This window comes from Triplophysa rosa, linkage group LG19 (assembly GCF_024868665.1).
Source record: "Triplophysa rosa linkage group LG19, Trosa_1v2, whole genome shotgun sequence".
In the NCBI taxonomy this organism is placed as follows: domain Eukaryota; kingdom Metazoa; phylum Chordata; class Actinopteri; order Cypriniformes; family Nemacheilidae; genus Triplophysa; species Triplophysa rosa.
This window is the reverse complement of record NC_079908.1, coordinates 15,987,462-16,054,024: the sequence shown is the minus strand read 5'-3', so window position 1 is coordinate 16,054,024 and position 66,563 is coordinate 15,987,462. Positions and strand designations below refer to the sequence as shown.

At 41.2% G+C, this 66,563-nt stretch overlaps 3 protein-coding genes and 1 long non-coding RNA gene across 7 annotated transcripts; all 4 read left to right on the top strand.

Moving 5' to 3' along the window:
- Positions 1-10,284: 10,284 nt before the first annotated feature.
- On the top strand, positions 10,285-12,945 carry LOC130570411 (beta-1,3-galactosyl-O-glycosyl-glycoprotein beta-1,6-N-acetylglucosaminyltransferase 4-like). Its single transcript, XM_057360708.1, has 2 exons — positions 10,285-10,390; positions 11,284-12,945. The coding sequence occupies exon 2, from the start codon at positions 11,285-11,287 to the stop codon at positions 12,539-12,541; it is 1,257 nt and encodes a 418-aa protein (XP_057216691.1). The 5' UTR covers positions 10,285-10,390; position 11,284; the 3' UTR covers positions 12,542-12,945.
- Positions 12,946-25,401: 12,456 nt separating this feature from the next.
- LOC130570418 (beta-1,3-galactosyl-O-glycosyl-glycoprotein beta-1,6-N-acetylglucosaminyltransferase 4-like) lies at positions 25,402-27,965 on the top strand. The gene is made up of 2 exons (XM_057360719.1): positions 25,402-25,561; positions 26,315-27,965. Exon 2 carries the CDS (start codon positions 26,316-26,318, stop codon positions 27,561-27,563), a length of 1,248 nt encoding a protein of 415 aa, XP_057216702.1. The 5' UTR covers positions 25,402-25,561; position 26,315; the 3' UTR covers positions 27,564-27,965.
- Positions 27,966-43,908: 15,943 nt separating this feature from the next.
- LOC130570655 (uncharacterized) lies at positions 43,909-45,828 on the top strand. Its single transcript, XR_008964985.1, has 4 exons — positions 43,909-44,135; positions 44,477-44,541; positions 44,916-45,015; positions 45,284-45,828. It is a non-coding gene; the product is annotated as an uncharacterized LOC130570655 (long non-coding RNA).
- A 4,522-nt stretch (positions 45,829-50,350) lies between these two features.
- LOC130570114 (beta-1,3-galactosyl-O-glycosyl-glycoprotein beta-1,6-N-acetylglucosaminyltransferase 4-like) lies at positions 50,351-66,086 on the top strand. 4 transcript variants are annotated; one of them, XM_057360256.1, is made up of 3 exons: positions 50,352-50,477; positions 51,860-52,007; positions 62,197-66,086. In XM_057360256.1, the coding sequence occupies exons 2-3, from the start codon at positions 51,871-51,873 to the stop codon at positions 63,461-63,463; spliced, it is 1,404 nt and encodes a 467-aa protein (XP_057216239.1). In that variant the 5' UTR covers positions 50,352-50,477; positions 51,860-51,870; the 3' UTR covers positions 63,464-66,086. The 4 variants fall into 4 exon arrangements, with proteins under 4 accessions (XP_057216240.1, XP_057216239.1, XP_057216238.1 ...); XM_057360257.1 differs by lacking the exon at positions 51,860-52,007 and having other exon boundaries at positions 50,351-50,477; XM_057360255.1 differs by lacking the exon at positions 50,352-50,477 and having other exon boundaries at positions 51,545-52,007.
- Positions 66,087-66,563: the final 477 nt, after the last annotated feature.

The window sequence follows — 66,563 nt, the reverse complement described above, 5'->3', positions numbered from 1 at the left end:
TAGAGTTTTGGCTTTAATGTGTCCACAACCACATAGAATTTCTCGATTCTGCCCTTGAACCTTCCTAATCCAAGTAGGTATAGCTGGCAGCCCTCCCTTTCACTGAGATGGGTTTCAATACTGGTGCAAGACTGAAAAATACACAAGAGGGAAAAATCTTAATTAAAAAATTATATAAAAAAGAAACTTCACTTATTCACACACAAAAAAACATAATATAAAAAGTTCAAACCTCCTTAATTTATTGTGAAAAGAAAACCAGTTTGATCACCCAACATTTCACCCAAAAAAGGTGCTGACACACCCTCAGGCCACCCAAGATACATGTGACTTACATCATCAGAAATCAACTGAAGAATTTTTTAAGGAAATCCAAGCTCTGTAGACCAACAGAATGTCCAAAACATACATTTAAATGGTGTACAGTATTTACAACCATAATAACTTACACATTGAGATCACACAAAGACGCTGCAACAGTATTTTAAGTTTTACCTTATGAAAATGCACAAGTCTATCAACTGCCTCTGTTGGACTGATCTTAGTCTTCTTCCTCCCTGGAGAAGGTGGCAAGAGAAGCACCAGTAGCAGGATAGATGACATATCACTGTCCCAGTCTGATTTAGTGGTTGTAGGGGAGGGGATAATATAGGATAATATGTATTAGTACTCAAAAAACCAAATCAAATCAGAAACAATAACAATCATGCCAACCATTTTCCGATCCTTGGCCCTCTGCTGCACTGAGAAGACACAGGATTTCTGCTGTAGAAGTAAGAGATTTGGCTTCATTGATGACCTTATGCTTGAATGCCATCTCCCACCTCTCAAGCAACTTGTTGGATGTTTCGGCATTGAACAGCAGAGCAAAGTCCTGATTTACCTAATGAAGAAGCATATTTCAAGATATTTGATTTACTTGAACTCTATGTGACCACGTCTGAGAGGTGTATGTCTAAGTAAGAGTAAGAGTGATAAATCTATGAGTAGTCATTACTTTTGTAAAAATTACATAAAACCAGCAAATCTAAATCGAACTTAAAACTTTAATATTTGTAAAGGAGTAATGCTATATTTACCAATCCTTTCGCATCCAAAAATCTTGGAAAGATATTAAGGATGTCAGCTGATCTTCCAGAGTTGTGTACAAGTTCTTGTCTATGCTTGAAAGTTTCCTTCATCTTTTGCATAACGTCAACTTCATCTGCTGTATGGACAAGGAAGGAAATTGCTGGGTCTCTTTCCTCATGGTCAGTGGAAGAGACTGAAAGAGTATCAGTGCAAGTGCTGGGGGTTGATGATGCTGTGATTGTGATGATCATGTTTTCTGGAAAGGCATTATTTAAACAAGACTACAGACAAACCTTTTACACTCTGATCCAAAACTTTACGAGTTTAGAAAATGTTCCATCAAGCACAACAATGACAACACAGGTAAAATTAAGAATGCCCAACATATGTATCATTGTGTCTCTATTGTTTTGTGTGGTGTTGCCTCAAGATTAATCGTTTGTTATGTTCCTCATTTAAGATAATTTCAATACAAGTATCTACTATATGAACGAGAGTAAATGTGTTTGTCTTTCCCAAATACATTTTTTATCTCAAAGTTGGCTATTGCTACACTGAAGTCCTTGAAATAAAGTCTGAATTGTCACTATATTTATAAAATTAAAGATTTATATTTACCCCAGGCAGGCCAGCAGAAATTTCTTCCAGACATCTTATAGTTAAGCATAAATTTGGACTGGCTTCAATCAATTCTTGGAAGATGTCGTACTCCACACTGGNTTATAGATTTATATTTACCCCAGGCAGGCCAGCAGAAATTTCTTCCAGACATCTTATAGTTAAGCATAAATTTGGACTGGCTTCAATCAATTCTTGGAAGATGTCGTACTCCACACTGGTGTCCGTGTCATCAAAGACTTGAAGAACTGCAGTTCTAGCAAGCCCGAATTTGCTTTTAACTGAAATATAATTTTATCAAATAAACAGACATTTTAATTTATTTTTCATATTTACTGAATAAGTAAAACATCAATGGCAAGAGCCAAATCTGGACTTCTGATGTCAGCTCATCACATCATAAAGCTGCTATATGACCGTTTATAATAAGCAGATTTCTAAACATAAGCACAAGCTACAAATAACTTACCTTCACTGAGAAAATGTTGGAATGTAAAATCGTTAAGCAATTTTATAAATTTCTTCACACCTTGATACTGAACTTTAACCATCATGACGAAAGCTGTTGAAGAGAAAGCAAATCTGTTGAGGTTTCTTCACAAACTTTTACCTCATAGTTGTATATATTGTAAATAAAGTATGGTAAATACTGGAAAATGGAAAATGCATCAACAATCGCTTTTAAAAACATTTAAGTTTATAGCATACCATAAACCAATTGTACAATTTAATATTATTTAGGTTATAAACCTCAATGTGGACCCATGTAGCCTACCAACATTTTATTAACATAAGCAGATTGCAAGACTACAATAAAATTCCACTTCTAAGAGAAAAAATAGACGAGTTTTTTTATGACTGTTAGCATTTTTAACCGGAATGGTTGCTTCAGTCCGAATCATAAGGGTAAACTCGTTTTACACGTATTTGGCGCCACCTATTGTTGCGGCTGTATTATTGATACTTAAAATAACTCAAACGTAAGATAAACCGATTTTTAGATGCATTTCCAAGAATAAACATCATCGTCTTGAACAATACGGAACAAAAAAAGCTTTCTCCTTTTCTCTCTTTAAAGTTTTGTCAGCGCCTCACTGTGTTGATGACGATAGAGCGCCACGTACCAAAGTGGCGTAATGGCGCAGCTGCAATTCCAGATGATAATTTATTAAAGTACAGCAATTGTTCGTTTTTCATGAAATCACCTCACAAAATTGTGTTTATAGATAATAATTCTCTATGCAGGCAAAAACCTGCATTAACGTTAAAAATACAGTTTACTGCTAATCGATTTTTTTACAACACGTTTTGTCTAAAGCACCGTAAAAAGGGTTAAAAGTAGCAGTTATATTGGTCACTGTCATCATCCTGGCAGGATCACATAATTGTTAAGCCATGCCATTTCTCAGATTCACCGTTTAAGTGAATTGAAGAATTTGGCGCCATGGCATGTTCAGTGCGCGCTCGTCAGGCACATATGCATATCAGAAAGATCAGAATCAGAAGAGCTTTATTGCCAAGTGTGCTTGCACACACAAGGAATTTTCTTTGGTGTTGGAAGCTTCTAGTACAGGACATTCACACACAATGACAATACAATATAATACGATTTACAGTCTAAAGATTCTAAATTGTGCATATATAAAATAAGACTATTTTACAGAAAATGGGGATAATAACAATATAAGAGACATTGTACAGGGTAGTATATAGTAGAATAAACATATTGTATGTACACTTGTGCAAATGGATAATTTAGTAAGTAGAGGTAGTGTTATATGCATGTATACATAAGATATCACTAGCAAACATGGAAACAGTTAATATCATACCTGGCCAGGAATATAAATTCCACAGTGCGCTTTTTCAGAGCTGTTTCTTGTCGTTTAGCTTTTATTATTAGCACTGTTTGTGAGGGCAACCCCGGTGAGTTCCGTTTAAATAACGTTAACTCAATATAGATACTCGTGAAAACACTGCAAGACACTAAAATTTGAATCGTATGCGTTTCTGTGCCATTATTTGGCAACGCACATAACTTTAACAACGAGAAGTGGCGAAAATGGGTTGCGTCTCTTTTAATGCAGTAAACAGTTTATAATCACAGAAATGAATGTGTTATTCAAGGACCATAAATTCTTAAATATTACAAACCCAGTTTAAATATGGAAACTGTTCATCATGATTAACTTAAGTCTTGAAAACAACGTTATTAATCTTAACTTTGAGGCTGCTCTTTGCTCCAGCTCCAGTCGGTTATTATTATCAGAAAGAAAATAACGTTAGCGAGCTGAAAATGTATAGAACAGTAAGTAATATATATAAAGAATTAAGTTATAAAAAATGTATTATACCTATTTGAGCACTGCCGTCTCCTCGTGGTTGTCCGCCATTAGTCAAAAAGGAAGTAATGCGCAATGACCGGAAATTGGATATACTCCGCTCAAGTATCATCTAACATCAACTCAATGTAATTACACTGACTCTGACCATTGATTTACACTGTAAGTGCGGATGACATTCAAATCAACACCAGAATCAACACTTTTTAACTCTGGTAATTTAACACTAAAAAAAGAACTCAAAACAACACTGGACATTTTGCTGTGAAGAAGAGAAGCACATTCAGCTATACTTAATTGCTAAATATAAATGCTGTGTCGAGGAACGAAACAGACAAAACATAAATACGAGACAAACATGACTTCTGGAGGATATTTATACAGGAAGGTATTTGAGCTCAAGACATTGTGAACTCAGTTTAAGGCATGAAGCGTCACAATATGGCAAGTGCCCTACTTATCTTTAAAAATGTTTAAGACAACAAAGAGCCCATTTTAACAAATATTCCGTAAATGTGTTATAAGTAAAAACGCTCCTGATGGGACATTCTGTACATGACTTAATTATAAAATTATGCTGTACTCTAAAAGTGTTTTTAATCTAGCCTGCTTTAATATTATACCAGTAGATGTGATATTATCTGACTTGCACTGGCCTGCCGCACGCAAGTCACACACGCACACACAGGTTGGTTTGTTACTCCTGCAGTATTATAACCATACTAAAATGAATGTTGTACATGTATTTAGGAAAAGTTCAACATTTAATTTATATGTAATAATCACACTTGTCATGCTGTCACATTGTTGTTGGATGACTTGTCACTCCTGCGGTTTTATTTAGTTGAAATTCAACAGACTCTGTACTGAAAAGACCACAATACATCTAGAAATGCTGATAAAATGGAAATTTTGAATGGTTTCTTATTTTTTTATACGGCTATATATATATATATGTATATAGAGTACTGTATAGATACTATAAAGAGAACAAAAAAAAGGTTATGTATACAGTCCAATCCAGTCTAACGGCAGTTCGTGGCATATCCACGAAATATGGAATCTTTTCATTCGTGTTCATGGACACGAATATCCTCATTTTTTTGTCAGTGAGCACGACCTTTTTTTAATGCAACAGGGAAAGCTAAAGTGTTCAGTTCCTACAGGACTTCTGCAGGAATCTAATGAACTATTATGCATACTCATCCTGTTGGACTGCCGAAGGGATATTCAGGGCCTTCTAGCAAAAAACTTTTAAAAAGCAATGTTATGTGTCTCAAATTTAAATACCAACAAAAAATTAAAAACGACTTCAGAAAATGTTAATTATTAATCATTTATTAATCAAAAGAACGTGGAAAGATGAGACAAGTGTGAAGAAAATGAACACTCTGAACAGAACGTGGCCCATCCTTCTGCAGAAACCAATAACTCTGGACTCTGGAAAAAGAGAGACAAAACTTAGCTAATAAAACATTTATAAATAATACATGCTATGTTGTAGTGAATTTGCCCTCACCTCTTATGTCCACTCAGTGTTGCAAGCGTAACAGTGTCTTTCTTACTTATGTTGCCTGAGAAAATATGAGTATACAGTACATACAGTATCTCACAGAAGTGAGTACACCCCTCACATTTTAGTAAATATTTTATTATATCTTTTCATGTGACAACACTGAAGAAATGCCACTTTGCTACAATGTAAAGTAGTGAGTGTACAGCTTGTATGACAGTGTAAATTTGCTGTCCCCTAAAAATAACTCAACACAGCCATTAATGTCTAAACCGCTGGCAACAAAAGTGAGTACACCCCTAAGTGAAAATGTCCAAATTGGGCCCAAAGTGTCAATATTTTGTGTGGCCACCATTATTTTTCAGCACTGCCTTAACCCTCTTGGAGTTCACCAGAGCTTCACAGGTTGTCACTGGAGTCCTCTTCCACTCCTCCATGACGACATCATGGAGCTGGTGGATGTTAGAGACCATGCGCTCCTCCACCTTCTGTTTGAGGATGCCCCACAGATGCTCAATAGGGTTTAGGTCTTCACCTTTACCCTCAGCTTCTTTAGCAAGGCAGTGGTCGTCTTGGAGGTGTGTTTGGGGTCGTTATCGTGTTGGAATACTGCCCTGCGGCCAAGTCTCCGAAGGGAGGGGTTCATGCTCTGCTTCAGTATGTCACAGTACATGTTGGCATTCATGGTTCCCTCAATGAACTGTAGCTCCCCAGTGCCGGCAGCACTCATGCAGCCCCAGACCATGACACTCCCACCAACATGCTTGACTGTAGGCAAGACACACTTGTCTTTGTAATCCCCACCTTGTTGCCGCCACACAAGCTTGACACCATCTGAACCAAATAAGTTTATCTTGGTCTCATCAGACCACAGGACACGGTTCTAGTAATCCATGTCCTTAGTCTGCGTGTCTTCAGCAAACTGTTTGCGGGCTTTCTTGTGCATCATCTTTAGAAGAGGCTTCCTTCTGAGATGACAGCCATGCAGACCAATTTGATGCAGTGTGCAGCGTGTGGTCTGAGCACTGACAGGCTAACAGTGGTTTACTCACTTTTGTTGCCAGCGGTTTAGACATTAACGGCTGTGTGTTGAGTTATTTTGAGGGTACAGCAAATTTACACTGTTATACAAGCTGTACACTCACTACTTTATATTGTGGCAAAGTTTCATTTATTCAGTGTGAAAGTGAAAGTGTTGTCACATGAATAGATATAATAAAATATTTACAAAAATGTGAGGGGTGTACTCACTTCTGTGAGATATGTATATAAATGCTCAAATATAAGGTACTGTAAATATAAAAACGGTAAATGACCATTTCACAGATTAGTTGATATGTGAAACAAAATGTGTATAACACTTAAAATATAAAACATAAATAGAATGTAAAACCTGCTAAGAAGTTTATGTTCATCAGCAGCCCGAAGAAACTTTTGGGGACTTGCTGGAAATTTCTTCTGAACAGTGTCTGAAAGAGAAATGTAAATACACTGTCAGATACTTGTTATGAGAGAATTTGGGGAATAATTCACCCAAAAATGAAACATTTTGTCATCATTTGCTCACCCTGCAGTTCTTTCAAACCTTAATACATTTCCTTGTTGTGCTAAACACAAATCACAAAGTTTGTAACTAAGCTGTTTTGGGTCACCATTGACTCCCATAGTAGTCTTTTGTCTGAATATGGGAGTCAATGGTGACCCAAAACGGCTTAGTTACAAATTTCTTCATTTGTAACAACTGAGGGTGAGAAAATGATGAAGAAAATTTTTCATTTTTAGATGAACTATTCCTTTAAAGACCTTCAACACTTTTATACCTATATAATAAGTTCCACTTTTGTGGGTCCAAAGGAGGCTTGGCTTGTGATTCTTTGTTGGCATTTCAAATTCTCCCAGAAAGGCTATTAGTAGCTAACATGCTCCTTCCAAAAACAGCCACGGCTAAATCCTTGATCATGGCTGACCATGATGTGCCCCCTCTACCACCACACACTTGGAATGTATCCTTTGCAATGTTTCGTTTTCTATGGATTTCAACCTTGTGCAATACACATTAAATAATAAATTGAATGGCAATATTTTTAATCTGTGTTTTACAAAAACTTATGTTTTCTTAAATCACACAAAAAATGTAATAGACTAAAATCTAAAAATAGTATTCTCACTGTAACAGACTCAGTGCCTACACCGACCACGCCCCCTGCACCAGTGCCCTTGCCCGGATTCACTCGTTCACAATCCCTGGACTTTTGATACTATGAACTACACTTCCCATATTAACACCTGCAGCCTATTAACCAGGACTCTATTTATACTCACCTTCAACTTGTTGTCAGGTCTACTAGTCTTATGTGTTTTGTTTAGTACTGACACAGTTGTTATCTGTGGATTACTTAACCCTCACGTGGTCCAGTTCAGTTGGCACAGCAAGCTTGTTTACACTGCTGCAGCAACTCCGCAATTCTGTTAATACTCTCTAAAGAAAGAAAACAGTGTTTAAATGAACTCATTCATTACAGCAAAAAATCTATAATTAGTGCTGTCAATCGATTAAAAAAAATAATCTGATTAATCACACATTTTTTCTGTGATTAATCTCGATTAATCGCACATAATATTAATGTTTTATAATATACTTTTACAATCTAATAATTTTACATTTAAGATTCAAATTAATGTAGAAACAACTGATTTCTTTAACAGCATCATTTTATGAATGAAAGCCAACATTCTGATATTAGTACCGTTACTGATGTCGCTATTAAATTGATTACTTTTTATTTATTCTAACATTAATTATAGCCATTCAAAAGTATAACTGGGAGCTATCATGTCTAATAGGTAGGAAATATACAGAAATTGAATAGAAGTTCTCAAACACAAATACAGTCTTTAATGCTATATTCAAAATTAAATACACAAGAATTTTCATTAAAGCTAACACATTGAATTCCTCATTTCTTCTGATCTTTGATTAACATTAGTGACAGGAGTCACAGCAGTAGGTTTAAGAACGCCACTCCCATTTTCACAACTCTTTGCATTCATTTAAGATTTTATTTAACACATTGAAGTCTGTGCTTATGAAAATGCTATACAAAACGGGCTTTCTGTCATAATCTTGTGTGGTTTTATTCATTCAAGCACAAAAGAGAACTAATACTGGTGCGCTGTCTGACAGATTCTGACAGATATTCACTGACGCAGCCTTAAGCCCGTGACTGTACACACCAGACTGAACCTCGCGTTGCGTTTTGCCGCGTCCCACAGCTAGAAGCGGTCTATCTTCACTGAACAAAACAACTGTTTCAAAATGCGCTTAAGTGGTTTAAAAGCCTGTACACGAATAAGAGCGTGATTATATAATGTAGCCTAGACAAAGGATGACACACAACAAACGGATGCAGCGTTAATTGCGTTGAATATTTTTAACGCGTTAAGGTCTTTGCACATACAGTCCGAAATTTTCGTATGCGTTTTTTCGTATTTGCCTCTGGTTTGTACGGTGTCTCTGAATTGTTATAAAACGCCTCTCAAAATGCTTGCAACGGATGCGAAAACGCAGAAAATCGAACCCGGTCCGAATTTTGTTATGACGGACGATATTATCGGAGGCAGTTTGTAAATGTGATTGACACAACGTGAGGTCGTATTTATTTTTTAACCTGCCGAAATTTCGGACGCAAATGTCGGACTCAATGTGCAATGGGCTTAAATCTGAAAAAAAAAAATCGCATGCGTTAACGCGTTAACGTTGACAGCCCTAAAACTATGTATTTATACTGTATATTTAGTTGCTGATTCTCTGCTCTCAAGGCTTTGATTTCTTTTCTCAGGTCATGTACAGGTATTGTGTCATTTTCTTTGTTTTTTTTCTTCTATTTTTTTAAGCAACAGTGTGTCATTTTATGTTTTTTTCAACCTAAATTGAGAGACAAATTTAAAGTCACCCAACAGCAAAAAACACATGTTGTCTCTTAAACGACGTTAACTTGATTTATCAGGAAGTTATATTTTACTTTTTGAAATCTCTTCTGGACTTGATGGTGGGCTGTTTTCTGGACTAAATATTATATTCCTTTTTATTGCTCTCTTTCAGGCAGCTTGCACTCCTCTTTTTGCCTTCTCTCTTCTAAAAAATGTTTAGACATTTCAGTAGCTTGTCCTTATTTTGTGTACAGGAAAGGCTCATTATTTCAAATGAATAGTTCAACCAGGAAAAATAAAATGCATGCATTCACTCCTTCACCAATCTCACCATTCAGCTTGAGAATAAGAGCAGGAGAGCTTTCATCTTCATACTTGACATCAACAACATCCCCCTTGTGAACTACAGATTGAAGAATGTCTTTTCTCTTTACAGTGTCCAGAGAGGCGTCCATTTCTGCCCATTCAATTAATTCCCACGATTTGTCTATAACAGCAAAAAAGGACTACATTTTAAAACAGACAGACATGAAGGCAGGCATACAGACAAGAAAGAAAGAAAGAACGAAAGAAAGAAAGAAAGAAAGATACGTAGTCTCTAACCTTTTTCTAACAATTCCCGGATTAAAAACTGCAATGGTGAAGCGAAACATGCATATCAGGTTTGTGCAGTTAATCAGTACTAAAAAAACAGTTTATCAGTTCTTTGAATCAGTGAAGCATTGAGACAGATTATGACTTACAAAGGCCACCGTGCTAGTTATTGTCTAACTTTCCCGCCCATCAAATAGTTCTTATCTTTATGTTTGTGCCATAAGTGGAAGTTTCAGTGCTTGTGAATATTTAAACCACACTTACCTGTATGCTTTAAATGCTCGGCTGCACCTTTGGGAAAGCGCCTTGGCACATTATAAAGGTATGGTACCATTTTACAATAAGGTTGCATTTGTTAACATTAGGGTTGAACTGACAATGAACAATACAGCATTTATTAATCTTAGTTGATGGTAATTTTAGCATTTACTAATACATTTTTACTCATATGTGTTAACATCAGTTATGACAGAGTGAACTAACATGAATAGATGTATTGACATTAACTAACATACTGAAAAACTATATTGTTAATTGTTAGTTCATGTTAGTAAATGCATTTACTAATGTTAACAAGTACAACTAAACTAAACCTGTTGGTTGTCTGTCTCCACTATTTACTGTACATAAATGTACAGAATAGATAAAGATGTCTATGCTCTCCTACTTGTAAGTCGCTTTGGATAAAAGCTGTTAAGTTTTCACTCTGCTGGGTTTTTACAGGCAGGGTTACATAAAATGCCCAAGTCAATGCCCGTGATCTCATGATAACATGCAGTCACACATAAAAAAGAATGTACTGGAAAAATATGATATTTGGGGTTCAATAACAGTTGATTTCTGGGTTATAATTTGGTCTGCTGATCCAGTATGTCTCCTCACTGTGAATTTAACTAAAGGACTGTTTTGGCACTATAGGTTAGATTCAGATTTAGAAGGGATAGTTCACCCAAAAATGAAAATTCTGCCATCATTAACTCACCCAGGTTGTTCCAAACCTGTATAAATGTATTTGTTCTGCTAAACACATAAGATATTTGGTAAACTGTCCGTTTAAGGTTACTGTAAATGTTTGTATGTGCTCTTGTGGGCGTGTGTTTATTCCCGTTTTTAAAAAAATGTGTCAGACCTTGTTCTTCCTCAAATTAGTTATTTTTTGTCTGTGTGCAAGGACACAGAGACATAGCGAAGTAACAGTCTCCGTTTTCCCTACAGAATGAGAAGATTGTGGCTTCAGCGCACAGCGACAAAGGCCATTGCTTTTTTTGTTTTCTTGTTGATAGTCTTTGTATATGTTTATAATTTTGTATTTGCAAGAATAAATGAAGATGACATTTCGGGATCAACAGAAATGTTTGTGAGACAGCGACTAACAGTCAAATATGGAATTAATTGTTCTGCAATATATGACATGGAACCTGTGGAACTGGGAAAGTCTTTAGCTGTCCATAAAAACAAAAGCTACGTGGGGCCTTCTGACATGAAGATTGCAAACGCCACCTCTGACTGTGATCGGTTTGTTGTATCAGAGGGTTTTGATGCGATACAAGGCTCTGAGTTTGAGCGTGAGTTTCCTCTTGCTTACTCTTTGGTTGTTCACAAGAATGCTGATCTAGTGGAGAGGTTACTGAGGGCCATTTATATGCCACATAATGTTTATTGCATACATTATGACCAGAAGTCTTCAGATGACTTTAAATCAGCGATGCAAGGACTCACCCGCTGCCTCCCTAACGTCTTCATCGCCTCAAAGCTGGAGAGGGTGCAGTATGCAGCCATCTCACGCCTCAAAGCAGACCTCAATTGCCTGTCTGATCTCATGGAGTCTGAGGTCAAGTGGAAGTATTTCATCAACCTGTGTGGTCAGGACTTTCCACTGCGGACGAACGCTGAGCTGGTGTCAGATCTAAAGATGCTTAAAGGCAAGAACATGGCGGAAACCAGACAACCTGGTGGAAAGAAGTGGCGTTGGAGTTTTCACCATGCTCTGAAAAATAACATATCTGAATACTATAAGTCTCCTCTAACCATTTCTGAGCAGAAACTGCCACCACCTTACGATTTACAAATGTTTGTGGGCAGTGCCTACGTTACACTCTCACGGGAATTTGCACTTTTTGTTCACTGGAGTCCTCTAGTCAGAGATTTCTTGGTTTGGTCTGAGGACACATACTCACCCGATGAACATTTTTGGGCAACTCTGGTTCGTGTGCCGGGAGTACCAGGAGAGGTGATGAGATCTGACCCCGACATCACAGAACTGACAAGTAAAACTCGTCTGGTGAAGTGGGTGGCTTTTGAAAATATTCTTTACCCACCCTGCACTGGGAAGCATGTACGGGCTGTGTGTGTTTATGGTGATGATGAGCTCAGATGGCTTCTTAACTATGGTCACTGGTTTGCTAATAAAGTGGACACAAACATAGATCCTATTATTATTGAATGTTTAGAGGAGAAGCTAAAAAACAGGTAAAGCCAAAAAAAACAATAAAAAACTGAAGGATTTTTTTAGAGGACCAAAGAATTAAATAAGATGCTTTGCTTATTTACTTATTAAAATATATATTTTTTTACATTAAAAACAATTGTGATCACCACCCTTCTTTCCTCATTCCTCTCAGTTTTCTCATATTAATAAATAGACTCCACCTCTTACATGACTAAACCTATTCAGCACTCTCTCGCCTTCACAGTGGCTGTTCACATACAGTACCCTTGAATTAAGCCAAAACAGGTTGTAAATAAATGAATTTATTAAAACACACATGTATTTAAGTACTGTATATTTGCATTAATAATGGCAATTGTTCACAGAAGAGCTTTATATTTGCATCCTGTGTACCCTGTTTTGCATACTGTTTTTGAATTCCTTAACCCCTAAATAAAAATGTTAAACATAAAAACTTGATTTGTCTAACTTTTTGCTACACATTTAGCTCTCTTTAGCTACATGTTTTTCAGCAATCATGGACATTACTGTAGAAAGAAGTGTAGTTTCAATAGGCAAACTGGTTATTTCAGTAACTATTGTGCTACTAAAGAGAAGAATAAGGTTGGTTCTTGTATTCAATTTTGCTTTTTTTTATTGTTTGTCTTTGTTTGTCTATGTGTGTCACTGACCACTCTTTAAAATGCCTAGTGAGAGACTCACTCTTAAATTGCTCATCGAATCTCTCTTTCATTCCATTTGGCAGAGATCTGTGACCGTAGCTATATATGATAACCTCTTGTAAAGCAGTAAATGATCTGTTTTCTTTGTAAACATTTTTGCCGTTCATCAAATGTTGTTATTATCAGACGGTTGCACACAGTTCTAGACTAATCTTACAAGTTTTCATCACCCCACCCACATTTAATCTCTGCATTTCATTCCATTATTCTGAGATTTGTCAGAATACAAAAGATTATAAGGCCATAACTAATCACACAGAATGTTTTCTTCGTAAAAAACCTGTGCCACTCAAACTGGTTATTTCAGATAGTTATATATTGTAAATATGTTTCAGACTAGCGCTATATTTGTCTTACCCTCAACCAACATTATTTTAAGTATGGGAGTGGCATATTTTGAGTTTTGGTAATTGGGTTTGTTGTTTACTCAGATCTGGCAACCCTGACATTTATATTACATTGATGCATTTAGCAGACACTTTTATCCAAACCCTTAATTTAGGTTTGGCTGCCCAGCATACACGCTCACAGGTAGGCAAAAAACAAACTCCATGGCCAAGACATTAAAGTTGTCAGGAATTTGTGACAATGGTAGTCAAAAGTGTCCCAGAACTGTATGCTTTCCTACATTCTTAAAAAGATCTGTTTTTGTGAACAGAACAAAGAAATGTATAAAGCAATTTTTAGTCAAAGGTGGGCAAGAACTGTTTGGTTACAAGCATTCTTCCAAATATCTTTCTCTGTGTTCATTAGAGCAAAGACATTTATACAGATTTGAGGGTGAGTAAATAAAGATGGAATTTTCATTTTTGGATGAACTTTAAGCAAATTATAACTTTAAACGAATTCTTTGAAATGTTTGAAATGATCAAACCCACTGGATGTCCTTTCTTTGATAGTTCGTGAGACAGGCGAAGTTACACAACTTTCTTGGTTATTGTAGTCTAAGTGTTGTGTTTTTTATTATTTGCATTGTTTCTCTACAGTTTTCTTTTTATAATTTTCCTACAAAGTAACATGTTTGAAAAAGTAAAATGTCCCCATCTGGTGTCCACCCATTGAATCTCAACCACTTCCACTTCTGGGTTTGATCAAATCAAAGGCACACAACGACATACTGTATGTGCATAGAATTTAAAAACATAATCCTGATTCAACACACCTTGTCTATAGGTTCCATGTGGTTATAAAAAAAGACCAAACTGTCCATGAATGTCGAGTAGTCTATTCATGAAATTTACTTGCACATTTAGGCTTGGATTTCAAAATGGGTCACCTGAAAAGTCGAAAACCACTGCATTGATTTTCGCTTAATAGGACTAGGTGTTATAATCCCACTATTTCAGCACAGTTGAATTGCCCAATAGGACATTTCCCACGCCTTATGCATGAGAGGGGGAAGCAGTCAATGAATAGAGGAAAGGAGGTCTGAGGTTTCACTGGGTTCGTCGGTGTCATGCCCTGGTGCTGGCACCTCGGTTTGCCACCTGAGGGCGCCATGTTACTTTGTGTTCTGCCTGTTCCCATCATGCTTTGTCTCGTTATGATGTATTGTTTCACCTGTGTCTCATTACCTGTTTGTCCCTTCATCTGTGTATATAATGTATAGCCCTTGTGTTCATTGTCTGGTGTGTATAGTTGTAAGTTCTCCACGTGTTTCCCCTGCCTGGATTTACCTTTATGTGTTGTTTGGACTTTTATATTAACTGTTTACTGCGCGTGGATCCGCTCCTTGTTTTCCCTCTGCTCACCGTGACAGTTGGGTAGGCATCCTCTGTGTTAAATGATTATAGAAATACATAGCATACTTACCTTTCCTTGCCATTATCAGAGATAATGAGTTGTGTGTCCCACTTTCATCACATCCATTATCCTGGGTGAATGATGCGTTTTGGTGAGGTCTGCTCAACTCAACTCAGCTCAACTCACTTTTATTGTCACATCACCACGTGTGGTGAGTGAAAGTCTTGGGTGCATACTCCATACAAAGTAGAATGCAGTTGGACAGACAACTGTATGACAAACAACTGTATGACTTTACAGACTTAAGTGACAGTATGTAGTGCAGACGAACAGTGCACAGTATAAATAGACAGACTGCACAGAAAGGACAATATACATTATACACATATGGACAGTATATACACAATATATACACATAAGACGTTGAACATACACATTAAATATGCAGGTGTACACATGAATGTGCATGTATAATGGATCAACCATATCAGAATCAGAATCAGAATCAGAAGAGCTTTATTGCCAAGTGTGCTTGCACACACAAGGAATTTTCTTTGGTGTTGGAAGCTTCTAGTACAGACATTCAACACAATGACAATACAATATAATACGATTTACAGTCTAAAAGATTCTAAATTGTGCATATATAAAATAAAGACTATTTTACAGAAAATGGGGGATAAGTAACATCATAGGTATGTAAGTTTGGTAATGGATGGTTATTGCATTAGGTGCAATGCATGATGCATTATAGTCCATGAAACTGTAATGCATGGTAAAAAGAAGTGTGAGCGTGTGGAGTGTATCAGTTTTTGATGTTGAGCAGTCTAATAGCCTGAGGAAAAAAGTTGTCCTTCAGCCGGTTTGTGCGGGACCTAATGCTCCGGTATTTTCTGCCCGAAGGCAGCAAGGAGAGCAGCCTGTGATTTGGGTGGCTGGTATCACTGATGATCTTCCTGGCTTTCCTCAACTGTGCAGGTATAAAAGGTCTGAGGATTTTTTGGCTCATCCCAAACTTCTTCAGGCACCTGAGATGAAAAGAGGCGCTGGGGTGTGCCTTCTTTAGCACTGCATCAGTGTGAACAGTCCATGTGAGATCATCAGTGATGTTAACCCCAAGGAACTTGAAGCTGTTTACCCGCTCCACAGGTGTCCCGTCGATGGTGATGGGGCTGTGTTCCTTGTCCTGCCTCCTGAAATCCACCACCAGCTCCTTGGTTTTGTTGGTGTTGAGCAAGAGATGGTTCTCCTTACACCAGTGTGTCAGACTGCATGCCTCCTCTGTATCATAAATGAGGTAAGGTAGTTGGTAATGGAGCCATGGTTATTGCTTTGGATGCAACATGCATGATGTCCTATAATTCCTGAAACTTGTAATGAATGGTAATCCATATAGTGTTGAGCGTGTGGAAGTTGTAATATTTTTTGGATGTTGCGCAGTCCTTAGCCTTGAGTCGAAACATGTGTGTTATAGCCAGTTTGTGACGCGGGGTAACTCTTGATATTCCGGTATTTTCTTCTGCCGAGGAGTGCAGCAAGGGAGCAGCCTGTGATTCTGGCTCCGTGGGTCTGAGTATACTGATGATCTTTCTGCTTTCTCAAATATGTGAGGTATAGAAAGGGTGTTCTGGAGCGATTTTTGCACTCATTACCACAACTTCCTCTTCCCAGGGCTCCTTGAACGGTACTAACAAGAGTCGGCGCTGGTTTTGCCGCTTTTAGCATGATCAGTGTGACCAGTCCATAGTGAGATATCGCCAGTGATTTCAAACGGCCCAAGTGCAATTGAAGTACTGGGGTTAGCAATTATTCGGCTCCTATCAGGTGGTCCGTCGTTTGGTGTCTGTGGGCTGTTGTTTTCTTGTCCGTATCTCTGAAATTACCCCAACGCTCTCTTTAGGTTTGTTCGTGTCGTTTAGAGCCAAAGAGAGTTGGTTTCCCTTACACATGTGCCTAGATCCTGCATATAACACTCTCGTCTCGGTTAAAAACTAGGTATTGTCTCTTAAGTTTGTGGTAATGGATGGTTTATTTCCGCATTCTCGGATGCATTCTTGCGATTCTGAGTTGCTTCTAAGTCCACCTGAATACCTGTAATGCAACTGGCTAACAAGAGTGTGAGCGCTCTGTGCAGTGTGGAGTGTACTGTGGAGTTTTCTGCCCGATAGCCAGACGCTCGAGAGTCGAGTCTGTTGACGGATTTGTGACTTGCTCGATCAGCCTGCGCCTCAGACCTCTCTCTCCCTTTCTTTCCGTGTCTTCTTGTGCTTGAAGGGACAAACACATACAGAACTATGTCAAAAATACCCGACTTGACGAGAATCCTGGAAAACAGTCAGTCGTCATTTTTATTCAATTCAATTCAATTCAATTTTATTTATATAGCGCTTTTCACAATGTGCATTGTTCCAAAGTAGCTTTACAGGAGCAAATAAGAAAAACACAGAAAGGTAAAACACAGCACAGTGCATGGTGTTTATAGACCAAGCAAGATCATTATATAAATAAAGTTGAGTTGAGTTGAGTTCAGTTGAAACTGTAATTCATGGTAAAAAGAAGTGTGTGGAGTGTATCAGTTTTTGATGTTGAGCAGTCTAATAGCCTGAGGAAAAAATGTGTCCTTTAGCCGGTTTGTGCGGGACCTGATGCTCCGGTATTTTCTGCCCGAAGGCAGCAAGGAGAGCAGCCTGTGATTCGGGTGGCTGGTATCACTGATGATCTTCCTGGCTTTCCTCAACTGTGGAGGTATAAAAGGTTCTGAGGATTTCTTGACTCATCCCAAACTTCTTCAGGCGCCTGAGATAAAAGAGGCGCTGGTGTTCCGCCTTTAGCACTGCATCAGTGTGAACAGTCCATGTGAGATCATCAGTGATGTTAACCCCAAGGAACTTGAAGCTGTTTACCCGCTCCACAGGTGTCCCGTCGATGGTGATGGGGCTGTGTTCCTTGTCCTACCTCCTCAAATCCACCACCGGCTCCTTGGTTTTGTTGGTGTTGAGCAAGAGATGGTTCTCCTTACACCAGTGTGTCAGACTGCATACCTCCTCTCTGTACAAACATAGGTATGTAAGTTTGGTAATGGATGGTTATTGCATTAGGTGCAATGCATGATGCATTATAGTCCATGAAACTGTAATGCATGGTAAAAAGAAGTGTGAGCGTGTGGAGTGTATCAGTTTTTGATGTTGAGCAGTCTAATAGCCTGAGGAAAAAAGTTGTCCTTCAGCCGGTTTGTGCGGGACCTAATGCTCCGGTATTTTCTGCCCGAAGGCAGCAAGGAGAGCAGCCTGTGATTTGGGTGGCTGGTATCACTGATGATCTTCCTGGCTTTCCTCAACTGTGCAGGTATAAAAGGTCTGAGGATTTTTTGGCTCATCCCAAACTTCTTCAGGCACCTGAGATGAAAAGAGGCGCTGGGGTGTGCCTTCTTTAGCACTGCATCAGTGTGAACAGTCCATGTGAGATCATCAGTGATGTTAACCCCAAGGAACTTGAAGCTGTTTACCCGCTCCACAGGTGTCCCGTCGATGGTGATGGGGCTGTGTTCCTTGTCCTGCCTCCTGAAATCCACCACCAGCTCCTTGGTTTTGTTGGTGTTGAGCAAGAGATGGTTCTCCTTACACCAGTGTGTCAGACTGCATGCCTCCTCTCTTTAGGCAGACTCGTCGTTGTTAGTGATCAGGCCTATCACTGTCGTGTCATCGGAAAATTTCACAATGACGTTAGAGCTGTGTGTGGCAATGCAGTCGTGTGTATATAGGGAGTAGAGGAGTGGGCTTAGGAAGCATCCCTGGGGAGCACCGGTGTTGAGAGTCAGTGGGGAGGAAGCATTGTTTCCTATTCTGACAACTTGACGTCTGCCTGACAGGAAGTCCAGAATCCAGTCACACAGGGATCTGTTTAAACCCAGAGCCTGGCGCTTCAAACCAAGTTTGGTCGGCACTATGGTATTGAATGCTGAGCAGCATTCTCACATATGCATTCTTGTTGTCAAGGTGGGAGAGAGCAGTGTGCAGGGTGAAAGCGATGGCATCATCGGTAGAGCGGTTGCTGCGATATGCAAACTGTAGAGGGTCTTATGAGGCAGGCAGCACAGAGCAGATGTAGTCTCTGATCAGCTTCTCAACACACTTGCTGAAGATAAATGTGTTAAAGCTACAGGGCGCCAGTGTTGGGTGTAATTACTAAGTAATTAGTTACTGTAATTTAATTACTTTTCCTTTGAAAAAGTAAAGTAAGGGATTACTCTATTTTATATGTAATTTAATTAGTTACTTCTGATGTAATTAAACTAAATGCTTTGTTTAAATATGTGTGTGCAATAAGGGAATTGACATCAAAATTCAAAGTCTAACTTTAAAATGCTTGCTTTAATATATATTTCTCACATTTGTATTACTTTGGTCAGTTAATAATACTATTTTATGTAGTTTTATATTGTTTACTTGAATGAATTAAATAAGCCATTTCATTTCTATCCTGGAATCACTTAACTAATCAAGGTTGATGTAGGATATAGAAAGTAATTAGTAATAAGTAATTAAATACTTTTTGGAAAGAGTAATTTGTACAGTAATCTAATTACACTATTGAATATGTAATTAGTAACTAGTATTTAATTACTTTTTCAGAGTAACTTTCCCAACACTGCAGGAGTCCAGTCATTCAAGCATGTGATTTGGCATTATTAGGTGCTGCTGATTAGGTTCTAGCCCCACTGGCACCGTTAATACATGCTCAGTGCCCCCGGTCCCGTATGGCATAACATTACAAGACATTACCAAAAATCAATGCAACCATATGCGCCAACCCGTTGGCTAAGGCTGTTATAGCCCCAGTGGCTCCGTTAATGCAAGCTCAGTAACCCCGGTCCCGTATGGCATAACAATACAACACACAACACCATTTTATTACGTGGTCACTTGGCAGCCCATATTGCATCCTTCCGTGGCTGCTTCTCTGACCAACAGTGGCAAGTTCTTTCACTACCGTCTGTTGGGCCTGTCCTCTGATCCCCACTTTCTTAAGCAGCCTTGTAGTGGAATTGGAAACAAAGCCCCTGCAGCCACTTCCACCAGGAACACTTTCGCTGTCCATCCCCGATCTTCAGCCTCCGCTGCCAAGTTGGCATACCGGAGATTCTTTCTTTCAAATGCTTCGTTAATGGCCTCTTCCCGAGGTACAGTGAACTCAACTATGAGGACTGTCCTACTGGAGCTGGACCACAGAACCATGTCCTGCCGTAGGTTGGTTGCTGCGATTTCCAAGGGGAAAGTAGACCTGAATCTGGGGTTAAGGGCTTGGCCCGCTGTTTCTGCCCCTCCCGAATAAAGGGTTGCCTTTTTAGCGAGTTAGCCTTGGCGTTTTGGGGGATGGCATTTGCTTCCACTCTCTCGGTTTCTAGTGCTGCAGCCAAGCACTTTAGTACTTGATTGTGGAACCATGTATATCTCCCCTGTGTCAAGCTCTTCTTACAACCCACAAGAATATGTTTAAGGTTTGCTGGAACTGCACATAGGTGGCAGGCTGGATCCTGTCCACACCAAACATGCAGATTTGTTGGTGAGGGCAGCTCATCATATGTAGCTCTTATGATAAAACTTAGCCTGTTTGTTTCCATACTCCACAGCTCACTCCAAGTGATTTTGCGCCGTTAAATGCCTTCCCACCTCATCCAAAGGCCTTGCTGGGCTTGAGACCGCTCTGGAGCATCTACTTGCTTCCTCTTGAAGCCGAACCTCCTCCACTACCAGGTGACGCTGTTCCTTTGGTGTCGCTTTTCGCCACGTGGGTGCGGTTGATGCCAAACCAAGTCCCCCTTTGCCATGTTGAACTTGTCCCACAATGCCCTTATGTCTGAGGGCTGCCTTTGCATCTCCTACCGCTGTTGTTGGGTTCCATTTCCTCCCTGTCGCTACTGTTGGAGCAGCATCTCTTACACAGGGATCACAGGATTCTTTAAGTGTCATCTCTAACCTTGTTTTGGTGCATTTCTATTCCTCCACAAGGCTTGAAATGGGAAGAGAGACTTGGGTCGACCCGTTGTCTCCTTCTGTGACCTTGGGTTCATGCTTTTCACTCCAAATCTCTCCACCCCATAGGTGTAGATGATCCCCCCATCTTCTCCAGTTTTCTTTCGACATCTCCTTTTTGGCCTGCTAAAAGCTGGACGAGATCCAAGTCAATGGTTGCCCAATCTTTGTTGCAGGATTTAGGCCAAAGTATCTGAGGTCTTCTTCCATCCATTTTCCTTTCTACTGCTTGCTGCGGCTGGATAGTCTCCGGGTTGCTGATTGCTGGTAAATTTATGCCTGCTTGGGCTTCGTCTGGGGTTCTGATACCCTGTGGGCTGTGGTGCTTGTCCCGCCACTGGGCTTCCCCCGACTGATTTGCCCTATCTCTTGTGAAGTACTGGTCAATGTGAGGCCCCTCACTAAGCTCTCTCAGGCACTTCTTCCTGCCCTGATGGATTTTAAGACCTTTCTCTGATGTTATCTTTGTCCAGCCGCAAATGCATCTCCGTAGTTTCTGTCCTGTTGTTCCAACTTCTGCTGTGCTGATCTCCTGGTTCTTTGTCATTTCCATTCCGAGGTCTGTTGCCATGTGATCCACCGATGAGTCATCTTGCGCTCTCGCAGACTCCAAGGGTATTCTTTCTCTTGTGTTTTTCATAGCCATAGATAAGTGGACCCATTACGCTTATGGTAACGTATCCTGCCGACATGGGTAGCTAGACAATGTCTGCCCGGGTGGGGCCTATTCCCTCCTGCCAGCAGTCTCTCCAGGCTGTCACCAGGTCTTTCCCTGGTTGTAAGATGCTCTTTCACAGCAGTCACTGGTTTTAACCAGATTATTCAGAGTCGCTTAATAGGACTAGGTGTTATAATCCCACTATTTCAGACAAAATAGTGCCCAATAGGACATTTCCCACGCCTTATGCATGATAGGGGGAAGCAGTCAAGAATATGAATAGAGGAAAGGAGGTCTGAGGTTTCACTGGGTTCCTCGGGTATAGGCATCCTCTGCGTTAAATGATTATAGAAATATATAGCATACTTACCTTTCCTTGCCATTATCAGAGAGACATCTCATGAGTTGTGTGTCCCACTTTCATCACATCCATTATCCTGGGTGAAAGATGCCTTTTGGTGAGGTGCTGTTGATAATGCCCGTTGTATGGTTCCCATCAATGCGACACCGTCAGTTGTGCACCTCAGCCTCATTGGGTGTTTAGGCCCTTTATCACAAGACACCCACCGCAGGTTGATCAGACCTGGGTGTCTGTCGCATTGTTACAAGGTCATCTGGCTGCCCATGTTGTGTCCACCTGCCTTGGCTTCTTCTTTCTGCACCTCTGGCCAGTTCTTGATTATCCTCCACTGGACCTGTCCTCTGAGAGTGACCTATTTGTCAGCTATGGTGACCTCTGCATTTAACCCATTCAGTGAATAGTGAACTGACGCACTGCAAGTCGTGAACACATATACACCAGAAGCAGTGGGCAGCTATCACTGCAGCTCAAAGACACCTCAGTCTTTACTTTACCGACTGAGAATCGAACCGGCAGCCTTCTGGTCACGAGTCCATCTCTCTAACCATTAGGCCATGACTACCCACACCGTTAATGCGCGCTCAGTGCCCCCGGTCCCGTATGGCATACCATTACAACACATTACCAAAATTAACGCAACCATATGCGCCAACCCGTTGGCTAAGGCTGTTATAGCCCCACTGGCTCCGTTAATGCAAGCTCAGTGCCCCCGGTCCTGTATGGCATAACATAATAATACAACACACAACACCATTTTATTACGTGGTCACTTGGCAGCCCATATTGCGTCCTTCAGTTTCAACCACAGCCAGTGGCTGCTTCTTTCAGCAACAGTGGCAAGTTCTTTGACTACCATCCGTTGGGCCTGTCCTCTGATCGCCACTTTCTTAAGCAGCCTTGTAGTGGAATTGGAAACAAAGGATAGTTCACCCCAAAACGAAAATTCTGTCTTCATTTACTCACCCTCAGATTGTTCCAAACCTGTATACTAGTGTTGTCAAAAGTACCGGTACTTCGGGTCCAAGTCGGTACCTAAAAATAAAAAAGTTGTCGGTACCTAATTTTCATAAGACCCGGTACCACCGACGTACCGGGTCAACCGGGTACTGATGCTCTGTCTGACAGGTTGTCAGTCGGAAACTTTTTATAGACGCAATAAGACGTGATGAGCGGATAAGCGCGGCTCCGATCCACAAGAGATGCGCACAGAAATACTTCAGATTAAAGTCATATCACGAAGAAAACGAACAGAGTTTTGTGGTGAAAGAGGAAGCATCCGGATTTAAGTTAACAAGTTCAAGCGGTAAGTTTCAAATTCTGTTCGCGTTTGCATTATGAATGTTGTAGCATATGTTAAGTTAAAGGTTACGTTAAAACAAACGTCCCTGTTTGCGTGTTAATTTGTTAGCGCCAATGCTAATCCAGTCAAGTGTCCTTATTAACCATTTAATGCTTTTATAACTGTAATGGGGTAAAATAAATGGGAGGACAGGATGGGGTTTACAGTACCTATTTTATATAGGCCTATCTGAAATCTATGTGCTAGAAAACTAGCATACTAACTGTATGACTAGCAATGTGTATGTCTTGGATAGATAACTCTATTAGGTTTAAAAAACCACATTTAAACTAAATAAAAATCTATCTGTTGCATTTATTATTTTAATATACAGTTACCTTAATGTAAGTAATCTTGTGTAAATGCAGTATAAAAACTGAGGTTTGTTTTAATATTGCATATGCATGTTTGTTCAGTCAGTTGACTTACTGAAGTTTATTCTATTTGTCTTATACAGCAGCAGACTGAGGAGGATGTTCATCAGCATGAAAGACCCCAGTGAGCACACAACAGTTTCAGCAACAATTAACTTATACTTCATGTATACAAAATGGCATTGCTTTCTATACATTTATATTAACAATGAGCTTTATTAATAAAATTGTGTTTCAATTAGCATGTACTGGTGTTTTGCTTTGGTACCGAAATTGGTACCGAGAACCGTGGAATTTTACTGGTATTGGTACCGACTACTGAAATTTTGGTACCGTGACAACACTAGTGTCACATTTCTTTGTTCTGCAAAACACAAAGGAAGATATTTGGAATAATGTCAGAAACCATACATATCTAATCCCCCATTTACTACCATCGTATTTTTGTGGCAGTAAATGTGAGATGAGATCTGTTTGGTTACTGACATTCTTCCAAATATCTTCCTTTGTGTTTGCATGCTCAAAAGCTAAAAAACAGACTAATACAATGTGAAATGCACTTGTATGTACAGTTTTTGTCAAACAGTAGATTATATTTCAACTAAAGCTGTAGCCTAAATTTGAAAAATATTCACAGATAAATTAAAGAACTTCCTCTTTCTATTAGTGTGTAGGAACAGCTTCAGAAAACATAGGCATGGCCAGGGGCCTTTGGAAGTCATTTTTCCAATGACACTGTGAGTCAATGGTTCCTAATGCACAGTAAGTTGTCAGTTCAACATCTGCACCGCACCGCAAGTCAGTTAGAAACAACTTTTTTCAGATTTGTACGTGTACTCTTCAATGCTAGGTATGCAGTGCCATGTTTCTGTTTATTGAATCTACTGGATTAAATGGGTGAATTTCAAATATTTCTAACATTGACAAATGCATAATTTCATTCAGACATTTTACAATAACAGCAACTTAACCAAACGTGACTTTTTTTAGGTAAAAGGTTCTGTGTGAATTATTAAAGGTGATATTGATGGCAAACCCATTCTTGTAATCTGTTCTTTCACTGATTTTAAACTTCTTCATTTTGCATGTTCATAATGCATGTTTTGATGTGTCATATATTCTGCACCTCCTTTGAAATCATTTAACATGAAAGTAAAAAACCTGTTTTGTATTTTTATTGTCACAAATGTCTAGATAAATAATGTTTGGACACAAACAAGAATAAGATTTACGCATTGCATGTTAAAATGAATATATTTTACAGTTTCACAAAATATCTGTCATGTCGGGTTTTTCCAGTTCGTTAGCTATTTACAGTAATAACTTTTCTTGGTTTTCTGTCTCCAGGTAAACTTTTACTATATAAAAAACATACAGATAAAAAGCACCAAACAAGATTTTAGGTTTTGTCTTTGTCTCCATTATAGCAGGGGGAACACATGATGACAGCTGTGAATGCAATCAGCTATCAGATACTGTTACACATGTTTTCAACAAGGAAGCTTAGATGCATCTCAAATTCATGCGTAGCAGTTCACAGACATGATAAAGCCGTGGTCCTTTGTCATTTTGTACACATTATTCTTTATAAGTTTTTATATACTAAACACTAAATTGGAAACTTTTTGGAAGCTTTGCAAAGGTCCCAGGTCTGACTAGGGCCCCACCCCATCATTTATTTTCATTCTTTTCCATAGCTGTCATCACAGTAGAAAGAGGAAGTTACAATGATGTTAAATATTTAAATCATTCTTACCTGGAAACTTCACTTGCTCGTCCAGCACCTTTGGAAAAGCATCATTATACATGATAAAGGTAGGGCATTAAATCTCCTAATAATGTTTTAATGGGGTTAGGGTCCTTCAATTGAAATAGGCAAGTGCATTTAACAGAATATATTGTGTTTTGCATGATATTATAAGCTTTTAATTATTATTATTATCTCTTCATCTTAATTAACGTTTATTAGAACCAAATGTTGAGTCAAAGCTTTATTGACCTCAGCAAAAAAAAGAAGCTCGGAGAATGGGGTGAAGAGTATTTGTTATAAAACCCCTTATCTTAAATCACATGAGAGAGAAACATGAATGTCTGTTTTTTCAGTTGTTTATATATTTGGATTAAATTAAACCTGTTTGTTGTCCGTCCCTAGAAGTAAACTTTTACTGAGGTAAAGGTAAAATATATATATATATACAGCCAGGGAAAAAATTAAGAGACAATTCCAAATTTTTATCCAACAGCAATGTAAAAGACAGCATGTATACCTTTACATTTGAACATTTCTTTTACAGTCAACCAACCAACTGTTTTAGTAACGAGTTTTGACAATTTAAAAAGCTGAAACAAACTCTAGGCCCTGCACTTTTCAGAAAAAAATCGTGGCTCAGATAAATATAAATATAATTAGATAGAACAAAGGTCTTATGGTTGGGAGCCTTCAGGGCCTGATAGTAAACGGAGCTCCAAGAGCCTTGTTTAAGAGTCGTTGTTCTTCCTCAGTTCATTTTAGACACACAAAGACATGAATTACTTGCTAAGTAACAGTGCTTCCATTTTTCCCTACAGAATGAGGAGATTCTGGCTTCAGCGCAAACTGACAAAGGTCATTCCTTTCTTTTCAACATTGATTATCCTTGTATATGTTTGTACAATTGTATTTTCAAATGAAGATGACAGTCGCCTTAATACCTTGGGATCAATGTTTGTGAGACCAAGACTGACAATTAAACATGGCATTAATTGTTCTGCAATATATGACATGGAACCTGTGGAAGTGCAAAAATCTTTAGTTGTACGTAAAAGCTATGTGGGACCATCTGATAAAAATGTTGTGAACGCCACCTCTGACTGTGATCGGTTTGTTGTATCAGAAGGTTTTGATGCGATACAAGGCTCTGAGTTTGAGCGCGAGTTTCCTCTTGCTTACTCTTTGGTTGTTCACAAGAATGCTGATCTAGTGGAGAGGTTACTGAGGGCCATTTATATGCCACATAATGTTTATTGCATACATTATGACCAGAAGTCTTCAGATGACTTTAAATCAGCGATGCAAGGACTGACCCGCTGCCTCCCTAACGTCTTCATCGCCTCAAAGCTGGAGAGGGTGCAGTATGCAGGCATCTCACGCCTCAAAGCGGATCTCAATTGCCTGTCTGATCTCCTGGAGTCTGAGGTCAAGTGGAAGTATGTCATCAACCTGTGTGGTCAGGACTTTCCACTGCGGACGAACGCTGAGCTGGTGTCAGATCTAAAGATGCTTAAAGGCAAGAACATGGCGGAAACCAGACAACCTGGTGGAAAGAAGTGGCGTTGGAGTTTTCACCATGCTCTGAAAAATAACATATCTGAATACTATAAGTCTCCTCTAACCATTTCTGAGCAGAAACTGCCACCACCTTACGATTTACAAATGTTTGTGGGCAGTGCCTACGTTACACTCTCACGGGAATTTGCACTTTTTGTTCACTGGAGTCCTCTAGTCAGAGATTTCTTGGTTTGGTCTGAGGACACATACTCACCCGATGAACATTTTTGGGCAACTCTGGTTCGTGTGCCGGGAGTACCAGGAGAGGTGATGAGATCTGACCCCGACATCACAGAACTGACAAGTAAAACTCGTCTGGTGAAGTGGGTGGCTTTTGAAAATATTCTTTACCCACCCTGCACTGGGAAGCATGTACGGGCTGTGTGTGTTTATGGTGCTGCTGAGCTCAGATGGCTTCTTAACTATGGTCACTGGTTTGCTAATAAAGTGGACACAGACGTGGATCCTGTTGTTATTGAATGTTTAGAGGAGAAGCTAAAAAACAGGTAAAGCCAAAAAAAACAATAAAAAACTGAAGGATTTTTTTAGAGGACCAAAGAATTAAATAAGATGCTTTGCTTATTTACTTATTAAAATATATATTTTTTTACATTAAAAACAATTGTGATCACCACCCTTCTTTCCTCATTCCTCTCAGTTTTCTCATATTAATAAATAGACTCCACCTCTTACATGACTAAACCTATTCAGCACTCTCTCGCCTTCACAGTGGCTGTTCACATACAGTACCCTTGAATTAAGCCAAAACAGGTTGTAAATAAATGAATTTATTAAAACACACATGTATTTAAGTACTGTATATTTGCATTAATAATGGCAATTGTTCACAGAAGAGCTTTATATTTGCATCCTGTGTACCCTGTTTTGCATACTGTTTTTGAATTCCTTAACCCCTAAATAAAAATGTTAAACATTAAAACTTGATTTGTCTAACTTTTTGCTACACATTTAGCTCTCTTTAGCTACATGTTTTTCAGCAATCTTGGACATTACTGTAGAAAGAAGTGTAGTTTCAATAGGCAAACTGGTTATTTCAGTAACTATTGTGCTACTAAAGAGAAGAATAAGGTTGGTTCTTGTATTCAATTTTGCTTTTTTTTTGTTTGTCTTTGTTTGTCTATGTGTGTCACTGACCACTTTTTAATATGCCTAGTGAGAGAATCTCAACTCTTAAATTGCTCATCGAATCTCTCTTTCATTCCATTTGGCAGAGATCTGTGACCGTAGCTACAGTATATATGATAACCTCTTGTAAAGCAGTAAATGATGTTTCCTTTGTAAACATTTTTGCCATTCATCAAACGTTGTTATTATCAGACGGTTGCATACAGTTCTATACTAATCTTACAAATTTTCATCACCCCACCCACATTTAATCTCTGCATTTCATTCAATTTTTCTGAGATTTGTCAGAATACAAAAGATTGTAAGGCCATAAAAAAGAAATTTATACAGATTTGAGGGTGAGTAAATAAAGACGGAATTTTAATTTTTGGATGAACTTTAAGCAAATTATAACTTTAAACGAATTCTTTGAAATGTTTGAAATGATCAAACCTGTGATGTATGTTGGTTCTTACCACTAGGTGGTGCTCTGTATTCATATATGCGGGAGCCCTACAGGGAAGACGAATAAGAAACACAGTGTGTGGTAAAACAGCTTGTGTGTGTTGTCTCTTTATTAATATCTTTAGACTCTTAACCTCATAAGCCTAGACAGCTATAAAGAGTAACTAAAATATATCATATGGTGTCAGAAGTGAAAAATGGATCAGCTAAAACCTCCAAATGACTTAAACTTCGAAGGAAATACCGCTGAGAATTGGAGAATCTGGATACAGAAGTTTGAACTATATCTTGTGGCTAGTGGAACATTGAACATTGAAAAATCAGGCAAGATAAAATGTGCTACATTTCTTCATGTTGCCGGGGATGAAGCATTGAAGGTATTTAATACCATGGATTTTACTGAGGAGGAAGTTAATGATTTTGATGTACTGAAAGAAAAGTTCAGAAGGAAAAATCTTACATATCTTAGACACTTGTTCTTCACTCGGGCACAGGCACCAAACGAACTGATAGATGCATACGTGACTGATTTAAAAAACAAGGCTAAAGAATGTGAATTCGCACAGTTGACAGAATCACTGATCCGAGACCGCATAGTGTGTGGTGTGAACAATGATCAAATAAGAGCTAGACTCTTGAGAGAACCTGATTTGGATCTGAAAAAAGCCATAGATATCTGCAGAGCGAGTGAAATCACAAAAAAACAGATTAAAGCGCTCCACGAAGAAACTGAAGCTACAGTAAACAAAATAAGTAAAAAGGAGAAATCTTTGTAAACTTCAGAGAAGAGTGCTACTTCAAGAACAGTGTCAAAGAAAGAAGAGTGTACTAGATGCGGTTACAGCCACGAGCCAAGGAAGTGTCCTGCATTTGGACAAATTTGCAAGGTATGTCACAGAAAAAATCACTTCGGCAGGATGTGCAAAACACAAAAACAAAAAGACAAATCAAAGTATTCGACGAAGAAAGTACATGAGATTGGTCAAGAGGATCTCACAGAGTTGTTCATTTGGGCCATTGAAGAGGAACAGGCTAAAAGCAAAGTCAAGATGCAAATCAATAAAGTAAATGATGCCACAGCAGTGAACAAAGACAAGTGGACTGAAACACTAAAAATAAACAAAAACTCAATTTCTTTTAAATTGGATACAAGAGCAGAGTGTAACGTAATCTCGTACAAAGACTTTCAAGCAGTTGCAGGGAATTCAGTGTCATTGTGCAAATCTAACTGCGTGTTAGTTGCATATTCCGGCCACAAGATGGAGCCAAAGGGTAAAGCAAAGCTCAGTTGCCAGTTTAAAGACAATGAAGCTGAGATTGAGTTCCAAGTCCTTGAGAAAGATTCCCCTGCAATCCTTGGAAGACTGGCGTGCACAGAGTTAGGACTGGTCAAAAGAATCTACAAAGTAGACTGTGACGAAAACACACACATCCTGAAGGAGTTTGATGATGTGTTCAACGGCTTGGGGTGCATACCAGGTTCGCATCACATCAAGATTGATCCAGCCATGGTACCTGTGATACATCCTCCCATAAGAGTTCCCATAGCCCTAAAAGACAGAATAAAGACAGAACTTAACAGAATGGAAAGCCTTGGAGTAATCGAGAAACAAACCCAACCAACAGATTGGGTCAATAGTTTGGTGACTGTCGTAAAGCCGAACAAACTTCGAATTTGCATTGACCCAAAAGATTTGAACAGAGCCATAAAAAGAGAACACTTTCCACTAAAGACAGTCGAAGAAGTGGTGAGTGAGATGCCAAATGCAAACATTTTCTCAGTGTTGGATGCTAACCATGGATTTTGGCAAATACAATTAGATGAGGAAAGTTCCAAGCTTTGCACGTTCAATACACCTTTCGGAAGATACCGTTTCAAAAGGTTAACTTTCGGTGTATCTTCAGCTCCTAAAGTTTTCCAGAAGTGCATAGCTCAAAGGCTTGAAGACCTGGAAGGGGTCGTAAACATCATGGATGATATACTGATGTGGGGAGAAAATGTGGAACAGCATGATGCAAGGCTAAGGCGACTTCTAGAAAGAGTAAGGAGCATGAATTTAAAATTAAATCGGGAAAAGTGCAAGATCAGAATGGATGAATTAAAGTACATTGGGCATGTACTGAGTGGAGAAGGTCTGAAGCCAGACCCAGACAAGATCAAAGCAATTGTGGAGATGTACGAACCACAAGACAAATCAGCTTTAATGAGGTTTCTTGGCATGGTTCAATACCTCGCAAAGTTTATTCCAAACCTGTCAGAGAATAGCGCACCGCTGAGGAAACTTCTGGAAAGTGGTGTGGAGTGGCACTGGGAAACATCACAGCAAAAGAGTTTTGAAGTACTGAAGTCACAGCTGAGCAGAGCCCCAGTACTCAGATTCTTCAATGTCAACAAGGATGTGACTCTTTCAGTTGATGCAAGTTCGGAGGGTTTGGGAGCTGTTATCCTACAGGAAGGACATCCTGTAGCATATGGCTCACGGTCGCTGACTGACTGCCAGAAAAGGTATGCTCAGATTGAAAAAGAATTCTTAGCCATTGTGTATGGATGTGAGAAATTCAGCCAGTACCTTTATGGGAAGAAAGTTAGAGTACAGTCTGACCACAAACCGCTGGAGACAGTGTTTAAAAAGCCTCTGCAGAAAGCCCCACCACTTGGAGGAGGAGCATCGCGAGGGAGGGAGGCGCTGCCGCGGCTGCCGAAACCCCCTGGCCGACCCAGCTCCGGAACCTCTCGCGGTCCTCTGGCTGGGACTGGAGGATTGCCTGGAAGCAGTGCTCGTTATCCGCGTGAAGATCCAGCAACGCCTGATGGTGCTCCCGATGGAGGACTGCGAGGGATGTGATGACGTCCGCAAATGACGTCTGGGCTGAGGACTGCATGCTGGCAGTGGCCCTCCTTCTTCCTTCCTGGGTTTCGGCATCAGTGTAGCAAATGTAGAGTCGTGTGCAAGGAGGAGGACGAGGTTAGCGTGACAGACACGGATTTTTATTCACATTACACACAAACTTATAGTTACTCAACACAAAATACGACGGATGCTTCCACAGCGTTCCAAGCCTCTCCCCATCCGGGTTAAAGTCCTATGAAGTCTCGGCTTCCTGGGTTAGATCCTCTCTGCAACCGCCCGTGTCTGTCCGTGTGTCTCTCTCTTGTGTATGCGGCTTTCCTCCTTTTATCCGCTCTCTCCGCGTCCTTACTGGAATTAGATACAGGTGTTGATCGTTTGCACATGTCCCATTTACTCACCGCTCGTCTCCCGGCTCTCTCTCCCGTTGCGTACCTCGCTAGACCACGCCCCCCTTGCCACACACTGCATTGATTTTTGCTTAATAGGACTAGGTGTTATAATCCCACTATTTCAGCACAGTTGAACTGCCCAATAGGACATTTCCCACGCCTTATGCATGAGAGGGGGAAGCAGTCAAGAATATGAATAGAGGAAAGGAGGTCTGAGGTTCCCTTTCTGTCGGTCTCTCGACGTTGTGTCGAGCCGACAGATGGGGTTCGCTCTTGAGAACCTATCAACTTCTGACTAGTTTAGAAAAGGCCAATGAAATTGGCGAATGAAATTTGCATGCCGGACTCCGCCCCAGGATATCCGGGTATAAAAGGGAGACGGCGTGCTGCATTCATTCACCTTTTGTTCTTCGGAGCCTTCACACTGATCGACTTAGAGACTTCAGACTCTACGCCGAATTACTGCTGGAATCTTACGATGTGGTGCAGTGGACGGTCCCTTCCTGCAGCGACTTCCCCTGGGCGTCTCGGCAGTGCCAGGAGTGTTCGAGTGTTTTTTTCTAAAAGAGCAAATTTCTCCAGCGTGGCATGTCCCGCTGTTCTCATGGGTGCAACACACTCATCGAGGAGGGGGACGGACACGGTGTCTGCTTCCAGTACACTGGGGCAGACGTTGTGGATACGTCCTGCCCGCACTGCGGGCGGTTGACGATTCAGACGTTGCGTCACAGGTGGCTGTGTTCCCACGGGACTCAGCCACCACCTCGTTTGCTTCCCGTTCCGTGACGGCAGGACTACGGCCCTGCCGCCCGCTACGGCAAGCAGCGAGGGTGATATGAGGATTACTGTGAGCATTAATCCGCCAGCCACTGGCTCACGGACCGTTCGCACCTCGTCTAGCTCGTCTGACCGTTCCCCAGGAGACGGTCCCACCGTCTTGAACCTCAACCACGTATTCGGACACGATGGTGGTGATGAGATGTCTCTTGCAGCATCGGGGGGTGACGTACTGCCATCCGACTCCGACGATTCCTTGGGCTCCCTCCCTCGGGGGGTCGAGCCCAGGAAGAGGCGAAAGTCGAAATGTCAGCCATGCTTTCCCGGACCGCGTGAGCATTGGGTTGCAGTGCCCGCACTGCCTCTCCCAGCACTCGCGGCTGGTTACATGGTGCCTCGGGTTTGAGCGCGGCTCCAGGCCCCGCCCGCCCCCAGTGCCGTGTTTACCGGAAGTGCATGAAGAACTTAGTAAAACCTGGAACGCCCCTTTCCGGCATGTTCACATCAAACAAGTTCTGTCACTCTCTCTTCCCTCGAGGGTGAGGCAGCTAGAGGATACATCGATGTCCCCCAGGTGGAACATGCCGCTGCGGTGCACTCGTGCCCGCAGGCGGCGGCCACCTGGGGGGGGCTCAACCTAGATTCCCGTCCAAAGCATGGAGGGTCTCGGCATCTCCGGTGTCGAGAGCTTACATTGCTGCGGGCCAAGCTGCCTCCTCTCTCCACGCTATGGCTCCTGCCAGGCCAAGGCATTGAGAGAGCTCCACGAGGGTAAGACCGACCAAGCGCTTATGCAGGAACTCCGCGCCGCCACCGACCTCGCTCTATGGGCGACCGAAGGTGACCGCGCGGGCCCTGGGTCGGGCGATGTCCACACTTGTGGTCCATGAGAGACACCTCTGGCCGAACCTTGCACAGATGAGTAACGCCGAGAAGGTCAGCCTTCTCGACGCAACCATCTCGCAAGGGGGGGGCTGTTTGGTGATACTGTTGAGCCGCAGTTCTCGACAGTAAGGAAGCAGACAGAGGATATCAAGCATATCCTCCCTCGCCGCGACTCGGCCGCCTCGGCCGTCGAGTCCCGTGCACCATCTGCTTCCCAGCAGCCCTGGTCCTCTTCGACGCCCTCCGGCTCTGGTCAGGCGGCCCCCCGGGAAGGGACATCGAAGAGGAGACCATCGCCCCGTCAGCAGCCGCGGCGAAGGCAGAAGCGGCCCTCATGGGAAGACCCCAGGGAGATCGAGAATACCATCGGGCCCGACACCAGCCATTCCATTGCTGGGTGGTCGATCCGGGACGGTTCCTGCCCCGTCCCAACAGCCCACTCTCTTAAGAGTTTCTTCTCTCTCTGGGTGTTTATCACAGCCGCTCTCACCCTCTATATGACGGTGCTCGGCAACTAGACATTGCGTCACAGCGAGACCCAATGTGGAGGATAATCAGTAGCCCTCAGCACTCTCAAACGACAGTGCGTTGTGCTGCACAATCACCAGGCAGGTAAGCAGCAGAGCCGATCTCCTCCCCGGGGGCCTCCCCACGGCAAGGGATCCGCAATGCTCGCCATCGAACCACCCCCTGGGAGGTCGATGAAGCAGATCATACCCTTAGCCCCTGTCTCGGTCCCTGGGAGCCTGACTAGAGCCCCCAAACCATCACGGTGGCTACGGGATACGATCCGTCTCGGCTACGCGATACAACTTACCATATGCCCGCTCAAGTTCAGGACATCCTTTCAACCTCAGTCAGAGGTTAGGATGCTCCTGTGCTTCGGGCCAGGGTCACCACCCCTCTGGCAAGCAATCGTGTTTGTCCCTCTAGCCGGGATGTTCAACAGGTTTTGCAGCCCGTACTTCATCGTCCCCAAAAAGGGGGGTTGCTAGATCTGCGTACCCTAAACAGGCACCTACTCAAGCTGCCGTTCAGGATGCTTACGCAGAAGCACATCCTGGCGTCTACCAGAATGCCAAGATTGGTTCATGGCAATCGACCTGAAGGACGCTTAGTTTCATGTCTCGCTTTTGAGGGCGGGCATATCAGTACAGAGTCCTCCCCTTCGGTCTGTCCCTGTCCCCACGAGTCTTCACGAAGATCGGGGGAGCCGCCCTCACTCCCCTCAGGGAGAGAGGTGTGCGGGTACTAACTATCTCGGCGACTGGCTCATCTGGGCACACTCACGAGATCTGTTGTGTACACACAGGGACCTAGTGCTCCGGCACCTAGATTGGTTGGGACCACAGGTCAGCTGAGAAAAGAGCAAGCTCTCCCCTGTGTAGAGCATCCTCTTTCTCGGTATGGAACTCGACTCCGTCCCCTCCCTCCGTCTGACAGCGTGATTGACTCAGAGCGCGGTCAGTCAGTGTTGAACTTCCTGAAGCACTTCAGGCAGTCAGCGGTCCCCCTGAAACAATTCAGAGGCTCCTGGGCACATGGCATCCTCGGTGGGGGTGGTCCCCCTCGGGTTGATGCACATGCGACCGCCCCAACACTGGCTACAGAGTTGGGTTCCCTGGAGAGCGTGGCACACCGGCAGCAGGCGTATGTTCATCACGCCTCTCTGCTGACGCACCCCAACCCCCTGGTCTTCAATGACCTTTTTGGTGGACAGGATCCCCCTAGGGCAGCAAGGCACGTCGTGTGAGGACAGTTGCCTCCCTGCAGGGGTGGGGTGTCGTGTGCAACGGGCACGCAGTGTCGGGGCGGTGGACGAGCCCCCGCCTGCGTTGGCATATCAACTGCCTAGAGTTGTTGGCTGTGCTACTTGTACTGAAGAGGGTCCGGTCAGACATCACAACTGCGGTGGCATATATCAATCGACAGGGTGGCATTCGCTCACGGCAGCTAACACAACTCGCCCGACGCCTCCTCCTGTGGAGTCAGCAGGTGATCAGCTCCCTGCAAGCCACACATATCCCAGGCGACCTGAACCAGACAGCCGACGCGCTCTCTCGTCAGTCGATGCCTCGCGGAGAGTGGCAACTCCATCCCCGTGCAGTCCCGCTCATATGGGAGCAGTTCAGCCAGGCACAGGGGGACCTGTTGCCTCCCCGGACTCCTCCCATTGCCCGCTTTGGTACCCCCTGACCGAGGGACCCCTCGGCACGATACCTTAGCGCACAGCTGGCCGCGGGGTAAGCGGAAGTATGCCTTCCCCCCAGTGAGCCTCGTTGCACAGGTGCAAGGCCAGGGAAGAGGAGCATCAAGTGGTACGAGTTGCACCCTATTGGCCCAACCGGACTTGGTTCTTGGAGCTAAGGCTCTTGACAACAACTCCCCCCTAGCCGATCCCCCTGGCGAAGGACCCCCTTTCCCAGGGCAAGGGGCATGTTACGGCATACCAGGCAGACCCCTGGAACTTCCATGTCTGGACTGGACGAGGAGATCCTGAGTGGCCCACCCCCGGGGTTGGGACACCACTCAGACTAGGGCCTCGGCCACTAGGCGGCTATACGCCCATAAGTGGTGCCTCTTCTCGTTCTGGTGCTCTTCTCGAAGATAAGGCCCATGGAGTTGCTCGATCGGGAATGTGCTGTCCCTTCCTTAAGAGAGACTGGAGAGTAACCTCTCCCCCCTCCACACTGGGAGTGTATGTAGCCGCTACGGCCGCTCATCACGACCCAGCTGCTGGGAAGCCTCTGGGACAGCACAACCTGGTCATTAGGTTCCTAAGGGGGCGCGAGAAGGCTACCGCATCATCTGCGCTCCGTACCCTCTTGCGACCTAGGTGACGGGCCTCAAGAGGCCCCCCCTTCGAGCCCCTCGGAGCTGCCGCTCTTTCTCACCTCACGATAAAGATGGCTCTCCTGATGGCGCTCACCTCCAAGAGGGTAGGGGACCTACAAGCACCCTCCGTGTCCACAGATTGCCTAGAATTCTGGCCCGGTGTTTCTCACGTTATCCTGAGACCCCGGCCCGGCTACGTGCCCAAAGTTCCCACCACTACCTCGAGAGACCAGATGGTGAACCTGCAGGCGCTCCCCACCGGGGAGGAAGACCCAACCCCGTTCGTGTTGTGTCCAGTACGCGCACTGCGCCTCTACTTGGACCGCACGCAGAGCTTCAGAAGCTCTGAGCAGCTCTTGTCTGTTCTGGAGGTCAGCAGAAGGGGAGGGCTGTCTCCAAACAGAGGTGACGCACTGGATCGTGGATGCAGTCGCTACGGCATACCGATCTCAAGATCGCCCCTGCCCATTAGGAGTGAGGCACACTCCTCATGGGCACTGGCTCAGGGCGCCTCTCTGGCAGACATCTGCAGAGCTGCGGGTTGGGCTACGCCCAACACCTTCACGAGGTTCTAATACCTACGCGTGGAACCGGTGTCAGCCCACGTCCTGCAGGGCAACATGTAGGACTGGCAGCCGGTAGGGCGTACGCCTGCGAAAGCCCTTCCCCCTTCCTCTAGGAGGATCAGCAGCTATTACGCCTCCCTTCTTTCTCCACTGGGTAATGAACAGGCATTCCATCCATCACTAAGCACCCTCCTGGGGGCAGGCTGGGCAGAGCAGCCCTGCCTCCTTAGGCCGGGGAACAGTGGAGTTATCTACCACATAGCTCTAACCGGACCTAGTGCTCCAGACGTGGTAACCCCACCCCCTGTGGGCGGTTCTGTCTGATGTATCCTCATGAATGGTTCCCACCTCGGCAACCCATGACCTCCCTAGGTGGACCTCCACCTTACGGGTAACTCCTTCAGTCCGCACGTTTTCCCATGAGTTCTCCCCTGATGGTGAGACCATGTGGTGTCTGCACTAATTCCTCCCTGTGGTAGGATAGTGCTCTCTGTAGCGTTTTTCCCCCAGGGGGGAATAATGCTTACCCAGTGGCCCTTACGATGCCGTAACAGGCTTCTCGCTGTTAGAGAATCAAGGCTTCCGCCCATGACGGCCGGTGGCAGGGGCTTCCCACCTTTTTCTAAAAAGCTCTGGGACCCCCTACCTCTCCACTGGACGGTTACAATTTCGCGCGAGCGCTCACGTCTGACTCGCCCAGGCCAGTCAGCGTCACTCTGTTAGAGATTGTGACGCGGCACAGCGCAGTGGCGTAGGAATCCCCATAGGGCCATAGGAACCCCATCTGTCGGCTCGACACAACGTCGAGAGACCGACAGAAAGGGAACGTCTTGGTTACGGATGTAACCTCAGTTCCCTGATGGAGGCAACGAGACGTTGTGTCCTTCTTGCCACAATGCTGGCTGCCCGCCGCAGCGGTCGAGGGATGCTCAGGCTCCTCAGACCAAAAGGTGAATGAATGCAGCACGCCGTCTCCCTTTTATACCCGGATATCCGGGGGCGGAGTCCGGCATGCAAATTTCATTTGCCAATTTCATTGGCCTTTTCGAAACTAGTCAGAAGTTGATAGGTTCTCAAGAGCGAACCCCTTCTGTCGGCTCGACACAACGTCTCGTTCCCTCCATCAGGGAACTGAGGTTACATCTGTAACCAAGACGTTTCACTGGGTTCGTCGATGTCATGCCCTGGTGCTGGCACCTCGGTTTGCCACCTGAGGGCGCCATGTTACTTTGTGTTCTGCCTGTTCCCATCATGCTTTGTCTCATTATGATGTATTGTTTCACCTGTGTCTCATTACATGTTTGTCCCTTCATCTGTGTATGAATAGCCCTTGTGTTCATTGTCTGGTGTGTATAGTTGTTGTAAGTTCTCCACGTGGTTCCCCTGCCTGGATTTACCTTTATGTGTTGTTTGGACTTTTATATTAACTGTTTACTGCACGTGGATCCGCTCCTTGTTTTCCCTCTGCTCACCGTGACAGTTGGGTAGGCATCCTCTGTGTTAAATGATTATAGAAATACATAGCATACTTACCTTTCCTTGCCATTATCAGAGATAATGAGTTGTGTGTCCCACTTTCATCACATCCATTATCCTGGATGAACGATGCCTTTTGGTGAGGTCTGCTCAACTCAACTCAACTCAACTCAACTCAACTCAGCTCAGCTCAACTCACTTTTATTGTCACATCACCACGTGTGGTGAGTGAAAGTCTTGGGTGCGTACTCCATATAAAGTAGAATGCAGTTGGACAGACAACTGTATGACATACAACTGTATGACTTTACAGACTTAAGTGACAGTATGTAGTGCAGACGAACAGTGCAAAGTATAAATAGACAGACTGCACAAAAAAGACAATATACATTATACACATATGGACAGTATATACACAATATACACAATATATACACATAAGACGTTGAACATACACATTAAATATGCATGTGTATGTATAATGGATCAACCATATAGTGCACATAGTCCAAATATAGGTAAGTATGTTTGGTAATGGATGGTTATTGCATTAGGTGCAATGCATGATGCATTATATTCCATGAAACTGTAATGCATGGTAAAAAGAAGTGTGAGCGTGTGGAATGTATCAGTTTTTGATGTTGAGCAGTCTAATAGCCTGAGGAAAAAAGTTGTCCTTCAGCCGGTTTGTGCGTGACCTGATGCTCCGGTATTTTCTGCCTGAAGGCAGCAAGGAGAGCAGCCTGTGATTCGGGTGGCTGGTATCACTGATGATCTTCCTGGCTTTCCTCAACTGTGCAGGTATAAAAGGTTCTGAGGATTTTTTGGCTCATCCCAAACTTCCTCAGGCGCCTGAGAAAAAAGAGGCGCTGGGGTGTGCCGCCTTTGGCACTGCATCAGTGTGAACAGTCCATGTGAGATCATCAGTGATGTTAACCCCAAGGAACTTGAAGCTGTTTAGCCGCTCCACAGGTGTCCCGTCGATGGTGATGGGGCTGTGTTCCTTGTCCTACCTCCTGAAATCCACCACCGGCTCCTTGGTTTTGTTGGTGTTGAGCAAGAGATGGTTCTCCTTACACCAGTGTGTCAGACTGCATACCTCCTCTCTGTACAAACATAGGTATGTAAGTTTGGTAATGGATGGTTATTGCATTAGGTGCAATGCATGATGCATTATAGTCCATGAAACTTTAATTAGGGCCCGAGAGCCCTATTGTTTCTGTGTTCTTCTCCCTCTTTGATCGCTAATTTGAAGACCTAAACATGCTCAAAAACTCACAATAACTTGCGCACGCATGAGACGTGGCGAAAATTTACGTCTGATAGGGGTTTCAAAATTAGGCGTGGCAAAATGGCTCGCTAGCGCCACCTAGAACTGCCCAGACCGCTACGCAAAATGTACATGCACCAAATTTGGTGTGCTCATAGAACATTAAGAATCATTAAGAAAAGTCTCTTGGAGCATATCTCTAAACCCAACACAGTGTTGGGTGTAACTAGTTACCAAGTACTTAGTTACCGTAATTTAATTACTTTTCCCTTGAAAAAGTAAAGTAAGGGATTACTCTTGTTTTTTCTGTAATTTAATTACAGTTACTTCTGATGTAATTAAACTAAATACTTTGTGTATTTAGTGTGTGTGCAGAAGAGGAATTGACATCAAAATTCAAAGTCTAACTTTAAAAACCTTGCTTTAATGTATAATCCTCTCAGTTAATAATACTACTTTATGTAGTTTAATATTATTTATTTGACTGAATTAAAAGAGCCGTTTCATGTCTATCCTTGAATCACTTAACTAATCAAGGTTGATGTAGAATATAGAAAGTAATAAGTAATAAGTAACTAAATACTTTTTCGAGAGAGTAATTTGTACAGTAATGTAATTACACTATTGAATATGTAATTAGTAACTAGTAATTAATTACTTTTCAGAGTAACTTACCCAACACTGACCCAAGAGGAAGACCGTTATTTTTAATTTCCTGTTTAATTTGGTAATTTTTTGCAATTTCCAGACGTCGTACTTTAACGAACTCCTCCTAGTTTTAATCCGAGTTTTAATCCGATCATCATCATTTTCATGTCATTCTCATTTTAAGGCCTTTGCGAAGCTAAATTGCGGAGATCCTGACTTTTCGTGAGGGAACGTGACCCTGGCGGCCTGCCAAAGTTTGGCGTTTCGCCATGAACAGGAAGTTGTTGTAACTCAGGCCTACAATGTCCAACAGGCCCCAGACTTCACACATTTGATAAAAGTCCTGGCTTGAATATATCTACATGGTAATATTCAGATACTGATATAGCGCCACCTGCAGGAAACAGGAAGTGACATGTTTTAAACTGTGATTAACTCCTCATAGAGATTCAAACAGGTCAGCATCATATTTGGCCAGTATGATCTTCAGACCTTTGTGATGATACATTGCAAGTTCCTGACTTTTCATTGAGGGGCGTGTCCGTGGCGGCCTGACAAAGTTTGATGTTTCGCCATGAAACAGGAAGCTATAGTAACTCAGGCACACAATGTCTGACCAGCCTCACATTTCACATGTTTGATAATAGTCCTGGCCTGAACACATATCCATGTCAGTGTTCACTCATAGCAATAGCGCCACCAGCTGGCAAAAGGGAATGTGACACATTTAAATAAATAACAAATCCTACTATACAGTAATTCGCCTGCATAAATTTTATTGCCTACCATTTACTGTTTTCCTTACACAATCGTGCAGCAATTGCACTTACTTGTCTATCATCTCAATACCAAGAAAGAAATCTCTTGGACCCATGCTCTAAACCCACCGTGAAGTCATTTATTTTCACTTTCCACTGCACGTTCTGTGCACTTTTTTCCATTTCCAGGTGTCCTACTTTAACAAACTCCTCCTAGAGCTTTAATCAGATGAATATCATATTTTGTTAGTCTCACGTCAAGTTTTTTGTGATGCTAAATGGCGTAGACCTTGAACGCTCATGTGCCGGTCTTGTGAATGCTTAGTGAATGAGACCCGTTGTCCAGTCTGCTCCAAACTTAACATGTTTGATAAGAGTCATGCCCCGAAAGACGTGTTAAATATGTCAATATTAACCTATGGTACTGCGCCACGAACTGGCAGCAGGAAATCTGGTACATGTAAATAAATTAAAGTCTTTCTATAATATGACTTCCTATATGCGCATTGTCCACTGTTGGCTCTTCCTGAGGCCGACGGCTGGTGGTTGCACCGGGTTGCGGTGGCACTTTCCGCGAGGGCCCGAACATCGCTGCTCGCAGCTTTAATTGGTAAGTTGGAATTGCACTTCAAACCCGGTGAGTTATGGCTTCTATTCCTATTATTGTTACTTGCACCTCAAGTCATATGTTTAGCTTAGCCTTCTCTGTCAGCTGCGAGGGTTATATATGCGATAATTGCAGGGAAATAGTTAGGCTGACAGAGAAGATCTTAGAATTAGAGTCTCACATCCAATCTTTATCTGAGGATAGTAAGAGTTTAACGACCATAGAAAACACTTTGGATGCGAGCAATGTTACCACACATAGCTCGATTTCAGTTGAAAATCCCCCGCAGCTGGGAAACTTCGTGACTGTGAGACGGCGTAGTCGCAGGACAAATCATCACTCAACCGTTCCGATTACAGTCTCGAACAGGTTTGCCCCACTCAGTGGTGCACCGACTGAGAAACCTGCTGAAAGTGCCCTAGTTATCGGTGATTCTATTGTTCGGAACGTTAGCATAGAGGCACCAGCCACCATAGTCAAATTTTTACCGGGAGCCAGAGCGCCAAATTTAAATGTGCTGGCTAAGGCTAATCGTAAATTCAGTAAGATTGTTATTCACGTCGGCACAGATGATGTTCGACTCCGTCAATCGGAGATCACAAAAGATAACATTAAAGAGGTGTGTGAGCTCGCAAGCATGATGTCAGACACTGTAATATTCTCTGGCCCCCTCACTGCTTATTGTGGTGATGAGATTTATAGCAGATTATCATCACTAAAAGGCTGGTTGTCTGAGTGGTGCCTGCAGAATGATATAGTTTTTATAAATAACTGGAAGAATTTTGAGGGCAGACCTGACCTGTTGAAACGAGATGGTCTCCGTCTCTACTGGGCTGGGGCTTCCATCCTGTCTAGAAATATGGCAAAAAGTCTTAATAATGCTAATGCTAAAGCTTGACTCGCTGGGGCCCAGGTCAGGGAGCAGACAGAATAGTTTACACGTCACAGAATACATAAAATGTACAACATGTAATAATCCCTTCTCCCGAACATCATAAAATAGAGACTGTGTCTGTCCCCCGGATTAGCAAGCATAAAATAATGCGTAAACCTCTTGAAAGTAATTGTCATGGCTCTGCTTCATTTAGTCATGTTTTTCTTGGTCCTGTAGCAGAGTCATGACAAAGCCTTTGGTTATGTGTGGAGAGAAACATATTATTGTCCTTTTGACAATAATATACGTTCTCTCCAGTGTCTCGTCATTGGCCCCGCCCCTCTCGTTTCCTTGTTATCTTTCCCTGAGTGTTTTATGTTCCACACCTGCCTTCGTTCGTTATCCTTCGTTTGTCTGTCCTATTTAATACCCTCATGTTTCTTTGTCCTGTGCTCGTGTATTGCATGTGTACGTACGTTTGATGTGCTGTGTTTACCTGTCCTGTGTGCTTACTATTGTGAGTATTCACCTTGCCGTGTTGGTTTTTTTGGTTTTCCTGCCCCTGGACGTTGTGTCGTGTTTTGTTTTGCCCCACCGAGGGAAGTGTTTGGTTTCTAGTTTTGTGTTTTAGTTCGTTCCTGTTTTTGACACCCCCTCGTGGGTTTTTGTTTTGTTCTTTGTTTGTAATTAAAGTCTTGTTTTGTTAACCCCTCCACGCCTGCCTGCGCTTGGGTTCTTCTCTCCACGCACCATCGTGACAGTAATTTAATTAACGTTAAACAAATTAAACATGAACAAAATACAGATAATAAACTGTTACGACTCGGATTGCTAAATATTCCCACTAAACATTAGACGTCTGATGGACGTGCAGATCATGTCTATATTGCGTCCGTCGGTCCAAAACCAATGTTGCACGTCTACACGACGTGCAAACAAGGTCTGCTATTTGGACGTCTAACCATGACCCTATGTGGATGTCATAATGTAGTTCAACATTTGGACGTCTAAGACATGTGCAGAAAAATGACATTATGGATGTAATATTTTTTACTTAAGACAAATATCAACATGGTTAATGATTATGAATATAGGTTATTTGTGATGAAACAGTAAACAGTATCTGTTATTTGATTATTTATTTATTGAGTACATGTTTTAAATTTTCCTTTTTTTCCTCTAATTTTCTGGTTTATTTTGTGACTGGACCGCAGTTTTTTTCTACATCGTTGTGATTAATGTGTTAGATGTTATCAAGAAAATGGAACAGGTTAGAAAATTAAGCATTCTAACTTTTGAGTTAGCCGAAAGCAAATATATTGCGGCAGTGGACTCGTCGAGTTGTAGGCTGTGTGGTACCCGACCGTATGATTTGAACCAGTCAACGCCACTCTGATTGGCTGAGGCAGCAAGTCATCATAACCAAACCAGTAAACGCCACTCTGATAGGCCGAGGCAACACGCCAAGCATTCGGCACGTATACTTCTGAAGCAAGTGGACGACGTTCGGCTCTGTTCAGCTAAAGCAAAATCATCGTTTTCCACTCAGTTGAAGGTAAATTCGGTCAGCTTATTTAATTTTATGTTCATTTATAGTGTTAGCTGTTTTAGCTTTGTTGTCTTAAACTACCCAAACCTGCTATGGGTACAATTAGCATTGCATCTCTTCCCAATATAAGATAAGGCTTCATTCAGTGATTAACAACACTACAGGACTGTATTCCCTTCCAAGATGTACAATATAATCATATAACATGTAGTTTGACCTGTTTCTTTGAGAGTTTTACAAGTCTGGAAGTAAAGGATAGCTTAGCATAACGCAATTCAGTGCACTCGCACACAGTTAGGTTCCTCTCGGGAGTGTCGGTCAACTTTATCATGGACTTATTCCAACAGTTGCTGCAAATTGCAAGAATTGGAGGGAAGAACACCAAGGACTGTGTCCACAATGTCCTTGACAGGTATGTTTCTACATACAGTATGAATTGTGTGTGACGTTTGGGTGATCTGTGGTTTTCAATGTCTGAACAATGCATCGGTTCATTTGTCGTTTTTTCTTGCTTAACTCTTGTCCACCCCTTGGTAAATTTTTTTGGGGCATTTTTCAATTAAAAATACTCCATTTCAAGTTCACAACACAATGCATTGTGAGCTTATAGACCAGCTTTTCAGGGACAAGGAGATATGTTGTAGACTCTACAATGTAGAGGGATAAAAGGTGGGGACCACTGTAGAAGACACTACTCAACGTAGTATAAAGGGTTTATGACATGCATAATGTTATTCCTACATATATCATTTACGTTGAATTATAAATGTTATCTATTTTCTTTAGGCTCTTCACTTGAGCCCTGATGGTGCAATTCAGTATGAATGGGAAGGGAAAAAGGGCATGGAATCTTTGGAGAAGACACAGGTTTATAGAGCAATGAAAGGTAAGCCCATATTTCATGTTGATCAAGGGAAAATAATTAGCTCCTGCCAATCTGTGAATAATGACTTGATTGGACAAAACATGTCCTTCCCTGTTGACATTTAAAATACAATGCTAACTGTCTACCATGGCTATTTTATCATTTGCTTAGGTGGTATTGTATCAATCCAGTATTGGTAGTTTTGCTTATGAGTAAAGGGACTTGGTGTAATGACTGCAGATTGCCTTTGCATATTTCTAATAATCTGTCTTTTATTTTACTTGTGCAGATGGAGTCATGATATTTGATGACACAGCCACAGAGGACTTCATGGGGATGAACGCTTCAGAACATCTGAAGCATGCACCGCAAAGAAGTGGAGGACATGCAGCAGCCACTGATTATCCACTGTGGTGCATCTTGTCATAGTTTTGTTTACACAGCTTTTGTACATTGTCTTCTTTTCTGTGTTCAGTATAGTTGCTTATGGTTGGATTCTTACCTCAAAACACTGTAATTATTTTCTTATTTTTATTTTACCCTCAGTGTTGATTTTAGAAAGTTAACTGTTCTGCTGGGTTAAGATGGGGGTTAATGAATCCATCAATCCTTTTCTATTACTGGTAGTTTCACTTTCATTTTAGTTTCGGCAGACAATCAAAGGTAAAGCATGTTGGCTTCAACTGATACACAACATTGAAGTGATGTCTGCATGCAAGCCATTCAATTCACGTTCCTTGTTTTTACTGGTAGTTGGCAGGAAATTCAACAAGTCAAAGCTTTATTAGTGACATGTTTGTGAAAGTGAATAAAAATAAAGATGGAAATAAATGAGTGGTGAATGAATTGTGATTTATTTGTAAACCTCTGTGTATAACTGTAGTCCCATGTGTTTCCAGAAAGTTGAGGACCTGTTTCCTGTACCAGTTCATTTTCCTATAGCTTCGTTTGGCTCAGCAGCAGGTTTGAACTGGAAATGCATGTTACACCTTTGTATGCTTTTCCAGTTAACATCTGCTGCTGTGACAGTCAAATGAAGCTAAAGGATAATGAACTTGAACAGGATGCCATCTTCTGAAATGGGACTACAGTTATGCACAGAGCCTAGAAGCCTTATAAAAACGTCTAAATGTATAAAAAATATTTTAAATTTGATGTAGAAAAGACGTCAACAACGACCACATTTGTACTACAATTAGCCCCTATACAGAAGTCATGTGGACGTCAATACTGGACGTTCGGAAGACGTTGAAAAAAAGACGTCGTCTGGCGTCACAGTCCGCACCTTCAGAGGACCCAAATTGGACGTGCAGAAATGACGTACATAAGACGTCGTTTGGACGTATCTTTGCGCAGTGGGTTAGATCTCTCTCTAATAAAGCACTTTTTGTTAACGATATGATAACAGATCATAAAATAGACATGCTCTGTTTGACAGAAACATGGCTAAAACCATTTTGGTTTGATTATATTACTTTAAATGAATCTGTCCCCCAAGATTATTATTATTATAAACATGAGCCTCATCTAAAAGGCAGAGGGGGAGGTGTCGCAGCACTTTACAATAACTCTATTAGCATTTCCCAGAAGTCAAACTCTAAATACAATTCTTTTGAAGTCATGGTACTTCATGTTTCAACACCTAATAGTAAGGATAAAACACTTTTTAAATTTATTCTAGCTATTGTATATAGGCCTCCAGGGCACCACACAGATTTTATTAAAGAATTTGGTGGGTTCTTATCAGAACTAGTACTGGCCGCAGATAGACTCCTTGTCGTTGGTGACTTTAACATCCATGTAGATAATGATGCAGATGCCTTAGGAATGGCTTTCAAAGACACTCTTAACTCCATGGGCGTTAGTCAACATGTGTCAGGACCCACTCACCTTCGTAATCATACTTTAGATTTAATACTGTCTTATGGTATAAATGTGGACGATGTTAAAATCCTTCAGCAGAGTGAAGACATTTCGGATCATTATCTGGTATTATGTTTGGTTCACTGGCCTACGGCTGCAAATAAAACTCATTGTTACAAATATGGTAGAACAATAACTTCAACCACCAAAGATGTGTTTCTCAATAATCTGCCTGAATTGTCTCAAATCGCTAGCATGAGAAATAACGTTGAATATCTTGACACTACCACTGAAAATTTTAATTCCACCTTCTCGGAAACGCTAGACACAGTTGCTCCTCTACGTTTAAAGAAGATTAAAAATGGCAGACCCACACCGTGGTATAATGAACACACTCAGGCTCTAAAGAAAGCAGCCCGAAAAATGGAGCACATCTTTAAGAAAACTAAATTAGAGGTATTTCGTACAGCATGGAAGGAAAGTATTCGAAAATACAGGAAAGCCCTAAAAACTTCTATATCCGCCTACTTTTCATCACTAATAGAAGAAAACCAGCACAACCCTAGGTTTTTATTTAATACAGTGGCTCAATTAACAAAAAATAAATCGTCAGTGACTTCTGATCCTGTATATCAGCATAGCAGTGATGAATTTATGAACTACTTCACATATAAAATCCAAGATATTAGAGGAAAAATTATAACAATGCAATCAGAAGTGAAACCCACTGAACAAACTAACTACAGCGCCCTTAAGGAGAAAATGCAATTATTTTATACCGTAGATCATGATGAGCTGTCTAAAATCATTAGATCATCTAAATCAACAACATGCATGCTAGACCCTATTACTACAAATCTACTGAAAGAGATGCTCCCAGAAATTATAGATCCTCTTCTTAGTATTATTAACTCATCTCTGACATTAGGACATGTGCCTAAAGCCTGTAAGGTGGCTGTTATAAGGCCCCTTGTCAAAAAACCCCAACTCGACCCTAGAGAACTAGGGAACTACAGGCCTATATCGAATCTACCTTTCATATCTAAAGTTCTGGAAAAAGTAGTTTCAACTCAATTATGCTCCTTCCTCCAAAGGAATGACATCAATGAAGAATTCCAGTCTGGATTTAGAGCATGTCACAGTACAGAGACTGCTTTGATCAGAGTTACAAATGATCTTCTATTGGCGTCTGACCGAGGTTGTATCTCGTTATTGGTGCTGCTAGACCTTAGTGCTGCATTCGACACCATTGACCACAGCACACTCCTACATAGACTCGAAAATTACGTCTGCATTATGTGGACGACGTTAAAAGCCTTCAGCAGAGTGAAGACATTTCGGATCATTATCTGTTATTATGTTTGCTTCACTGGCCTACGGCTGCAAATAAAACTCATTGTTACAAATATGGTAGAACAATAACTTCAACTACCAAAGATGCAATCTTTACACACACTCCTACATAGACTCGAAAATTACGTCGGCATTAAAGGAATAGCTTTGAAATGGTTTAAATCGTATTTATCCGACCATTTTCAATTTGTAGCAATAAACAATGAGGTGTCACGCAAATCGCAAGTCCAGTATGGTGTACCACAGGGTCAGTCTTAGAGCCTCTGCTCTTCGCATTATACATGCTACCTCTAGGAGATATAATAAAGCGACACAGATTTAGTTTTCACTGTTATGCTGATGATCCTCAACTTTATATTTCCTCGAAGCCTCATGAAACACAGCAGTTCCATGGGATAATGGAATGCATTGTCGATATAAAAAACTGGATGAGTAACTACTTTTTATTACTGAACTCGGACAAAACAGAAGTGTTACTTATTGGACCGAAAACTGCTATACGTAACAACCAAGAATACTACTTAACTATTGACGGATGTTCCATAAAACCCTCATCGTCAGCAAAGAATCTTGACATTGTATTCAATAGTAATCTGTCGTTTAAGAGCCACGTCGCCAACACCTGTAAAATTGCATTTTTTTATTTTAAGAATATATCTAAACTACGTCATATGCTGTCAATGTCAGATGCAGAGAAGTTAATTCATGCATTCATGACATCAAGACTAAATTACTGTAATGCACTGTTAGGTGGTTCCCCTGCAGGCTTATTACGAAAACTCCAACTGGTCCAAAACGTGGCAGCTCGAGTTCTTACACGTACAAAAAAGTATGAACATATTAGCCCGGTTCTGTCAACCTTGCACTGGTTACCTATAAAGCATGGCGTTAACTTTAAAATCTTGCTTATTACCTATAAAGCCCTACATGGTTTAGCTCCTCAGTACTTGAGTGAACTCCTCTTGTATTACAGTCCTTCATGTGCATTACGCTCTCAGGCGTCCTGTCAGTTGGTAATACCTAGAATTTCAAAATCAAGTGCAGGTGGTAGATCCTTTTCCTATTTAGCACCTAAACTTTGGAATAGTCTTCCCTGCACTGTCCGGGAGGCAGACACACTCTGTCAGTTTAAATCTAGACTAAAGACGCATATTTTTAATCTTGAATACACTACACTTCCATAATATAAATCCTCTGAGGGTTTAGGCTGCATTAGTTAGATCAACCGTAACCAGGAACACAACTGATGTACTTGTTGCATCAAAGAGTGCAGAACAGTACTCTACTCTCAGCCAGTCTTGTCTCATTGTTCCAAGGTTACCACAGAGAGAAGGATGCAGTTCATGGCCAGACCTGATGGTAGAGCGGAGAATGGAAAGCGGCAACCTGACAAGAGCTGAGATGATAGAGCTGGATAAAGAAGGACGCGGTCACCTGACACGTCTTCACCACAAAATTTCAAATGCTATTAGATTATTAATGATAATCTTAAAACTATAATTTACCTTATTAGTAAGTTTATTTATTTTTATTTAGCCTTGTTGTGCAAGCTCTGTCGAGCTTGGGCAGAGGCAGCAGCTTTTGCCAGAGGGGAACTGGAATCCCCTGGTTGGGCCTGGGTTCTCCAGGTTTTTTTTTTCTAGACTAGAGTTTTGGGTTCCTCGCCACCGTTTGCATACTGTTTTTTGCACTATTTGCCTGGCCGGGGGATGCTTTAGAATTTTAAAGTTTTACTTAATTAATATTGCTTAATTTACTTAATTATATAGAAATTTATAGTCTGTTATATTTGACCTGTGCTTCTCTATCCTTTATCTTAAAGGGGACATTTCATGAAAATCTGACTTTTTCAATGTTTAAGTGCTATAATCAGGAGTCTGGTGCATCTACCAACTCAGAAAACGTGAAAAATGACAATCCAGTAACTTTGTTTACGTGAGCCTATCTCTGCAAGCTTGTGAGAAAACGAGCGTTCAGATTTCGCTCGCTTTCTGACGTAGGTAGTCGTTCTTATTATAATATTACCACCCCTTTTTCTGAATGTGTCCACCCATGGCGCTGCCGCCATTTTTGTTTTCGCAAGCTACGTATGTGAATTAGTTCCGACACCATGGCAAAAGTGAGCAAAGCATGCTAAGTGTTGTGTTGTTGGCTGCACAGAGCAGCACAGAACACTGGTCCCAGCCTGACAGGAGAGCAATGGATTTATTTTGTTTTCAATGGAAATCCACCAGAATGAACGAGGCAAAGCTGCAAATAAAGACATTGTAAGTACCGTTATTTTTTAAGTAAGACCTCAGGGACCTGTGGCAACTTAAAAATAGGTAAAACGTCGTTGTGAAACGTTTGTCCGTTCATGCAAAGCAAGCAATGTGTATGGCTTGTAAACACGCGACGGGATTGTCCTGTGTAACGTTACTTTCACTTAGAGAAAACGCGATACGTTTGTCTTGAGTATCTTCACTTATAGAAAGCAAAGCAGTGTGTATGGTTTGTAAACATGCAACGGGTTTGTTATGGTAACATGATTTCCCGCCACCCTCCCATTTTGTTATTTCACCGTGAAACCCCGTGACGCAATCGCGGGTCTCACTCCCGGTGCGGTCATGAATGGCCCCGGGGGAAACAAGTGTGCTTATAGAAAACAATGTGTTTGGTGTTAAAAGACGAGACACAGTAGTTTCTCATTCGCTTTGTGACCCTTATTTCTTGGGTAGGCTACTTTCACTTGTAGAAAGCAGTGTGTATGGTTTGTAAATACGCGATCGGTTTGTCATGTGTGTTTTCGCGTATAGCGAAAACAATGTGTTTGGACTTTAAAGACGAGACCTTGTATCTCATTCACTTTATGTGACCCTTCTTTCTTATTTTGTCGTTGGAAGCACAGGCTCTAAGCCCTGGCTGTGTTTTCTGTGAACCTGTGGACCCCTATGATTTATATTACATTTGTGTAAAAGTAGAAAAAAATCTCCCCTTTAAATGTGTGCTCTAACTGTGCGTGCGTGCGTATCTGTGTGTGCGCGTACTTGTCCGTGTACGTGTGTGTGTGTGTGTCTATGTGTGTTAGTACGTGTGCATATTGTGTGTGTGGAGTGTTTTGTATGTGGGTATGTCTGTCTTCTGTGTTTTCACATTTTTCTTGTTTTTACAGGTACAACTTTAATTGTTTTGCTTATAGTCAATATGTCTCATGTACAGCTGCTTTGTAACAATGAAAATTGTAAAATGCGCTATATAAATAAAGTTGAGTTGAGTTGAGTTCAGTTGAAACTGTAATTCATGGTAAAAAGAAGTGTGTGGAGTGTATCAGTTTTTGATGTTGAGCAGTCTAATAGCCTGAGGAAAAAATGTGTCCTTTAGCCGGTTTGTGCGGGACCTGATGCTCCGGTATTTTCTGCCCGAAGGCAGCAAGGAGAGCAGCCTGTGATTCGGGTGGCTGGTATCACTGATGATCTTCCTGGCTTTCCTCATCTGTGCAGGTATAAAAGGTTCTGAGGATTTTTTGACTCATCCCAAACTTCCTCAGGCGCCTGAGATAAAAAGAGGCGCTGGTTTGCCGCCTTTAGCACTGCATCAGTGTGAACAGTCCATGTGAGATCATCAGTGATGTTAACCCCAAGGAACTTGAAGCTGTTTAGCCGCTCCACAGGTGTCCCGTCGATGGTGATGGGGCTGTGTTCCTTGTCCTACCTCCTGAAATCCACCACCGGCTCCTTGGTTTTGTTGGTGTTGAGCAAGAGATGGTTCTCCTTACACCAGTGTGTCAGACTGCATACCTCCTCTCTGTACAAACATAGGTATGTAAGTTTGGTAATGGATGGTTATTGCATTAGGTGCAATGCATGATGCATTATAGTCCATGAAACTGTAATGCATGGTAAAAATAAGTGTGAGTGTGTGGAGTGTATCAGTTTTTGATGTTGAGCAGTCTAATAGCCTGAGGAAAAAAGTTGTCCTTCAGCCGGTATGTGCGGGACCTGATGCTCCAGTATTTTCTGCCCGAAGGCAGCAAGGAGAGCAGCCTGTGATTCGGGTGGCTGGTATCACTGATGATATTCCTGGCTTTCCTCAACTGTGCAGGTATAAAAGGTCTTAGGATTTTTTGGCTCATCCCAAACTTCCTCAGGCACCTGAGATAAAAAGAGGCGCTGGGGTGTGCCTTCTTTAGCACTGCATCAGTGTGAACAGTCCAGAGGTGTAAAGAGTACCTGAAAACCATACTTAAGTAAAAGTACAGATACCTTGCAGTGAAAATTACTCCATTACAAGTTACAAGTCACCAATTCCAAAACGACTTGAGTAAAAGTCTTTGAGTATCTGATTTTAACAGTACTTGAGTATTTTACTCATACTGAATGTAGGCTCAAAGCAGCACTAGTCCTCAACACTTAAGAGACACATCAGTGAAAAACTAGAAACAGTTGATTTGTGAGGTGAGCAATCGCATTTATTTTCTTAAATCATAATAAGACTGAACACCTCAAAATTGCAACAAATCATGGTCGACACCATAACCTACGTCATTACAAACACCCTAAGTCTCATTTAAGCTCAAGTGCTCATAAGTAAACCAAAGTCCTTCAAAAAGGTCTCTTCAATATAACAGATAAATAAAATAATGTTAAGTAGAATTAAAAAGTCAAAGCCTTTTTGCACTGGACATGCTGGTTTGGGCCTCATGGCCAGCTGCAGTCATGTCCTCATTTCACATACACTGTTAGCCCTTACCTGCCATTTCTACAGTAATATATTGGCAACACTGTTGCCAGCTAGTTACTGTAGGTGTTTTACAGTAAACTACTGCAATGGCTGTTTGAAGATACATTATTAAAGAATCTATTAACGCACTTAAGTCACACAGTCTTAGATGAACACGTGTAAATAACAGATGAACACAATAAATCTGTCAAGATTTCACCAGAGGAGAATTAAACACAAACATCAATAACATCTTCACATATTACAGACACCACTTTCACTTTATTTCTGTCATCTGTGTAAGATCTTATTGAGATTGAACTCGAGTTCATAGTGGTTCAATTATGTTTTAAGTCACCATTATGGCGATCAGTGTTTGCTTTGGTTGGACTCTTTGACTTTCTTGTAGCTTTAAAATGTACACTTATACAATAACACTGAAAGGGACTTTACAGGAACCGCAACTTTATGTTTGCTTAGTAACTGAAGATACATCTGAAAGAATTCAATCATTAAATAATAATAATATAGCATTAAAGATTTATTAAGATATGTTTGGTAAAGTGATTACATGTTATAATGGAAAGATCTCTGTCAGAAAATCTTTCTTTGCAATTGAGACACAGTTAGACACTTGACATACAAACCTCATCAATGGTGACAAACAATCATGAATGAGTTTTGTACTATGTACCCAGCATGCATTGCAGCATGAAGCTGTTCAGTTGATTGTCACCATTGTTGAGATTCATATGTGAATTGTTCATTTCTCTGTGTCCGACTCATTCTATAGGTTAATATTTTGTCTATATAGTGTGAGAGCACTTTTGAAAATTGAAATACTATACATTCTTTTTACTGGTTTACATCACTTCATGGCAATAGTCCCACCACATGGTCAAATTTTGAGCAAACATGTTTAGAGCACATTTAGGAAGAGTTAGTTTTAAAAATAAGAGCTTTTGTAGATGTGTGACCTACAGTAACTAGCTGGCAACAGTGTTGCCAATATATTACTGTAGAAATAGCGGGTAAGGGCTAACCATGTATAAACCGCCAGCGATTGACATCTACCTGATACTGCACTCATATTCATATAAAGAAGCCATGTTGACAAGTTTTTGTAAGTTAGGGCAAAATCCACAAGATTGTAGTACCTTCATTGCCCTGTAAATGGCAATATTAATTATAAGATAGGTGCCATGCAAAATGTAATGTGTAACTGCATTAGTCATTACAAATGTAGTGGAGTAAAGAGTACATATACTTGTTCAAAAATGTAGTTAAGTAGAGAGTAAAAGTTGCTAATATCTTTAATACTCAGTACAACTACAAAGTAGCCAAAAAGATACTTAAGTAAAGTAACTAAGTACATTTACTCCAATACTTTACACCACTGGAACAGTCCATGTGAGATCATCAGTGATGTTAACCCCAAGGAACTTGAAGCTGTTTACCCGCTCCACAGGTGTCCCATCGATGGTGATGGGGCTGTGTTCCTTGTCCTGCCTCCTGAAATCCACCACCAGCTCCTTGGTTTTGTTGGTGTTGAGCAAGAGATGGTTCTCCTTACACCAGTGTGTCAGACGGCATACCTCCTCTCTGTAGGCAGACTCGTCGTTGTTAGTGATCAGGCCTATCACTGTCGTGTCATCGGCAAATTTCACAATGACGTTAGAGCTGTGTGTGGCAATGCAGTCGTGTCTATATAGGGAGTAGAGGAGTGGGCTTAGGACGCATCCCTGGGGAGCACCGGTGTTGAGAGTCAGTGGGGAGGAAGCATTGTTTCCTATTCTGACAACTTGACGTCTGCCTGACAGGAAGTCCAGAATCCAGTCACACAGGGATCTGTTTAAACCCAGAGCCTGGCGCTTCAAACCAAGTTTGGTCGGCACTATGGTATTGAATGCTGAGCTGTAGTCTACAAACAGCATTTTCACATATGCATTCTTGTTGTCAAGGTGGGAGAGAGCAGTGTGCAGGGTGAAGGCGATGGCATCATCGGTAGAGCGGTTGCTGCGATATGCAAACTGTAGAGGGTCTAATGAGGCAGGCAGCACAGAGCAGATGTAGTCTCTGATCAGCTTCTCAAAACACTTGCTGAAGATAGGTGTTAAAGCTACAGGGCGCCAGTGTTGGGTGTAACTAGTTACTAAGTAATTAGTTACTGTAATTTAATTACTTTTCCTTTAAAAAAGTAAAGTAAGGGATTACTCTATTTTTTTCTGTAATTTAATTAGTTACTTCTGATGTAATTAAACTAAATGCTTTGTGTAAATATGTGTGTGCAATAGGGGAATTGACATCAAAATTCAAGGTCTAACTTTAAAATGCTTGCTTTAATATATATTTCTCACATTTGTATTACTTTGGTCAGTTAATAATACTACTTTATGTAGTTTTATATTATTTACTTGAATGAATTAAATAAGCCGTTTCATGTCTATCCTGGAATCACTTAACTAATCAAGGTTGATGTAGGATATAGAAAGTAATTAGTAATAAGTAATTAAATACTTTTTGGAGAGAGTAATTTGTACAGTAATCTAATTACACTATTGAATATGTAATTAGTAACTAGTATTTCATTACTTTTTCAGAGTAACTTGCGCAACACTGCAGGGTTGCAATCAAGCATGTGATTTGGCATTATCAGGTGCTGCTGATAAGGTTCTAGCCCCACTGGCACCGTTAATACATGCTCAGTGCCCCCGGTCCCACTGGCACCGTTAATACATGCTCAGTGCCCCCGGTCCCGTATGGCATAACAATACAAGACATTACCATAAATCAACGCAACCATATGCGCCAACCCGTTGGCTAAGGCTGTTATAGCCCCACTGGCTCCGTTAATGCAAGCTCAGTGCCCCCGGTCCCGTATGGCATAACAATACAACACAAAACACCATTTTATTACGTGGTCACCTGGCAGCCCATATTGCGTCCTTCCGTGGCTGCTTCTCTGACCAACAGTGGCAAGTTCTTTGACTACCGTCTGTTGGGCCTGTCCTCTGATCCCCACTTTCTTAAGCAGCCTTGTAGTTGAATTGGAAACAAAGCCCCTGCAGCCACTTCCACTGGGAACACTTTCGCTGTCCATCCCCGATCTTCAGCCTCCGCTGCCAAGTTGGCATACCGGAGATTCTTTCTTTCAAATGTTTCGTTAATGGCCTCTTCCCAAGGTACAGTGAACTCAACTATGAGGACTGTCCTACTGGAGCTGGACCACAGAACCATGTCTGGCCGTAGGTTGGTTGCTGCGATTTCCAAGGGGAAAGTAGACCGGAATCTGGGGTTAAGGGCTTGGCCCGCGGTTTCTGCCCCTCCCGAATAAAGGGTTGCCTTTTTAGCAAGTTAGCCATGGCGTTTTGGGGAATGGCATTTGCTGCCACTCTCTTGGTTTCTACTGCTGCAGCCAAGCACTTTAGTACTTGATTGTGGAACCATGTATATCTCCCCTGTGTCAAGCTCTTCTTACAACCCACAAGAATATGTTTAAGGTTTGCTGGAGCTGCACATAGGTGGCAGGCTGGATCCTGTCCACACCAAACATGCAGATTTGTTGGTGAGGGCAGCTCATCATATGTAGCTCTTATGATAAAACTTAGCCTGTTTGTTTCCATACTCCACAGCTCACTCCAAGTGATTTTGCGCCGTTCAATGCCTTCCCACCTCATCCAAAGGCCTTGCTGGGCTTGAGACCGCTCTGGCGCATCTACTTGCTTCCTCTTGATGCCGAACCTCCTCCACTACCAGGTGACGCTGTTCCTTTGGTGTCGCTTTTCGCCACGTGGGTGCGGTTGATGCCAAACCAAGTCCCCCTTTGCCATGTTGAACTTGTCCCACAATGTCCTTATGTCTGAGGGCTGCCATTGCATCTCCTACCGCTGTTGTTGGGTTCCATTTCCTCCCTGTCGCTACTGTTGGAGCAGCATCTCTTACACAGGGATCACAGGATTCTTTAAGTTTCATCTCTAACCTTGTTTTGGTGCATTTCTATTCCTCCACAAGGCTTGAAATGGGAAGAGAGACTTAGGTCGACCTGTTGTCTCCTTCTGTGACCTTGGGTTCATGCATTTCACTCCAAATCTCTCTACCCCATAGGTGTAGATGATCCCCCCATCTTCTCCAGTTTTCTTTCGACATCTCCTTTTTGGCTTGCTAAAAGCTGGACGAGATCCAAGTCAATGGTTGCCCATTCTTTGTTGCAGGATTTAGGCCAAAGTATCTGAGGTCTTCTTCCATCCATTTTCCTTTCTACTGCTTGCTGCGGCTGGGTAGTCTCCGGGTTGCTGATTGCTGGTAAATCTCCGGGTTGCTGATTGCTGGTAAATTTATGCCTGCTTGGGCTTCGTCTGGGGTTCTGATACCCTGTGGGATCTGGTGCTTGTCCCGCCACTGGGCTTCCCCCGACTGATTTGCCCTATATCTTGTGAAGTACTGGTCAATGTGAGGCCCCTCACTAAGCTCTCTCAGGCACTTCTTCCTGCCCTGATGGATTTTAAGACCTTTCTCTGATGTTATCTTTGTCCAGCCGCAAATGCATCTCCGTAGTTTCTGTCCTGTTGTTCCAACTTCTGCTGTGCTGATCTCCTGGTTCTTTGTCATTTCCATTCCGAGGTCTGTTGCCATGTGATCCACCGATGAGTCATCTTGCGCTCTCGCAGACTCCAAGGGTATTCTTTCTCTTGTGTTTTTCATAGCCATAGATGGGTGGACCCATTACGCTTATGGTAACGTATCCTGCCGACATGGGTAGCTAGCCAATGTCTGCCCGGGTGGGGCCTATTCCCTCCTGCCAGCAGTCTCTCCAGGCTGTCACCAGGTCTTTCCCTGGTTGTAAGATGCTCTTTCACAGCAGTCACTGGTTTTAACCAGATTATTCAGAGTCGCTTAATAGGACTAGGTGTTATAATCCCACTATTTCAGACAAAATAGTGCCCAATAGGACATTTCCCACACCTTATGCATGATAGGGGGAAGCAGTCAAGAATATGAATAGAGGAAAGAAGGTCTGAGGTTTCACTGGGTTCCTCGGGTAGGCATCCTCTGCGTTAAATGATTATAGAAATACATAGCATACTTACCTTTCCTTGCCATTATCAGAGAGACATCTCATGAGTTGTGTGTCCCACTTTCATCACATCCATTATCCTGGGTGAAAGATGCCTTTTGGTGAGGTGCTGTTGATAATGCCCGTTGTATGGTTCCCATCAATGCGACACCGTCAGTTGTGCACCTCAGCCTCATTGGGTGTTTCGGCCCTTTATCACAAGACACCCACCGCAGGTTGATCAGACCTGGGTGTCTGTCGCATTGTTACAAGGTCATCTGGCTGCCCATGTTGTGTCCACCTGCCTTGGCTTCTTCTTTCTGCACCTCTGGCCAGTTCTTGATTATCCTCCACTGGACCTGTCCTCTGAGAGTGACCTATTTGTCAGCTATGGTGACCTCTGCATTTAACCCATTCAGTGAGTAGTGAACTCACGCACTGCAAGTCGTGAACACATATACACCAGAAGCAGTGGGCAGCTATCACTGCAGCTCAAAGACACCTCAGTCTTTACCCGACTGAGAATCAAACCGGCCTTCTGCTCACGAGTCCGTCTCTCTAACCATTAGGCCATGACTACCCACACCGTTAATGCGCGCTCAGTGCCCCTGGTCCCGTATGGCATACCATTACAACACATTACCAAAATCAATGCAACCATATGCGCCAACCCGTTGGCTAAGGCTGTTATAGCCCCACTGGCTCCGTTAATGCAAGCTCAGTGCCCCCGGTCCTGTATGGCATAACAATACAACACACAACACCATTTTATTACATGGTCACTTGGCAGCCCATATTGCGTCCTTCAGTTTCAACCACAGCCAGTGGCTGTTTCTTTCAGCAACAGTGGCAAGTTCTTTGACTATCGTCCGTTGGGCCTGTCCTCTGATCGCCACTTTCTTAAGCAGCCTTGTAGTGGAATTGGAAACAAAGGATAGTTCACCCCAAAATGAAAATTCTGTCTTCATTTACTCACCAAAGATTGTTCCAAACCTGTATACATTTCTTTGTTCTGCAAAACACAAAGGAAGATATTTGGAATAATGTCAGAAACCATACATATCTAATCCCCCATTTACTACCATCGTATTTTTGTGGCAGTAAATGTGAGATGAGATCTGTTTGGTTACTGACATTCTTCCAAATATCTTCCTTTGTGTTTGCATGCTCAAAAGCTAAAAAACAGACTAATACAATGTGAAATGCACTTGTATGTACAGTTTTTGTCAAACAGTAGATTATATTTCAACTAAAGCTGTAGCCTAAATTTGAAAAATATTCACAGATAAATTAAAGAACTTCCTCTTTCTATTAGTGTGTAGGAACAGCTTCAGAAAACATAGGCATGGCCAGGGGCCTTTGGAAGTCATTTTTCCAATGACACTGTGAGTCAATGGTTCCTAATGCACAGTAAGTTGTCAGTTCAACATCTGCACCGCACCGCAAGTCAGTTAGAAACAACTTTTTTCAGATTTGTACGTGTACTCTTCAATGCTAGGTATGCAGTGCCATGTTTCTGTTTATTGAATCTACTGGATTAAATGGGTGAATTTCAAATATTTCTAACATTGACAAATGCATAATTTCATTCAGACATTTTACAATAACAGCAACTTAACCAAACGTGACTTTTTTTAGGTAAAAGGTTCTGTGTGAATTATTAAAGGTGATATTGATGGCAAACCCATTCTTGTAATCTGTTCTTTCACTGATTTTAAACTTCTTCATTTTGCATGTTCATAATGCATGTTTTGATGTGTCATATATTCTGCACCTCCTTTGAAATCATTTAACATGAAAGTAAAAAACCTGTTTTGTATTTTTATTGTCACAAATGTCTAGATAAATAATGTTTGGACACAAACAAGAATAAGATTTACGCATTGCATGTTAAAATGAATATATTTTACAGTTTCACAAAATATCTGTCATGTCGGGTTTTTCCAGTTCGTTAGCTATTTACAGTAATAACTTTTCTTGGTTTTCTGTCTCCAGGTAAACTTTTACTATATAAAAAACATACAGATAAAAAGCACCAAACAAGATTTTAGGTTTTGTCTTTGTCTCCATTATAGCAGGGGGAACACATGATGACAGCTGTGAATGCTATCAGCTATCAGATACTGTTACACATGTTTTCAACAAGGAAGCTTAGATGCGTCTCAAATTCATGCGTAGCAGTTCACAGACATGATAAAGCCGTGGTCCTTCGTCATTTTGTACACATTATTCTTTATACGTTTTTATATACTAAACACTAAATTGGAAACTTTTTGGAAGCTTTGCAGAGGTCCCAGGTCTGACTAGGGCCCCACCCCATCATTTATTTTCATTCTTTTCCATAGCTGTCATCACAGTAGAAAGAGGAAGTTACAATGATGTTAAATATTTAAATCATTCTTACCTGGAAACTTCACTTGCTCGTCCAGCACCTTTGGAAAAGCATCATTATACATGATAAAGGTAGGGCATTAAATCTCCTAATAATGTTTTAATGGGGTTAGGGTCCTTCAATTGAAATAGGCAAGTGCATTTAACAGAATATATTGTGTTTTGCATGCTATTATAAGCTTTTAATTATTATTATCTCTTCATCTTAATTAACGTTTATTAGAACCAAATGTTGAGTCAAAGCTTTATTGACCTCAGCAAAAAAAAGAAGCTCGGAGAATGGGGTGAAGAGGATTTGTTATAAAACCCCTTATCTTAAATCACATGAGAGAGAAACATGAATGTCTGTTTTTTCAGTTGTTTATATATTTGTGACCCTGGATCACAAAACCAGTCTTAAGTAGCATGGGAACATTTTTAGTACAAGACAAAAATACATTGTGTGGGTCAAAATTATTGATTTTTCTTTTATGCCAAAAATCATTAGGATATTAAGTAAAGATCATGTTCCATGAAGATATTTTGTAAATTTCCTACCTTAAATATATAAAAACGTTATTTTTGTGAGTGGATGGTCTGCCACAGTGCCCCTGATTAACAACTTCAAAGGCAATTTTCTCAATATTTTGATTTTTTTGCGCTCTCAGATTCCAGAGTTTTAAACGGTTGTATCTCAGCCAGATATTGTCCTATTCTAACAACTCATATATCTATAGAACGTTTATTTATTCAGCGTTCAGATTATGTAAAAATCTCAATTTTGAAAAATTGACCCATAAGACTGGTTTTGTTGTCCAGGGTCACATTTGGATTAAATTAAACCTGTTTGTTGTCCGTCCCTAGAAGTAAACTTTTACTGAGGTAAAGGTAAAATATATATATACAGCCAGGGAAAAAATTAAGAGACAATTCCAAACTTTTTATCCAACAGCAATGTAAAAGACAGCATGACAAGACGCATGAAAACTGTGATAAAAATAGGTTATCACATTTTTTTTACTTTTCCTAAATACATGAAGAAATATTACTGTTGTATTGCTTAAAAGTGAATGTGAACTTGTTTTCTTTGCAGTATTTGAGGTCTGAAAAAATGTTATAAAAAAAAGTTATTTTGACCTGTTTCTCCAGTTTTCATTTTCTGCAAATAAATGCAGATAGAAACAATATTTTTATTTAAAATTTGTGAGAACATTTTTTATTAGTAGTGCACAGAATAAAACAAAATTCATTATTTTACCTAAACACATTCCTAGAAACAGTAAATACAAAATAAAGCTGAAAATAATTTTGAAAAGGTTTGACGTTAATGTTTTCTACGGCTGTGGAAATGGAATTAGTCTTCAACATATGTATCTTTGACAATTAAATGAATTTAAACCATCAGTTCTGAAGGCAGCATTTGGGAATCAGGCTGTTTTCTGTATTTTTTGTTGTTTGGTTTTTATTGTAATTTATGTTGTTGTTTTCAATATTATTATGATTAAAATCCTTTGAAAATCAGATTTTTGATTTCAAAAATATTTAGTACTTATCTTAGCTATACCTTTACATTTGAACATTTCTTTTACAGTCAACCAACCAACTGTTTTAGTAACGAGTTTTGACAATTTAAAAAGCTGAAACAAACTCTAGGCCCTGCACTTTTCAGACAAAAATCGTGGCTCAGATAAATATAAATATAATTAGATAGAACAAAGGTCTTATGGTTGGGAGCCTTCAGGGCCTGATAGTAAACGGAGCTCCAAGAGCCTTGTTTAAGAGTCGTTGTTCTTCCTCAGTTCATTTTAGACACACAAAGACATGAATTACTTGCTAAGTAACAGTGCTTCCATTTTTCCCTACAGAATGAGGAGATTCTGGCTTCAGCGCAAACTGACAAAGGTCATTCCTTTCTTTTCAACATTGATTATCCTTGTATATGTTTGTACAATTGTATTTTCAAATGAAGATGACAGTCGCCTTAATACCTTGGGATCAATGTTTGTGAGACCACGACTGACAATTAAACATGGCATTAATTGTTCTGCAATATATGACATGGAACCTGTGGAAGTGCAAAAATCTTTAGTTGTACGTAAAAGCTATGTGGGACCATCTGATAAAAATGTTGTGAACGCCACCTCTGACTGTGATCGGTTTGTTGTATCAGACGGTTTTGATGCGATACAAGGCTCTGAGTTTGAGCGCGAGTTTCCTCTTGCTTACTCTTTGGTTGTTCACAAGAATGCTGATCTAGTGGAGAGGTTACTGAGGGCCATTTATATGCCACATAATGTTTATTGCATACATTATGACCAGAAGTCTTCAGATGACTTTAAATCAGCGATGCAAGGACTGACCCGCTGCCTCCCTAACGTCTTCATCGCCTCAAAGCTGGAGAGGGTGCAGTATGCAGACATCTCACGCCTCAAAGCAGAACTCAATTGCCTGTCTGATCTCATGGAGTCTGAGGTCAAGTGGAAGTATATCATCAACCTGTGTGGTCAGGACTTTCCACTGCGGACGAACGCTGAGCTGGTGTCAGATCTAAAGATGCTTAAAGGAAAGAACATGATGGAGAGCAAGAGACCTGGAGAAAAGAAGCAGCGCTGGAGTTTTCATCATGCTCTGAAAAATGACAAAGCCGAATACCATGAGTATCCTGTCAGGACATCTGAGGAAAAACCTCCACCACCTCACAACATAGAAATGTTTGTGGGCAGTGCGTACTTTACACTCTCACGAGAATTTGTACTTTTTGTTCAGCGGAGTCCTCTAGCCACAGATTTCTTGTCCTGGTCTGAGGACACATACTCGCCTGATGAACATTTTTGGGCAACTCTAGTTCGTGTGCCAGGAGTACCGGGAGAGGTGTTGAGATCTGACCCCGACATCACAGAACTGCATAGTAAAACTCATCTCGTGAAGTGGTCGTATTTAGAAGAGAATCTTTACCCACCCTGCACTGGTGAGCACATACGGGCTGTGTGTGTTTATGGTGCTGCTGAGCTCAGATGGCTTCTTAACTATGGTCACTGGTTTGCTAATAAAGTGGACCCGAACATAGATCCTATTCTTATTGAATGTTTAGAGGAGAAGCTTTTAGAAAAGCGGCTGATTTCTAAATCCTAAATTTATTGTGTGATTTAAAAAGTGTGGTTTTAGATAAAATCAGATACCAGCAAAAAAGTAACTGCTGATTATTACACTAATACATTTGTTCTCAATAGGCAAATACTGTGCAGTATATAATCCGACTAAGCCAGTAAACACATGTATTTAACACATGCATTGAAATATTTGGTCACACTTTATTTTAAGGTCCGATTCTCACTATTAACAAACCATTAACTACCACTTTTGCCTCAATAAACTCCTAATTTGGTGCTTATTAATAGTTAGTATGATAGTTGTTAGGTTTGGGTATTGATTAGGGATGTAGAATATGGTCATGCAGAATACGTACTTTAATTAACAGCCAATATTCTAATAATATGCATGCTAATAAGCAACTTGTTAATAGTGAGAATTGGTCCCGATACTAAAGTGTTACCAAATATTTCCAAAGCTTTGGTGGTCACTTGAGAAAAAAAATAAACTGACTTTAGCCATTCAGAGTCCCTTTGCAGATTCTTCTGAACAGGTTTTTGAGTTACTTGTGCATGGCATCCTATTTGATTACTACTTGGTTTTAATGGTTTTCAATTTGGAGAAAACAAATTATATGCATTTTATATGCAATATAATAAATACTATTAGCCTTCACTCTTCGTGAGCTCCTTTATGTTTAGTCATAGTATCATATAAGCTCTTTCAAACACACACACTGGGCTTGTTGTTTGTCCTGCAGAATCACATTAAAATATTAATGAAACCCTTCTTTTCTTTTCCCCTCTGGGCTGTTATAAGTTATGATATACTTCATGTTAAAACATTATCCCTGCAGTAGTTATAGTGAAGTAGTTCTGTCTGTCACTTTCTGTTCATAAGTTTGCTAGGTGGTCAAACAAGTTTTACATAACATTTTAAAGTATTTTTCGTACGGTAGGTGAGCTGAAAGAAGATGTAAAGTCTTAACAGCTCAGCATCACATTACAATGAATCATGCATGTTTGTTGACGTTTGACATTTCCTGATGGTTCTTCTACCAGAATTTCTTCATTTTCTTAGGTGCGAACGGTATGATCTGGAACTGGACCAGCTGCAAGCTAATTTACATAAAACTGAAAATGACTGTTTATTTCCTCCTTATGCACGACTCTGTGCAAACCCTTGTATGTTTATTGTATATTTGTATGGTTATTATAGTAACACCATGAAAAAAAAGTGTTTAGTATGGTTCTAATGTCTTGCAAATATAATCTGATTTGCACTGGTCTGCCTGCACACAGGGTGGTTTGTTACTCCTGCAGCATCACATTTCAAGTATGATTAAGTCTTTATTAAGCCCCTCTTTTTTCTTCTCTCATCCAGGCTGCAGTCTGCTGATACTAATTTAATTAAACCTCGTAACTATTTCAAAAGACATATTTTGGACAGTAAACAAATGTGTCATTTTAAACTGTTTATTAAATTAACCTAATTCAATCTTTATTTTAAGCAGTGGTTTGATTTGTCCATATTAGACCCAACCATAGGTTGAAATATCCCTACAGTTTTTAGAATATACAATCTTATTGTTTTAAACACATGGTTGGGTTACAGAGAGAGATAGACAAACTTTACCAACAGATTTCAATTAGTCTGTGCTGTACATTTAGCTCAAAATTCTGGGTTGTTTTAACCCATGATTGGGTCAAATGTTTTTTTTTTAGAATTGCAATTGCAAAAGTTGGCCGCCAGCTCTGTTGTTCACTTTAGTTTTAATTGTCTCCATAGACATAATACATAAATCAAGTAGTTGAACCAACAGCGCCATCTATTGTAATGTGCAAAATATACAGCGGACAAAAATGAAAGGAATTCACATTCAAAATAGAAATTCAATCATCGTTTACTCACCATGTTGTCATTTTAAACCAGTGTAATTTCTTCTGCAAAGCACAAAATAAGGCATTTTGAAAAATGTTGGTAACCAAAAACCGCTGGTCCCCATTGACTTCTATTGTATGGAAACAAACCTAATGCAAGTCAATGGAGAGTGGACCAATAGTTTTCTCTTACCAACATTATTCAAAATATATGCTTTTGTGTTCTGCAGAAAAAGGAAAGTCATGCAGGTTTGAAATGACAAGAGGGCGTGTAAATTATGACACAATTTTCATTTTGAAGGTGAGCTATTGCTTTAAGAGAGCCAGTTTTGTCTTTAATCAGATTTGTAGATGTATTATGGCCATTCAGTCCAGTGTCTGTTAAATTCCAACAGAAAACTTTAAGAAAGACGTAAAGTCATCCATCAGCAATGTGAAAGACTGCAAAGGCACATAAAAGTTGTGAAAAAAATAAGGCATATTCCACTAAATATTAATTTATGAACTGTTCTCAAAACACATGAATATTGTGCTGTTCTTTGAAGCCTTTAAAATTATATATGCAGGTTTGTTTGTCAGTCTACAGCTACATTGGTGTCAGACTGACGTCTTTGAGTCTCAATTTTTGTGTGGTCATTCTTTAATACACAATGTCAAAATATAAGCATCTCAACTTTTAAACCACTTTTTGAAGCCTCTGCATTTTATTCCATTATGGTGAGATTTGTCAGTACCTTAAATACAAAAAAATGTTGTACAGGGAAAGTCTGATAATAAAAATGATAAAACACACTACTCATATTTACTTTGTTTCAAACCTGTATGCCATTTGTTTCTATGGCAGAATGTCTCAGGCACCATTCACTTTCATTACATTAACGTACATACAATCAAAGTGAATGGTGACGGGAGTGAAGTCAAATTAAATGATTGTGTGAGACATCTAGCTTTAAAAATATCAGGTTCAGTATGTATTGTACTTAGATTGTATTGTACTGAATAATTGTGTTTGTTCTCTCACAGAGATTAATGACTTATTTGACGTTATGATGTGTCATATATTTATTGTGTATTGGAATAATAGGGGAGTGCCATCCACCATTGAAATCATCAAAAGATTTTGTGAATTTTAATCAGATCCTGTCATGGCTCTGCTTCCTTAGTCATGTTTTTCTTTGTCCTGTAGCAGAGCCATGACAAAGTCTTTGGTTATGTGTGGAGAGAAACATATTATTGTCCTTTTGACAATAATATACGTTCTC

Excerpts from the sequence above, each read along its gene's own strand:
- LOC130570411 (XM_057360708.1), top strand. The coding sequence starts at position 11,285 with ATGAGAAGATTGTGGCTTCAGCGCACAGCGACAAAGGCCATTGCTTTT.
- LOC130570114 (XM_057360255.1), top strand. The coding sequence starts at position 51,817 with ATGTTAACCCCAAGGAACTTGAAGCTGTTTAGCCGCTCCACAGGTGTC. Across the intron at positions 52,008-62,196 it reads TCCTCTCTGTACAAACATAG|AATGAGGAGATTCTGGCTTC; the intron begins GTATGTAAGTTT and ends TTTTCCCTACAG.
- LOC130570418 (XM_057360719.1), top strand. The coding sequence starts at position 26,316 with ATGAGGAGATTCTGGCTTCAGCGCAAACTGACAAAGGTCATTCCTTTC.